The sequence below is a fragment of the Nelumbo lutea genome, chromosome 6 (assembly GCF_056320005.1).
Source record: "Nelumbo lutea isolate HS-2025 chromosome 6, American lotus-T2T, whole genome shotgun sequence".
Lineage (NCBI taxonomy): Eukaryota > Viridiplantae > Streptophyta > Magnoliopsida > Proteales > Nelumbonaceae > Nelumbo > Nelumbo lutea.
In genome coordinates this window covers 68140290-68212378 of record NC_142689.1, presented here as the reverse complement: position 1 = coordinate 68212378, position 72089 = coordinate 68140290, and the positions used below count along the sequence as shown (strand labels likewise).

General features: G+C 39.5%; 7 pseudogenes; 4 read left to right on the top strand and 3 right to left on the bottom strand.

The window, feature by feature from the left end:
• The first annotated feature begins 8886 nt into the window (after positions 1–8886).
• Positions 8887–9333, top strand: LOC148849444 (auxin-responsive protein SAUR68 pseudogene; annotated as a pseudogene).
• A 3005-nt stretch (positions 9334–12338) lies between these two features.
• LOC148849443 (auxin-responsive protein SAUR67 pseudogene) lies at positions 12339–12755 on the bottom strand (annotated as a pseudogene).
• A 7021-nt stretch (positions 12756–19776) lies between these two features.
• On the top strand, positions 19777–20337 carry LOC148849442 (auxin-responsive protein SAUR68 pseudogene; annotated as a pseudogene).
• Positions 20338–34342: 14005 nt separating this feature from the next.
• On the top strand, positions 34343–34684 carry LOC148849441 (auxin-responsive protein SAUR67 pseudogene; annotated as a pseudogene).
• A 12268-nt stretch (positions 34685–46952) lies between these two features.
• LOC148849440 (auxin-responsive protein SAUR67 pseudogene) lies at positions 46953–47366 on the bottom strand (annotated as a pseudogene).
• Positions 47367–52795: 5429 nt separating this feature from the next.
• On the top strand, positions 52796–53242 carry LOC148849439 (auxin-responsive protein SAUR64 pseudogene; annotated as a pseudogene).
• Positions 53243–70738: 17496 nt separating this feature from the next.
• LOC148849438 (auxin-responsive protein SAUR67 pseudogene) lies at positions 70739–71155 on the bottom strand (annotated as a pseudogene).
• Positions 71156–72089: the final 934 nt, after the last annotated feature.

The window sequence follows — 72089 nt, the reverse complement described above, 5'->3', positions numbered from 1 at the left end:
GTTTTCACTCATCCCCATATAAATCTGAAAAATGAACATGGGTTTCTTTGTCAATGATAATCAAAATCCCATTGACCAACTTTCCCCTCTCTCAAAATCCAAAAAAAGAATGCCCCCTAAATATAATTGTAATTGTGATCCAGTGGTTTCTATCCTTGCTATTGATATATATAATATTTATCAGTTAATGTTATAGAAAGTTTGAGCTAAAATGAAAATTAAACATTTTTGTTTAAGAGCTAAACCATTAATTTTGCACAGGGTGGTTGGGACTGACAATCCGGATCGATCTACCCTTTTGTGAGCCCTACCAACCAAATAAACTTCCAAAATCAACATGTCTGGAATGAAATAAAAACATCAAGCTACATATAGCAGCTTTACATCCTAAATTGGACCTTAAATGGTGGGTTATGAATTTCCATTGAATTTATTGTGGATGAGTCAAGGATTCTTAATTTTTGCTTATATGAAATTTTATTGCTATATATATGCAGACAAATTATGCTCTTAAAAGAGGAAATTAGAATCCTTATCTTATTAATTACATGCATATGTTATAAACGAGTTCCTCTAAACAGGAAACTAGATTTGTTATCTAATTTATTTTGTGCTGGAATTCTAGTCTTTGTGATAAAGTTAGTGCAACTATTGCAGAGGACCAATGAGTCTGGGTGCCACAGTACTGCACTAGCTTGCATATGGATATAAGGTTATAATAGCTGGGCTCAGATTGCTCTCTTAATTTTGACATGGATGCGGTTGGACCTGGTCAGGTAAGTGATGATCTCCATCAAGGTGTTAAATATCAAATCGGATAATGAACTGGTTAAGGTTCGGTTCTTGGGTTGAACGGTCTGATTGTCGAATCAAACAGGTGGTTCATTCTAACAAAAGAATAAAAAATAAAACATGGTCAAAACTGTTGAACAGTTCAAACGATTCAACCACCAGGATCAGTGATTTGCTGACCAAATCAACGTTTTTTGAAAAAATTCTGGTTTTAGAGAAAAATGGAACTGGTTGACCGGTTCTAGGTTTTTCTGGTCCGACCATCCGGTCCAGTCCGGTTTTGAAAACCATGATCGCCATTCCCCATGTTAGATTGGAGTTGAATCTGCTTGTAACGGACAACACTATTTACAAGTTTGCTAAACCGTATGAACCACATATAAAGCAAATATTTGATATATGGCATTGCTGATTTGACACCTTTACAAGTCACAAAATCTCTATCTTCATTCTTTTTATCCTTTTATCTTTACTTTAATAATATTATTTGTCTCTTTAGACATCCTTAATTTTGTTCTAATAAATAGAGAGGATTAAGAGGCCCTACATGTACGCTAGTTTATTTGTATCTTGGCCCCAACATCTTTGAGGATAAGATTAGTTGTATATACGTATGGTTTATACTTAACTGAATGGATCCAGTTTCTCTGCCAATTTTACACAATCATGATGCCAGCACCAAACACACCTTCAACTTGGTTACCAGTCAAATAGAGTCTCATAGGATTTGAGTTGGCCCTACAAGTTTCAAGCAATAACCCATCTATTTGATGTTTTATCTAAATGATTCAGAGCATCTATCAGGGTTTAGTTTTGGGCTAATAATTGAACATTAATGTCCCATAGAAGAACCTTTTTTGTGGTTTTTCTCTAAACAAACAGCAAAAAGGTGAAAAAATAGTTGTCTAACAGAATAAAAATGTTTGGATAAAAAGCACATTAATTGGGACATGTATCATACAGCTATTACGTGCTCACTCATTATGCTTATCTATGTACCTATTACATCCGGACCCGTTTAATAGGTTAAGGCGAATCCACTAAAAGAACCAAAAGAAAGGGAATAGTGTATGATCTCCACTACGGCCAACCTAGCTAGTCACATTGGATGTTTAATTTGGTTGGAGAAGGATGGATCCATGATTAACTTTATTCCGACTTATGAGAAGCAAAAACCATCTAATCTGCCTACAACAAAACATGCAGCTCCCCACCACTTGCCTTCCTTGCTTTCTACTACTGCTTTGAATTTTTTGGTGCTTCAGGGTGCATGCATTCTATCTTTCTAGGAATAATATCTTATTCCAATAACCACAAACATTTGTAGGATTTATGAGCTGGAACTAAATTGATTGGATCTAGTATGTCGAAAAATTGTAAGGGGTAGGAAAATTGAGAATCAAGTCATGAATGTAATGGCCCTACTACCTTCATGAAGGTATATATAGTTATGACTTAACAACATCCAAACATGTCCACCTCTACAATGTCAGATCAATCCTACCAAAATTTCACATGACTTAATTTGTTTCCCATGCAACCTAACACAAAGGAAAGATACTCTTGCATGGTTTTGTCTCCTCTGGCAATTATATATAACTGAGCTATTCCCATTTTCTTCTCCATCAAACAAATTTCCTCAGCAACATATTCCTTATTAGCAAACAAATTTCATCCTTTGTTGCTGAAGCTCTCTTTTAATCAAGTTTGCATTACAAGTCATGGTTAGCTACAAGAAACTCATTACCACGGAAAGAAAGTGGCACAAGTTAGCTGAGAGATGCGGACAAATGCAGCAAATTGGTGGCCAGTAAGGGCCATTTCGTAGTCTACACAAGCGATAAGAGACATTTTGTTATTCCGTTGGCATATCTCAGCAATCCTATCTTCATAGAATTACTCCGAATATCTGAAGAGGAGTTTAGACTACCAAGCGATGGGCCTATCACACTGCTTTGCACAGCAGACTTTGTTGAGAAAATCATCAATTTGATGCAAAGGTTGTCCTAGTGTTTCTCACCACTTGTCGTTGCTCCTTATCTTCACCTCTCTTTCAAGAATCAAATAACCCACCTACACTTGTTATTGGATTTTAAAGCAAATTTCGTGACCAATGGAGACCGGATCTCTAATTAATACTTGATCATTTGTACATGACCAACGGTTTTCACGGCTGTCTCCGTTCTTCCTCGTCTTCTCTAGACCCCCTCTATTGGGGTCGGCTTTGCCCTTCAGACGCTTGTCAGCCAAGGATTCTTTGATAACAATGTACTTCTACACCTTTTTGAAAAATTCTGCTTTGTTCTTCGGTGGTGTCTTGGCGATGGACCACTTGAGGGGTTCGGGTTGGAGGCCGTTGATGAATGGGTGCATCAAGACCGAGGGGTCAAGGTCACGGACCTTGAGTTTTTCTTTCTTGAAGCAGTCAACGTAGGACTGCAGACTCTCGCCACACTTTTGTTGGATGGACATGAGGGAGACAACAGTCTTTTGGCACCATCGATTGCTGACAAAGTGGGAGAGAAAAATGTTGGAGAACTATTCCCACTGGCTGATGGAGCGAGGGGGGATCCCTAAGAACCATCGGCGGGCTGCCCCCTTGAAAGTTGCTCGGAAAGCTTAGCACGTCAAGGCGTCAGAATATCAGTATAGGAGTATTAGCACTCAGAAGCTTTCTAAGTGGTCGTCGGGGTCAGTAGTTCCATCATACATTTCTAGTGTGGGGTCCTTGAAGTGGGGTGGGAGGAGCTCCAAGGTGATGGACTCGGTGAAGGTGTCTATTCTGTTGGACAAGGGGTTTTCATTGGTGGAGGCATCACCTCGGCCCTACCTTACTTATTGGAGTTAGTCTTTCATGGCGTTGTTTTGCACTAGGAGGTCGAGAATCCTTCTGTCAATGGGGGCTTGGGCCTCGTCTTGGTCCTCTTGGACGTGGAACGGATTGGCCCAGTTTTTGGAGTGTTCTGATGCGGTCACGTCTTGATTTCTTTGGGCCCTGTGAACATCGGGGAAATACCTCCGCAGACTGTTCACTTCATGGCTGAAGTTATGGAGTCGCCAGCCATCAGAATGCACAACTGGGAGTAATGGGCCTCTTGGATTTAAATTTTAAAAATCATTTAGAATTATCTATGACTCCATACCAATCAACCAGGACAAGGCCAATATGGGCAAATTGAGAGAGAGAGAGAGAGAGAGAGAGAGAGAGAGAGAGAGAGAGAGAGGAAGGGGTTAGGCACCCCTCTCTCTTGTTAGTGTGAGCGCTGGTTTCCCTATTTTCCTTTGGATTTGATGTGAGGAGCTGGGTTCACAATGATTTGAGAGGATTTAGGAGCTTCTCTCTTCTCCTCCAAGCCAACCCCCTTTTGGATGCAGGGGTCTGAGCAAAAGGATGAATTCTCACCCCTTTTCTATCAAGCCCCCACCTTCAGACTCAACTGGCTGGTTCATAGGGTGAAAAGAAACACTTCAAATCCTCTCGGATGTTGAAGAAGGTCCTCACATTCAACTCAAACTTTGCACAAACACCAAACTAACATAAGTATTAATAGAGAAATACTTCATATAAAGTTAAAGGAGACGAGATAAAATGAATACCTCTTGTAACCTGAAGACTGACGATGCTGCTGAACTCGTATGCAGAGGTTTTGTGTATGGTTGGGCTTTTGGTGTTGTAGAAACCCTAGCTCGGGGATGGCAAGGGAGTTGGATCGAGGGCTCTAGTAGCGGCACTAAAATCCGGTGGGGATGGTAGGAATGACTGATGTATTCGGTATCTAAGGTAAAGGACAAGAATCCTCTCAGTTTCTCTCTTTCCTCTTGATTTCCCTCTCTCTTCTATGCTCTTTCTCTCTCTCTTTTCTCAAAAAAAAAAGGAGAGTTCTTTTACCCTTGAAGCTCTCTCTCTCTCAACTCTCTGCTCTCACCTCTTTCTTTCTTTTGGTTTCTCTCTCTTTCTAGTGCTCACAGCTCTCCCTCTATCATTTTTTCCTATCTGGTTCTCTTAGCTCTCCCTTTCTCTCTATCGTTTTTCTCTCTGTTTTCTTCTTTCACTTGAGCTCTCTCTCAAACTACTCTCACTCGAGCTCCTTCCCCCCTTCTCCCTCTTTTTCTCCTCTCTTCCTTTCTACCCTACTCTCTATCTCTCTCTCTCTCTCCTTAGAAAAATGGGAGATCTCTTTCTCCCTTGAATCTCTCTTTCGATGCTGTCGGCACTCGCCTAATTCTTAAATTCGACAGCTCTAAGGAAAAACCCTGAGAGTTGCTTCTTCTCTATTCGAAGAGAGCCCCCTTTTCAACCTCTCTTCTCCTCCCCGATTGGGAATAGTGCCTTCCCTTTTATAATTGAAAGGAAGGGGGTTTCTAAACAATAAAACCGAGAGGAAGGGGGTATTCAGGTGGGTAGGTTAGGGTTTGGGGGCAGTATCACTAGGTCGGTATCTTTAAGGGGGTAAATTGAGGGAAGAAGGGTAACTTGGTATTTTGGACACTTGGGGTAACTTGGGAATCAGGTCAGGGGTAGTTCGGGTAACTTTAGTCAAGGGTATTTTAGTAATTTTGGTAGGAGGGTACTTGGGAATTAGGTTGGGGGTAATTTGGGAATTGGTTAAAGGGGTCATTTTGGTAATTTTGGTAGGTGTATTTTGGTAGTTCGGAAGAGGGGGGTTTTACGAGGATCTGTTCAAAGGGTATTTTAGTAATCTGAATGGGGGTATCATAGGAATTCGGTTTGAAGGGTATTTTGGTAATTTGGTCAAGGGGTATCAAGTGAGATCTATAACGAGTTTTGAGGATTTGGGGATTGAGATTTGGGTTCTTTGGATAGTCTGAGTTGAGCGGTAAGGTCATATTGGGCTAACCAGGCCTGGATCGGGCAGATTTGGAAAGGCTCAATTCAATTAGTTTAGGGCCTTAAATGGAATATTGGTGCGATTAAAGGGCCAATAGAGGTATTTTGGGTTGATATTTCATAGGTGGGTATTTGGGGGTGTCTTAGAACTGATGGTTGTGTCTGAATTGATGGTTGAGGTGAAAGTGTGGGTTGATCGGAGCCATCAGATAGGTATCAGGCTGGTTTAATAGTGGTTTTGAGAGCTTTGGGGATGAAAGTTGGGATTTTTGAGATTTTGGGTGTTTCAGAGGGGTCGGAAAGGTTTGATCAGGTGTTTAGGGTAAATTGGAGGTCCAGGCGGCAGACCGAGCAAAAATCGGGTGCTGACAGGACAAGGCCTGAGTAAAGTGGCTCAGACGAGGTCACTAGAGAGCTTAAGAGAGCTTAGAGCAATAAATGCCAAGATAGCTTACCTAGGTAATGATGCCACTTATTTATACTTGAACCTGCCTAGAGTTTGTTATGAGTGGACAGCCAAAATGCAATCTGGCCTGCGCCGCATGTCCCCATACATACATATATACATACATATATATATACATATATATATATATATATATATATATATATATATATATATATATATACATACACATATATATATACACACACACACACACACATATATATATATATATATATATATATATATATATATATATATATACATACACATATATACATACACATATATATATATATATATATATATATATATATATATATATATATATATATATATATATATATATATATATATATATATATATGCACATATATATATACACACACACATATATATATATATACACACACATATATATATATATATATATATATATATATATATATATATATATATATATATATTACCATATGTGTACTTTGTGTTTTTAAAAGTTAAAAACAGTTTCAAACAAATGTGACATTCTATTTTTTAACTTTTGTAAAAAAAAGTTTATCCAAACAACACCTTAGTTTAGTATGTATGGTTTGTTGGAATGACTGAATGAGGCAATACATGATTAACTATGCATCGAGAACATGAATGCAATAAACGTATGATATTATGTAAGGAGGGCTTTCAGTTTTCCTCATCCACCTATTAAATTGAAAGAGAGATCAAAGCAAATTAAGAGATAAACAGTGGTCAAGTTATGGCCAAGAGCATATATCAACCTCAAGTAGTGCACCAAACACCACCCTGACATCGTCTCCTATAAGCACATGCATTTCAACTAACATCTATAAACTTGTCTCATCTCTTCTTGTCTTTAGGGCAATGAAGAGCAGGACTATGGGTGGCCATGAGTCGAGCTCTTCATGAGCTACTCGAGCTCGGCTCATGAAAAGTTCAGCTCGGTTTGGTTTCAATCGAGCTTCGAGTCGAGCTTGAGTCCAATTTATAGGCTTGTTTAATAATCGAGCCAAGCTCGAGCCTAATATAGCTTGGTTCGTGAGGCTTGCGAGCTAAGCTCGAATAGCTACATAATAATAATAATAATGATGATGATGATAAACATTTTTTCTCAAATCGAGCTCAAGCCGAGACGAGCTTGAACTTACGAGTTTTTGACCCGTTCCGAGCTTGAGTATTGTACTACCTTGACGAACTGAGCTCGAGCCTCATACTATTCAGCTCCGTTCGACTTAAATCCACCCCTAAGGAGGACAATCCGTGTCCTATTTGCTAAGATATGGTGTCCTTTTGAGATCCTAGTGGACCTCCATCCTTTCTTCGTACTACGTCCTTAATTGCATGAGAAGAGGTACGTAGTCCCACGTTTTAATTCAATAATTTGCAAATATAAGGCCCCTTGTGGGAGGACTGAAGCTTTAATAGAAAGTTGAGTTGCTTCGGCTGAGCTACCCCTCTTAAAGAAGCTTTAATAAAAAGTTGTTTTAATGGCTGAAGGACAATAAATGGGTGTTTCTGGATTTCTCAAAAAATATTGCTTGTAGTTCATGAAATTCCCATTCATCTGGTAATTATGATTCTCAACTGGGCCTTTGAGGGACAATGGGTAAAGGCCCATATAGGTGTTACGGTGGATTCATCAAGATTTTCCAAAACCTAATTGAAGGTCCATGTACGCATCTTGACACACCAATTCCGTATGGATTTTGGAAAATCTACTACCTATTCCTAGTTTAACGTATACTAAAAAGGGAAAAACTTGGGCATCCCAACCCAAAAATGAGCTTTTATATCAGTTGGCTTGAAAGTTACATCTATATATATATGGCAGTTGAATTTTAGGCAGACAAAGTTACACTGAGGCTATGTTTGGTTTGAAGGGAAAGGTAGTCCTTTCCTTTCCCTGCAAACATAGCCTAATGGTCTGGTTTAGAAAAAAAAAAAAAAAAAGCTAAGTTGGTAAAGCAGTTTGGAGTTTCCACTTGGGACATAGTTTAGGGCACCAAGCAAAAGCGAGTAGATCGATGATTCATAATAATAAGCCCACTGCCCACCCACCTATACAAGTTGGGTGTTCAGGTGAGAAAAGGATGGGTAATGGATGTGTGGACTCCGGATCTCCTGCCCACTAGAATTCTATCCACACCTACTCATAATACACTACCTCCCATGAATTGAGAACATCTCCCCCTGCATAATACTATGAAGAGGATGAGATGTTCTCTATGTATGGTTAAGATAAACGTGAACAAAGTTGTGATAGACAGGAGATCCGGACTCAAATGTGTGTATGCCCACAATGCTCTCATCATGTTGATTGTTGTTTCAAGAGATTATCTTCGTCTTCAGAAGTATAGCAATACTTGAGTTTCAGTGGTCACCAACAATTTCATAGTCTATGAGTTGGCACATTAAATTAGTCGGACCCAGTATGTCGTCTAACCTAATTGATGATTGATGATTGATGATCGAGAAGAAAGGAATCCAATATTGGATGTGATGCCCCCCCATACCTACATGTACATCAGGTCAGGACCACTCACGTACCCAACAATCTAGCCATCATGCCAAGTTGCCACATGACTATGCATCCCATGCAACCCGACACAAGGAAAGCTACTCTTCTCTGGCTTGTCTCTGCTTGCAATTATATATATAACTAAGCTATGCCCATTGCTCTCTCCATCCCAAAAACAATCTCTTCTCAGAAACCTATCTGCAGCAAATCTCTTCCTTTAATTTTTTCCTCAAGACCCTTATTTCTCTCAAGCTCACACAACAAAACATGATCAACAACAGGAAGCTTCTTGCCATGGCAAGAAAGTGGCAGAAGTTGGCAGCCATCGGCAGGAGAAGAATCTCAACACCGCCAAGAACTAAACTGCAACGGGATGTAGATGAGTGCAGCGCAATGGTGGCTGTTAAAGATCACTTCGTTGTGTACACAGCTGATCAGAAACGTTTTGTTATTCCGTTGGCGTATCTCAACAATCCCATCTTCATTGAGTTACTCAGAATGTCCGAAGAAGAGTTTGGACTGCCAAGCGATGGGCCCATCACATTGCCATGCGACTCGGCGTTTGCAGAGTACATCATCTCAATGATGCAAAGATGTCCTTCAAGAGACTTAGAGAAGGCATTAGTTGTGACCCTATCTACATATCGGTGCTCATTGTCTTCTTTTCTCCATCAAGAACCAAGAAATTGCCCTATACCTGTCAATGGCTTTTGAACAAGTCATATTTTGCTATGACCCATTGAGACAATGCAATATCTTCAAATACTCTTCTTTTTTTTTTTTTTAATTTGTAAATAATTATACATATACAAATTTTGTAGTTGTATGATCAGCAGAATTTTTGAATGAAAAATATCGAGTTCACTTATTCATGCAAAATGTATATTGGTGTTCCCATACAAGATCAGTATTACTTGTTCCGGCAACCTGATCTTTTATCTTTAGAAGGGTCCATCAATCTATAAAAATTATTAATTTTGTTTATATAATAGGAAGTGATGCTTTTGGTGGCAACAAGACTATCGCAGCAATCGAGTGGGCCATGGCGGAGTTACAACTCTAAACTCTGAAGAAATTGTAGTAACGGACTAAAAGGGACCCGGTGGATGGATCAACCCACTAACAAAAGGGAGATGGAGCTTTTGATAATGTGAAAGAGTAAAATAGTAATAAACTGTATATTGAACTTTTCTTTTTAATTCACATTCTTAACATGAAACATACTTGAATTATTAGTGCCTCCTTTGTGGTTTGTGAAGCAGTTTTACACGTAAGATTGGCTGCGAAGTCTCTCATTCCTTGCACATTCCTCCTGAAAAGCTTTAAGAAGGAAGAACAAAGCCTTTGCTCTGCTATAGCTGCAGTGTATTTCTACTAGAGGGCATCACAAACTTAACTTTCTGCTCTGTTTGAAGCCCAAGCTGTACCATATCTAGTTTCTGTTGTGTACCGTTCACAATGCCCTCCAAAGGGTTGATAAAGTTTCACAGAACAGTTGTGCTATTAATGGCATCTTGAAAGTGTGAACTCATTGAATTCAATAAGGATGTTTCCTTTAGAATAAATTCTTCTTTTCTCCAATAAGAGAGCATAATAGCTAGGTAGCATATTATTTACGAGTTCGACGAAGTTTTTCCTGAATTTGAACATATAATTCTGAGAACCAACACTCATACTGAATTTGTTCTCCTCAGTTTTTTCAATTAGTTACATAAAGACTGATCAATGTTACCATGGAGGTCGAACCTCCTAGGAAAACGATATGATGTTGAATTAATACGTTTAAGCTCGTCAGTCTAGCCAATTCGGGTTTTGGCCGCCTCTGCACCTCTGGCTTTGACTCAGTTTTCGATACTGATGCCTCGAATTCAACATCATCATCATCCTCGACATTGTGGAACTGGTCATTCTCCACATAAAATCTAATGTGCTTGAATCCCTTCTTGACATAGTGATTCTCTATGATTCTGGAATTGTTATTTTGGTCAGGGGGTTGGTGTGGAGAAGGCAAGAGAGAAACTAAATAAGCTCCGGGGTGAATATCGGCAAGGGCACTGGAACTCGCCTTAGTAAATCTTTGTGTACATGGCCATGATGTTTTGGTCATGGAAGAGAAGATAACCAGCAATCAAAACAAACGAAGTCACTCTCCAAGATTAGATATCTATTTTCTAGGTTAAATAGGTTTTAAGAGAAAAATGACAAGAAAAAAAAAATAGAAAATGTTTAGTGGGCATTTTGGTAATTTAATGCCTCCCATCATCTGACTTAACGGCCAAGGGGGGCCGTCTTTGTCTAATGGCAAAAGCTTAGGTGGGGTCTTTGTTGCAAAAAAAGAGTATAAGGGAAACTTTGTAACTGACCCCATAATACAAAGAGGGTCTTTGTAATTTACCCAAAAATAAATATATAATTTAGACACTAAAAAATTGAAAGGGCCATTTTTCGTCCTCAAATTATGATGGAAAAGACTAATTTAAGGCAAAAATAGACGATGTTAGATTGAGAGAGAATGATGAGGGTTAAATATTGAAAAATCAAGAAAGAGAATTTGGGAAGGAACCAAGATTATTCAGGAAACAAATTTTCTAAAAGAGATGCATGTATCCACCATTTTGTGGAGTGGCTATAGTTGCCAAAAATTTTAAAAGTAATAAATGAAAATTATTGGAAATTGAGGTTTCCTAATGGGTTAGAGAAGTTTTGGAGGTGTTTCAGTTATTTAGTGATTTCACTAAATATTGATGTTTCACTATTCACAGTATCAATAATTTTCTGATAATTACTAATTAATAATTCAGTTATTTAGTAGTTTATAATAATTTAGTAATTACTACAAATTAACAATTACTGATAGCTATTGATTGTTATTTGAATAATAATTCATTGTTAATTTTGAATAATTATTTTCAGTACATATTGAACTAATAGGCAAGTACTGAGCACGTACAACACTGTATAGTTGTCAGTAGCTCTTCCAAGTGCTGCTTGACCAAAATTGGTTTATTTTCATCTTGGTGGGTGAGGTGGAAACGACTAACCTGTAGGTTATGTTTGGTTGGAAGGAAAAAGTAGGCAAAGGAAACCTTTATAAACCTTCTATAGATTTTGATACCTTTCTCTTCCTTTCTCTATCATTTCCTTCAAACCAAACATAGCCATAAGAACTGTAAAAATTAAATTTCCTTTTCCCTCACTCTAGTTCAATTCCAAAACGGCAACCTCTACAACTAAGGAAAAACAAGTTGGGAAGGGGGAGTGGGGGTAGAAATTGAATGAACAAAATACCATTATTAGCAGGGTAAAAAAAACCCATTGTTATCTAAGGATGTGAACTTTGGATAAGAATGTGAGAATAGAAAGAGGTAGGGAAGAAAGGAAGGAATTATGGGAAAGAGTTAAATGAGAGAGCTGAGAAAAAGTAAGGGAAAAAGGAGAAAGAATTTAAAAAGAAAGCATAGAAGGGGAAGACCTAATGCTAGGGACAATTTTCAAGTTAAAAGATGATGTTGCCTGAGCAAATTAAATACAACTCTTGTATAGGAATACAAGCATAGATTTCCATGAGAAAAGTGAACTCAATTTCATTCTCATCCAACAATTCTGCTGATGAATCAGCTAAAAAATTTGTATATGTATAATTATTTACAGAAATCAAGAAAAAAAAAAAGAATAGTATTGAAGATCATGGTCCCCATGCACATAGCAATATGACTTGTTCAAAAGCCACTGGCAAGTATAGGCTGATTACTCTGTTCTTGATGGACAGAAGAATATAATGAGCACTGACATGTAGATAGGGTCATAACTAAGGCCTTCTCTAAGTCTCTCGAAGGACGTCTTTGCACCATTGAGATAATGTACTTGGCAAACTCTGAATCGCATGGCAATGTGATAGGCCCATCGCTCGGTAGTCCAAACTCTTCTTCAGACATTCTAAGCAATTCTATGAAGATGGGATTGCTGAGATATGCCAGTGGAATAACAAAACGTTTTTTATCAGCCGTATACACAACAAAGTGGTCTTTAACAACCACTATTGCGCTGCATTCATCCACATCGCTTTGCAGTTTAGTTCTTGGTGGTGAGATTCTTCTCCTGCCAATGGCTGCCATCTTCTGCCACTTTCTTACCATGGCTAAAAGCTTCCTATTGTTGATCATGTTTTGTAATTTGAGATTGAGAGAACTAAGGGCCTCGAGGATAAAGGAAGAGATTTGCTTAAGATTTTGAGAAGAGATTGTTTTGGGGGATGGAAAGAGCAATGGGCATAGCTTAGTTATATATAATTGCAAGCAGAGACAAGCCAGAGGAGACTGGCTTTCCTTCTGTCGGGTTGCATGGAATGCATAACCATGTGATGATTGGACTATTAAGTTCCATCTAGATTAAAGAGCTTGGCAACTTGGCACGATAGATTGTTGAGTGAATGATGATGACATCCATATATGGAGGTAGTAGGGCATCACATCCGATGTTGGATTTCTTTCCTCTCAATCGGTGAGGTAGACGACATACTGGCTCCATTTATTTTAATGTGCCAATTCATTGACTGAAATTGTTGGCATGGTAATCACTAAGTACTGCTATACTGTTGAAGCTGAAAATAATCTTGTGAAACATCGTACAAAAGAGTCAACATGATGAGTGCATGGTGGGTGGGCTAGTATGTCTGTAAACCATCCACATGGTTTTGCTTGGTGCCCTCAACTCTGCCCCAAGATGAAACTATATATGGTTTTACCAATTTTTTTATTTATTTGATTTCTTTTAAACCTGGTCATTAAGGGGGCGTTTGCAAATGTCAATGATTCAGAAAAAGTATATGGGCCTGTTTGGCTTATGGGAATCGGGGTCCAGATTTGATATTGGAATAGGCCATTTCTATTCCAACAGTTTGATTTGATGGAATCGGAATCCCATTTCCATTGCCGGTGAAATGACATTATTCTATTTGGGAGAATGACTATTCTTTTCCTCTCCCTAGAAAATGAAATTCCATTTTGGCCTACTGTCTTTCAGATTCCTATCTAAAACAAAGACTATATAACTGTCCGCATCTCTCTGCATGTCAGCTGTTGGTGATGAGATTCTTCTCCTACCCATTACAGCTAACTTGTGCCACTTTCTGGCCATGGCAATGAGATTGCTGTGGGTAACCATGAATCTTAATGTGAGCTTGATCAGAAAAGAACTTAAGCCCCAAATGACGAAATTTGCTTGCTAACAAAGAATATATATGTATCGAAGAAATCTTTTGTTGGACGAAGAAATTTACTTTGTGTAAGGTTGTAAGGCAAACAAAGCCATGTGAAATTTGGGTTGGGGAACTGAACTGACATTTTAGAGGCGGGCATGTCTGGGTGTTTAGTAATAAACATATCCTCATGAAGACAGTAGGCCATAATTGAATTGAATCTCAATTTTCCGGTCATGCACAAACAATTATCCAACATACTGGGTCCAATCAATTCAGCAGTAGAAGCAAAGATTTAGGCAAGTGGTGGGGAGCTTTAGTGGGATCATACATTAATTACTCCGTTCTTTCTGGTGTTACTCTGCTCGCCTTGCTATACCAAGCAATTTATACTTCGCCAATCCGTCATCTGTTTTGGGAAAAACCACATAAAATTAAAAGGTTCTTCTATGCGACATTAATGTTCAATTATTAGCCCAAAACTAAACCCTGATAGATGATCTGAATCATTTAGGTAAAACATCAAGTAGATGGGTTATTGCTTGAAACTTGTCGGGCCATCTCAAATCCTATGGAACTCTATTTGATTTATTTTGGAAGGTTTATATGGATGGCCCTAAGTTTTTGCTGCTGACATCATGGTTGTGAAAATTGGCAAATCGGTTCAATCAAGTCTAAACCATAACACTAACCTTATCCTTGAAAATCATCAATATATCGGTAATTTAATATATCTTTATATAAAATTAGGCCCATGATGTTTTTTGGTGGTTGAAATTGGTAACTTGTGTTTTGGATAAATGTAGGGAACTTCTCTTCAAAGATAATGGCGCCAAGATGCATATAAGCTAGTTAGGCCCGACACGTAAATGTAGGCCGGGCCTTTTAATCCTTTTTATATTTTTTGAAAATTTTTATATTAAATCATAAGCACCCTTTATAAAAATTATAACCATGGTTTTTGAGTCATCGTTGATCCAGATGGTCAGACTATTTGGAATGGAAATCGTTCAGGCAATCGGTTCTGTTTTACCTTAAATACAATCTTATGTTAAAAACTGTTGACTTGGTCAGCAATTTATTGACCTAACTGGTCGAACTGTCGATCCGTTCAACTTGTTGAATGTTTTTTGACTATTTTTTTGTTTCAATTTTTTTTTTTTTATGATTTTAAATTGTGACGAGTCATTCTTTTGGACAACGTGGTTGAATCACTGACCCAGAAACCGGTGCCCAAAGTGGTTCCAATTCCGGGTCAGTTTTTAAAACATTGATTAGAACATAATTAAGGATCGGTGGAGTTTAATTCAGAATCTAAAGAGGCATATATATTACTATATATTAAAACAAAATTGGTCACTCGGCCCCGATCAGATGGCCTCTCCTTTCTCTAGCTAGCTCTTTCTCCAATCAAAGCTTCTCCTTAGTTTCTCTGTCAAAATAATTCTTGGGCTAATTTCCCACCTCTCTCTTTTGTCTCCATGGAGGAGTCGATTTAGACGGGCTTTCCTGTATTTCTTTGAATATTATATATATTTTTTTATTTCCTTCTTACCCTTCGTCTAGCTTGAAGCTAAAACAAGGGCTTTGCCGTATTGGTTAACCCTTGCCTAGTAATGATGTAGTTATTTGAATATTTCTTTTTTATCTTTCTTTTTCAAGGTTTATTAAATGTGAAGAGAAGGGAGACGACATGGTGGATTTCTCTTTTTCATCATGTATCATTTCTCCCCACTATGTCTTTCTAAAGGTTTTGACATAGATGTCGTCCTCTTAGATTCTTTTCGGTAATCTTTAGTTTCTTCAGTGGGGATAACTGTTGGGAAAAGGGGTCACTGGAAATTGGAGAGGAAGCTCTGAGGTGCATCTAAAAGCACTGTCTTTAGAACGTTATTTGCCCCTACTTAGTTTTCACTGAGTTTGTTGTTGGGTTACAAGCAAATTCGTTCCCAAGATACAATAGAGCCTTGAGCGAGAATCTCTGAAAAAACCTTCTGTGAGATTGTAGCAGACTCGACTGAGAGAGAGAGAGAGAGAGAAAGTGAATTTCAAAATTGTTATGTGTGATATGTCTGATTCATGCCGTTTAAATAGTTTTTAAAGAGTTATGAAGAAAATGTAGGTGCTGGTTCAGAAAAGGCTCATTGAATAGTCAAAATTGCAAACATTGTGACTGTTTAAAAAGTAGTTAATAGTTAATGACCGTTAACATTGAATTGTGTCTCTTGATCACACTCAATCGAATCATGACCAATGTGATCAACGGTCAGCATCGCACCAAAACCAAAGCCGCCATTCGTGAGCCACGCAAAGTGCGGGCAAAGTGCGCCTCTAAAGCTCCATGCATATATGTGCATGTGCGTTACGTGGTATCAAGTCTTCATACTCTCCTCTTCTATTCTGACGAGAGTAAATCAGCACCTATTAAAAACCCAAAACAAAACTTATAAATATCCAATGTGGGACAAGTTCAAAACTGGTTTTAGTAAGAGAAAAGTTATTTTCTAAAACAAGTGTGCAAGTGCAATTTCTCATATAATTGACCAATCAAACCCATTGGATTTTTAAAATCCAACAATAACTATGCTTTCATTTGAATTTATTGTTTTATTGGGTAATCAATAGGTTCAATTGTGTTATAACCATTTGCTAGTTCAATTTCGTCTTAGACTATTGGCTTTTCGGGAAGTTATTCATTCATGCAAACTTTTTACCCAAGTTCTTTTATTTCTCAAGTAAATAAAACAATGGTCATTTTATCCATAAAAAGCAACTATTAAAAGGGTCAACTTTATCCCATCCATGGTTCAAAGTATCAATATGCCTTTGCGTATCGACAGAGGCACCTGTAAATACACATAGAATTAGCTTTCTTTTAGTTTATTTTTTTTTTAATTTTGGTTTTTGGGGAGTTAAAAAAGGGTTTTCTTTATTAAAAAAGGGTGGGGTCCCGAAACACCTGTAAATACAACACGATATGCCTAATACGAAACGTATCATATCAATTTTTTGAACCTTGAACCCATCCTAGTTTTAGCAACTTTCCCGCGGGTGGAAAAATTGCTTACCCACCTGGAAGATAAGTATCATTACCTGGGTAAATGATACTTAGAGAAAAAAAAATTCTATGGACCCTACACAAATATGAAAAAAGAATGCAAGAATCAAAATTTCATTGACCAACTTCCCCCTCTCAAAACCCAAAATCCGAACAGGCCCTTAGTGTTTGTTTTCTCTAATGTTCCTTAGTAGCCCGTTTCTTATTTGTTTTGGATTATATTAGTTTATTTTGCAAGATTATTGTTTTGGTTCTCCTTTTTGAGGTTTTTATCACTGTTTACTAGTTTCAATTTTATTTGTTCTTTTTAATTTGGATAATTGGTCTTGCATTAGACAAAAAACAATAGAATTGAATCTCAGTGCACATGTTGCAGATCTAACTACACCTGTTACTTCTTCCATTCTCTTACTCGGGAGGGATGATGACTTCATGTGGATATAAGAAGCGGTAGTTTATTGCTAACAGTAATTCCATTTTATATGTTTGATATTTTAAATCGAAAACACAATATCCTGATTTTTCTCATTGACCTTCTCAAAACCTTAGAGATTTAGAGCTAACATATCATGAATGTCATTGCAATAAAAAAAAAAAGGTGGCGATTTGGTTGGAAGTGAATGATGTCAATATTTGTGTTATGTTTTTAATTTTTTAATTTTAAAGAAGTGAATTTCGAAACATAATTTTTGTTTTTATTCCATTTATTATTTAAAAATACTCTAACTAACATTTCAAATGTTGAATTAGACAAGGTGCTCACACTCGTATCTCTGTTTTTATACATCTTTAATCTTTTACCCCACAAAAAGATAACTGTCCAATTGTGTTTGGTTGCAATGCAAATTTATTTGCTCTAATGCAAAATTATGAGAGTGCAAATAATCATGAGAAGAAAAAGAGATAAACAGTGGTCCATGTTTTCTTTTATTTTATTTTTTTTATTTGCCACAGATTGTGGTCCAAGATAAAGAATTTATGGCGAAGAGCACGAAAATAAGAGTTTGATATCAACCTCAAGTGGTGCACCAAACACCACCCTGACATCCTATCCTGTAAGAACATGCATTCCAATTAACATCTATAAACTTGTCTCAAATCCTCTTGTATCTACACATGCCAATCCGTGATATGGTGTCCTTGTGAGATCCAAGTGGACCTCCATCCAGAGGACAATCCGTGTCCTTAGGTACATGCATAGGCCCACGCTTTATTTCAGTAATTTAGAAATATAAGGCCCCTGGAAGGACAAAAGCTTTCTCATGAAATATTGGTTTTAAGCCGTCTGGATGAGCTCAAAACCACCACAGGAAAACCCTCCCAAAAGGACTCTAAAATTCTAAATATTACAAATTCATGAAATTCCCAAAACGACAAAAGCTTTCCCATGTCTAGGGGTGGATTCGAACCGAGCCAAAGATCTAGCTATTGGAGGTTGGCTTGCTCATAAATTATCATCTTTAAGTTCGAGTTTGATTCGAATTAGAGACTTGAGCTTGAGCTCGACTTGAATCAAAAGATCAGAAGTTCGAGCTCGACTACCTTTGATTGCAGGTCTCCCTCAGGTACTGAAGTGCTGCATAAAGGTCTTCCTATTAGCCGAGGTGCTAAGCCAAAGTCCCCCAAGCAACCGAGATGCTGAGCCATGGTCTCCCTCAGCTGTTGAAGTACCGAGCTGAGGCTTCCCTAGCAGCCAATGTGCCGATTTGAGGTCTCCCTCAGTTGCCAAGGTCCCGAGCTGAGGTCTCTCTCAATTGTCGAGATGCCAAGCCGAGGTCATCCTTAGTGGTCAAGGTCTCCCTCAGTAAACAAGGTGCCGAGCCAAGGATACATAGTCTCGCGAGCCTCATATGCTGAGCATTATTAAGCTTAAGCTTGGCTTGATTAGAAAACGAGCCTATATATTATGCTTGAATTCGGCTCGAAACTTAGTTTAGACCAAACCAATCTGAGCTTTTTACGAGCTGACCTCAAATAGCTTATGAGTAGCTCGGCTCATGGCCACCCTAAATTGGTGTCCTTGTGAAATCCTATTGGGCCCTTTATCCCGAAAGAAACCCCATCTATTTTATCTTTGTAATTTGAATTAGGTACGTAATTGCATAGGAAGAGATACATGAACCCACACTTTAATTCAATAGAGTAGTAGCTTTAAAAACATGCACCCTGTGTGGGGCTTCTTGTGTATGCAGTCCTTGGAGTACAGAAGCGACATTAGTGGGAGTTTGCTATTATGAATGGATTTTTTTCTATGATGAAAAAAACAGCATGATCAACAAAAATGATATACCTTTTTCTGAGTCAATCACAATGGCAACCACCCCTTAATGAACAAAGTTAATAAACAAGCTAAATTGGTAAAGAAAACCAATTGCAATTTTGTCTTGGGGCAGAGAGTTGAGGCACCAATCAAAAGCAAGTGGACAGTTTATATAGTAAGCCCATCCACCTAGCCACGTTATATGTCGAGGTGAGAAAAGGATGGGTAATGGATGTGTGGTCTGAAATCCAGACACAGAATATGTATCCCCTGTGGCTCACTCAGTGCTTCCCTTTGACTTTGTATTGTTGTTTCACGAGATTATTTTCACTCTTCAGCAGTACATTACAGTAGTACTTCAGTTATCACCAACAAGTTCAGTCTATGAGTTGGCACATTAAATTAGATGGACCCGGTATGTCCTCTGCCTAACCAATTGAGAAGAAAGAAATCCAACATCCAATGTGACGCCCTGCTATCTCCACGAGGCCATCGTATATTCACCCAACAATCTATCATGCCAAGTTGCCAAACTCAATCTTGATTGAACTTAATAGTCCAATCATCACATGACTATGCATCCCATATGCAACCCGATATAAAGAAAGCTACTCTTCTCTGGCAGTTCTATATAACTAAGCTATGCCCATTGCTTTCTCTTCAACCCCAAAACAATCTCTCTTCTCTTCTCAGAAACCTCAGCAAATCTCTTCCTTGATCCTCAAGACCCTTATTTCTCTCAAGCTCACACTAGAAAACATGATCAACAACAGGAAGCTTCTTGCCATGGTAAGAAAGTGGCAGAAGTTGGCAGCCATCGGCAGGAGAAGAATCTCATCGCCAAGAACTAAACTGCAAAGGGGTGCGGATGAGTGCAGCGCAATGGTGGCTGTTAAAGATCACTTCGTTGTGTACACAGCTGATCAGAAACGTTTTGTTATTCCATTGACGTATCTCAACAATCCCATCTTCATAGAGTTACTCAGAATGTCTGAAGAAGTGTTTGGACTACCGAGTGATGGGCCTATCACATTGCCATGCGACTCAACGTTTGCAGAATACATCATCTCGATGGTGCAAAGACATCCTTCAAGAGAATTAGAGAAGGCCTTCATTATGGCCCTAGCTATAAATAGGTGCTCATTATCTTCTTCTCGACATCAAGATCCGAATAATTGGCCTATACTCGTCAATGGCTTTTGAACAAGTCATATATTGCTATGACCCGTGGGATCATGTAGGATCTTCAGTATTTATTTTTTCTTTTTTTTTTGAATTTGTAAATAATTATACATATACAAATACATGTTCTGTTGTTGTATCTTCAGCAGAAATTTGGATGAAAATGATATCGAGCTCACTTTGACTCATGCAAATATATATGTTAGTGTTTCCATACAAGTGTAATAACTGTTCCAGCAACCTGATCCTTTATCTTGAGAATTCCCCTCTTGTTTAATTAAAGTACTAGCAGAGGAGCCCTGTTTCGGAGAGGTTGGAATAGAATCGTTGACCCGTTGATCTCGTTCTTGGTCAAAAACTGTTGAATTGGTGAATGATCCATTGATTCGTGCGATAGAACTATCGATCCGTTGATCTGTTCAATAGTTTTTGGCCATTTTTTATTTTTTTAATTGAGAACCATCTAGACATCCGGTTCTGTTTTATGTTAATTTCAGTCCCTGACCAAAAATCGTTGAATCGGTCAATGATCCATTGACCCGGGCGATCAAACCATTGACCCATTCAATGGTTTTTGGTCACTATTTTATTATTTTAATTCTTATTGTCAGAATGGGCTATTCGTTCGAACCGAACTGTCAAACCGTCGACCCAAAAACTGGTGGCCAAAACGGTTCTATTTTTAGGTTATATGAGTCACACACTCGAATGACATAATCCATATGGTACTGCTTAATGGATCTCACACACTCAATTTTTTGCCTATAGTTTTTGTTGTCAAAGCGGGTTGTCCATTTTTCTATTTTTCTAATTGGATATCGTGTAAGCAACCAGTTTCGTTTTACCCCAATCCCGGTCCCTGGCTAAAAACCATCGAATCGGTCAACGACCCATTGACCCAAGTGGTCGAACCATCAACCCGTTCACCCGTTCAATGGTTTTTGGCCATATTTTTATTTTTTCTAATTTTTGTTGTTAGAACGGACCGTCCGTTCGAACCGGACGATTGAACTGACGACTCAAAAACCGATGGCCATAACAGTTCAATTTTCGATTCGTATGAGTCACACGCTCAAATGATATAACATGTGTGATACTGCTCAATAGACCTCAAACACTCAATTTTTTGCTTGTAATTTTTTGTTGTTAGAAGGGGTCATCCATTTGAACTGGATGATCAAACCATTTACCAAAAAATCGATGGCCATAACGGTTCTGTAATTGTTTGCTTGTAATTTTTTGTTGTCAGAACGAGTCATCCATTCGAATCGAACGACTGAACCATCGACCCAAAAACGGTGGCTAGAATGGTTCTGTTTTCGGGTCGTATGAGTCACATGTTCGAATGACATAACACGTATGATACTACTTAATGGACCTCACAAACTCAATTTTTTCCTATAATTCTTTTTTGACAGAATGGATTGTCTGTTCGAACCGTATGATCAAATCATCGACTCGAAAACTAGTGGCCAGAACGATTCCGTAATTTTTTTCTTGTAATTTTTGTTGTCAAAATAGGCCATCCGTTTGAACCGGATGGTCGAACCGTTAGCTGTCAAAACGTTATTGACAATATTTATCAATAATAGTAAGTAATTATACAATTTAATTAAATAATCATTAATGATAGTTTTAATAATATATTCAGTTATTTTTAATATAACAGTAATTATAAATTTATGAATAGGATTTATTAACAATATTCGTTAAATTAATAATTACCAAAATTAAATTAAATTAACAGTATTTATCAGTAATACTCAGCAATTATAATATTTTATTAAATAATCAATAACAATACTTTTAATAACATGTTTAATTATGTTTAATATAACAATAATTTTAATTTCAATTTAATAGTATTTATTAATAACAATATTTTTTTATAATATTAATAACAGTATTTATTTATAATGTTTTATTAATAATATTTATTAATAACAATATTTATAATTTTAATTTAAAGTAAAATTAAAATAAATATCTTGTTATTATCAATATTTATAATAACAGTAATTATTAATTATAATCATTAATTATATATTTATTAAATTACTGAAATAATCAGTAATTATTAAATTATAGTAATAATTACTGTAATAATCAGTAATTACCGAGTTGCTCTCACGTGGGATCTACTCGCATGAATAGATTCCATTTCCTGGATGAAGAGGACACCCATTTCCTATTAATAGATATATAAGATAATTGTGATTGTGATCTAGTGGTTTTGGCCCCTGCTATTGATATATATAATAAATAATAGTTAATGTTATAGAAAATTTAAGTTAAAATGGAAATTAAATAGTTTTACTTGAAAAATAAATCATTAATTTTACACACAATGGTTGGGACTGCCAATCAGGATCTACCCTTTTATGAGGAATTTGTGCCCCACACGTGTGACCCACAATACATCTCAGTTGTGTCTCCCTATGACAAGTACATAGGAGATATTCCTATTGCATCTAAAAATGTGCATGTTGGTGTGCTCTATGAGTGCCAGTCTGAGTTCTTTTGTGAATGTGAATCCTACCAAAAAAAAGTGGTCTTTCAAATGTCTACAATGTATTTAGCCATCAAATTCAAGAGTGTTTTTATGGATAAAATATTCTTTTTCATATATAATTATGAATAAAGAGTAAATTATAAAGACCCCCTTAATTTGTACTATGGGGTTAGTGACAAATTCCCTGTTATACGTTTTTTGCAATAAAGACTCCCCCTGAATTCTAGCTGTTAGACAAAGACCCCCCTTTTGTTAATGTTTTGTCAATTAACTTTGAAAAAATTCTCATCCAACTGTTTAAAGTTTTTTATATATCCAAACTACCTTTTTTATATTGAAGTTAGCTGAAATGGCTAAAATAAAAACAACGGCTTTAAAACATTCTTGCCTTTTAAAAACTCGGTATATGAACTGCTTTTATTTTATGACGAAGAAGATGGCAAAAGGATGAATTAAAAGATTTAACCATAAACAACATCAAGGCTATAATCAAGGTATGTGAAGTAAAACTCAAAAATAAAGGAAACAATTATTGACCCACCATATCAGATTTATATATTTTACAGTTTCTTCTCCTAACATCGCTGAATCTATAAAAATTATTAATTTTGTTTATATAATAGGAAATGATGTTTGGTGGCAACGAGACTATCGCGGCAATCGTGTGGGCCATGGCGGAGTTACAACTCTAAAGTCTGAAGAAATTGTAGTAACGGACTAAAAGGGACCCGGTGGATGATCAACCCACTAACAAAAGGGAGATGGAGCTTTTGATAATGTGAAAGAGTAAAATAGTAATAAACTGTATATTGAAGTTTTCTTTTTAATTCACATTCTTAACAAGAAACATACTTGAATTATTAATGCCTCCTGATGAGGGCGGATTTGGCCCTCCAATGAAATTGTGACATCTGGCACCTCATGTAAACCAAGTGCAACCTCTTGACAATTAGGCAGCTTGGGCAGTTCGGACAGTTCGACAGAGCTTGTCATAGCTTGCCACTTACAAACAACTCGGCATAGCTTGCCACAAGCAGTTCGGCAGAGCTCGCCACAAACAACTTGACATAGCTCAGGGAGCCCGATATAGCTAGGGGCAGCTCGGCATAGGTAGCTGGCCACAGGCAACTGGCCACTCCATAGGCAGCCTGGCATTTTACGAAGAGCTCGCCACTTACAGGTAGCTCGGCATAGGTAGCTCGGCACTTAGGGGCGGCGTATCGCAGGAAGATCTCCTGCCTGACAATCATACCTGATAGATCTGGAGACCTGCGCCTACGTCTCTCACTAGGCGGCGCCGTGCCTACCAGTCCTGAGAGTTGTCCCTTGATTGGCAGAGCCGTACTCTACAGCAACTGCCTGCACCCGCCACCTCAGCTCTGGCAGTAACGGTTGCGGTAGAGAGACAGAGGCGGTTTCGCCTAACTTGACAGAGGCTGTTACACCTAATTTGACAAGATACTACTATATAAGGACTCCGACCCCCAAAGACAAGGGGAGAGAATGAAAAAAATGAGGTAATCCCTACTCTCTAGCTCTCTCATTTCTCTCCAAGCTCCCTACAATCAGAATGCTAACTTAGGCATCGGAGAGTCCCCCTCAGGAAAATACTCCCGGGTCCTCTGATTCAATTCTCGCAGGTTCCTCGGCTCCCGCTGCCTATAAAGAGGAGGAAAAGATGGAGTTCTCGTAGGTCCCTCAGCTCCCGCTGCCTACAAAGGAGAGGAGATCACCTCATGCAAAGGGCAGTCGGGTTGCGCACCACCACGGAGCTCGTCACCAAGTAGCTCACCACCACGGAGCTCATCACCAGGTAGCTCACCACCAGGGAGCTCATCACCAAGTAACTCACCACTAGGGAGCTCATCACCAGGTAGCTCACCGCTAGGGAGCTCGTCACCAAGTAGCTCACCACCAGGGAGCTCGTCACCAGGTAGATCACCGCCAGGGAGCTCGTCACCAGGTAGCTCACCGCCAGGGAGCTCGTCACCAAGTAGCTCACCGCTTGGGAGCTCGTCACCACGTAGCTCACCCCTAGGGAGCTCGTCACCAAGTAGCTCACCGCCTGGGAGCTCGTCACCAGGTAGATCACCGCCAGAGAGCTCGTCACCAGGTAGCTCACCGCCAGGGAGCTCGTCACCAAGTAGCTCACCGCCAGGGAGCTCGTCACCAAGTAGCTCACCGCTTGGGAGCTCGTCACCACGTAGCTCACCCCCAGGGAGCTCGTCACCAAGTAGTTCACCGCCTGGGAGCTCGTCACCACGTAGCTCACCCCCAGGGAGCTCGTCACCAAGTAACTCACCACCAGGGAGCTCGTCACCAGGTAGCTCACCGCCAAGGAGCTCGTCACCAAGTAGCTCAGCACCAGGGAACTCGTTACTAAGTAGCTCAGCACCAGGGAACTCCACCATCCTCTCTTGGGAGCAGGTCAAATGGCAAGGCACTTAGCCAAAAAAAATTGATACATCACAAAAAATTGGTACCTGACCAGAAATAGTTACATCACCTCCATTGTGGTTTGTGAAGCAGTTTTACACCTAAGATTGGCTGCAAAGTCTCTCATTCCTTGCTCATTCCTCTTTAAAAGCTTTAATAAGGGAAGAACAAAGCCTTTTCTCTGCTATAGCTGCAGTATATTTCTACTAGAGGGCATCACAAACTTAATTTTCTGCTCCGTTTGAAGCACAAGCTGTGCCATATCTAGTTTCTGTTGTGTACCGTTCACAATGCCCTCCAAAGATTTGATAAAGTTTCACAAAACAGTTGTGCTATTAATGGCATCTTGAAACTGTGAACTTATTGAATTCAATAAGGATGTTTCCTTTAGAATAAATTCTTTTTTTTTTCTCCAAGAGAGCATTATAGCTAGGTAGCATATTATTTACGAGTTCGACGAAGTTTTTCCTGAATTTGAACATATAATTCTGAGAACCAACATTCATACTGGATTAGTACGTTCTGTTTGAGATTGTTCTCCTCAGTTTTTCCAATTAGTTACATAAAGACTGATCGATGTCACCATGGAGGTCTAACCCCTAGGAAAACGATTTGATGTTGAATTAATGGGTTTAAGCTCGTCAGTCTAGCCAATTCGGGTTCTGGCTGCCTCTGCACCTCTGACTTTGTACTGATGCCTCGAATTCAACATCATCATCATCCTCCACGTTGCTGAACTGGTCACTCTCCACGTAGAATCTAACGTGCTTGGATCCCTTTTTGAGCCAGTGGTTCTCTTCAATTTCTGGAATTGTTATTTTAGTCCTGGGATTTGTGTCGAGAATACAAGAGAGAAACTAAATAATCTCCGGGGTGAATCAGCAAGGGCACCGGAACTGACCCAGCGTGATGCACTCGACCGGGCTAACTATACAAACACCCGGATGATAGAATCGGCTTCGGATTTGAAGTTTCACAAAAAGAACTAGGCATAGAGCCTTAGAAGAGAGAGAAGAGAATAAAGAAATTCTTGTATGTCTCATTAAACTCAGAAAAGAACTATTTATAATATATACTGGTAGTTTTGTAGAATAATTAGAAAAGTAAAACAACTAAACAACTAGGAATTGGACTTGGCATCCACCGTCCAATAGCCACTATCATCCAATGTAGGTTGGATATGTGAGCTGTTGACATTATCCGCTACATGGTTCTCTCTAGATGTCCTTATCTGATGCAAGTTCCCTTCTAATTGTGAGTTATCGTCGGCTGGTTCGGTGGGTCATGAGATGGACCTCCATCATTCTCCCTCACTTGGAAGGAACTCAACCCCGAGTCATGATCGGGATATGCAAGTGTCGCTTCTGGTAAACAATGATGAAGATCAATGACATTAAATGTTTTGAAAATACCCATGTGATCTGGCAAGTCCACTACGTAAGCATTGTCATTGATCTTCTTAATAATCTTGTACGGGCCGTATTTCTAAGGATGTAGCTTGCTATGTTTCCCAACGGGTATGCGTTCCTTCCTTAAGAATACCATGACTTCATCACCAACGTCAAACACCTAGTACATGTGATGCCTGTCAGCTACAAGCTTATATTTTGCATTGGTCCTTTGAATTTTCTGCTATACTTCCTCCTGTACTGACTGAATCTGTCCTGCTAACTGCTCTGCTGAAGTACAAAGGCTGGGTACCCTAGGTAGATTTACCAAGTCCAACGCATGGTTAGGTATCTTCATATAAACAATAGAAAATGGGGATCTACCTATAGAGCTATGAACTGTGTTGTTGTAGGCAAACTCTGCTTGCACTATGGTAAAGTCCCACTACTTAGGCCTCTCTCTGCAAATACTGCGGATCAAGTTACCTAGAGTTCGATTTACCATTTTCGTCTGTCCATCTGTCTGCGGATGAGCTGTACTTCTGAAATTTAATGATGAGTCAAATAGTCTCCACAAGGTCATCCAAAAGTGACTTAAGAACCTCGTATCTCGATCCGACGTGATGGTCTTAGGCACCCCATGTAAATGGACAATCTCCCTAAAGAATAGTTTGACTATCGTTGTTGCATCCGCGGTCTTCTTGCATGGGAGGAAATGTGCCATCTTGGAAAACTGGTCAACAACGAAAAGATGGAGTCCATGCTTCTTGGAGTCTTCGGTAAGCCTAGCACGAAATCCATAGACAAGTCTTCCCAAATCGCAGTAGGAATAGGTAAAGGCATGTAAAGGCCGGTATTCTGGGTTTGTCCCTTAGCTGTCTGACATATGTAGCACCTACTCACGATAGTGGTCACATCTCTTCTCAATTTAGGCCAGTAGTAACGCCCCTTGACAGCCTCAGTTGGGTTCTTTTCTGCCATGGGTAATAGTGTATAGCGCACACCCCCTTTTTCGACCTGGTATGTGTTCTTTCTACCTAGGTGTTTGGCATCTGCATCAAACTACTAAGGTCTACCAAGCAAAATATGGCAAGCATCCATATCCATAATATCACAATAAAACTTATCAATATACTTACTAATAGAGAATGGAACCTTACAGTGTTCCTCCACGCATATGCCCCTGACTTCTTTGATCCAACCAATCGTGTAAGGGTTCGGGTGTTTCTTAGGAATTAGTTGCAGTTTCTTCACCACATCTCTGTCGATAATATTCTTCTGATTGCCGCTATCAATAATCAATTCAAACAACTGACCTTCTACCGTACACCTAGTGCGAAACAGTCGGTTTCGTTGTGTGGTATCTTTGCTTCTCTAAGATAGCATTAGCTTCCTCACTACATACGTGTATTCTTCATGCTCATAGGTACCTTTTTCATCCTCCCCATCGGGTCCACAATATACTTCATTGAACAGGGTAGGGAGGCAAGAGCAAGAAGAAAAAGAACTAAATGCAAGATCAGTCTAACTGAGTTGTCTTCTCTATGAAGGGATAGGATATCCATCACATGGACGCCCAAAAATTGCAGAATAAGGGGGCAAATTTCAAAAATTTTTCTCTCCCTTCAACTAGGAATTGCATTCCCTATTTAGAAAGTCATATTTTCAAAGATCATTCTTGAAACATAAACTGAACCAGATCTGAACCAAAAAGAATAGGGAGGGATTATACTTGATACGGAGAAGCAGTATCTCCCAATGGAGGTGTTCATGCCCAAGGAAGGATCCAAAATCTGCTCCCACTGAAGATGGCACAGTATAGGATGGAGTAGAATCAGCAGTGTTCTTCCAAAAGAACTTGACCCTTCGCAAGAATCAACTGCATGGCTTGTGAATACAGTTCAAACCAATCTTTTCTCCAAAAGATTGATATCAAGATCGAATCTTGATTTCTTCCAAGAACTGGAGATCGAACTGATGGAGGCGATGGCTGTAGGAAGGAGGTGGCAAGAGAGTATTCGTAGGGTGCAGAATTATCTCTTCTTGTGATCTCAGCTCTGAAGACAAGAGTGTGTTGGTTGCATGTCTATAAAGGCTGCCACCCCCTCCTCCTTTTATAATCTTAAAGGGATTAGCTCCTAATCTCATTAAGAGTTGCTGATCCAAATCATATTTGGATAAAAAGTCCCTTTAAGTGATAAGGAATAACCTTTATCTTATCTGCAAATCAGATCAGCCATCTCCTAATCTAATTAGGAGGCTTCCAAATCTAAATCTTATTTAGATCTTGGACTCTCTAAGTTGATAGGGTATGGTCCCAATCCTATCATCTAATCCATCTCAGAATTCCCCCCTTTAAGTGACAAATCAAATTAGCCCAGTTCGAAATGGGCTTAAGGCCCATTTAAGGTTATGTATTCATTTAGCCTTCCAAACTACTGCCCGGTTGGGCTTCCTTGCATGGCGTGGGACCCTAACATTGATCTACGCATCAACCACATGGGTTCAGCCCAGTCTTTGTTACAAGGCCTGGCCGAATACACTGTTATGGACAGTGCACCCCCTAAAATCCATCTCATGGGCTCTATGGGCCCAACACTTACCGTAAGTGGTCCCTGGGCCAAGCCACCTTGTAACACCTAGGGACTGTGGGCAGATGCAAGATTATCCCATCAGGTATTATCCTCAATGGACTTACACTTAACCTCTCAGCCCAAAATGATCATACACTGCCCGACAAGAGAAGACCTCTCCCTCGGCTGCAAGTAACAGTGTTGCACTCTCTGCTTATATGGATCCCGGGAATCAAAACCTTTTGCAAATCACTATGATCACCCACTCAGATGAATTCTCAGACTGTACCAACATACCCAGGTTTTGACCCCCATTGAGGATCTCACTGATTGATATATCAAAGACAACCCAATTCGACACCTAGTGCAGTATCATAATCGGGTCTAGCGGTCGGGTGTAACTTTCCAGTTTTGCCCATCAATCTCCAAGGTTCAGGGCAATACTAGAAATCTAGTCTAGTTCAAAGATTCAATTAATCCTACACTGTATGTGCCTAGGGTCTCACCCTGGCAGTTGAGACAGGCCAACCCAACCGACTTGGTGGCACCACAGTGTCAGCCTTGTCAAGATAGGTCTCCCTAGACCGACCCATTGGTTGTGAACATTCTAAACTAATATGAATCTCATTAAGTGTCCAGTTTAAGGGTATTACATAGAAGCATACCAAGGGAATATGAATCAAATATGCACTTTTATTCATTTACAAAAAACTCATAAAGTACATCATCTTGATTGAAGCTAAGGCATACAAAACTGTCTAACACTCTCTGTATTGATTGAGTGTATTTTCAAGGTTCGCCCTGCTCTCTTATTTATAGCCTTAAAGAGACAATTTCCTAATTTCATTAAGAGTTTCCTGATACAAATCTTTATTTGGATTTGGACTTTTTAAGTGATAAGGATAATCTATCTGCAAATAAAGATCAACCTTCCTAATCAAATTAGGAGTTACTTGATCCAAATCTTTATTTGGGTCTGGACTCTTTAAGTGGATAAGATTAACCCTCTTATCCTTATCTGCTGATGCAACTCCCAAATCCGCCCCTATTTTATTAATCTAATTAACCTAGTTCGAAATGAGCTTTTAGGCCCATTAAGCTTTCAGGCTCAATTCCTTTTAATGTTGGCTAGCTTGGTTCTCTTTGTATAGCTTGGGACCCTATCATTGATCTACACATCAGCCACATGGGTTCAGCCTAGCCTCTGTTACAAGGACTGGCTGAATTCACTACTAAATACAATGAACCCCTGAGTCCATCACTATGGGCTCTTAATGGGCCTAACATTTACACTAAATGGTCCTTGGGTCCAACTATCTTATGAAGGCCCAAGGACTGTGGGCAGATATAAGATTATCCCATCAGATATAACCCCCAATGTTCTTACACTTAACCTCTCAGCCCTTAATGATCAAACACTGCCCGACAAGAGAGGATCTCTCCTTCGGCTGCAAGGTACAGTGCTGCACTCTTTACTCACATGGATCCCGGGAATTAAAACCTTTTGCAAACATTTTGAAACCATAATATATATATATATATATAAATATATATATATATATATATATATATATATTATATATGTGTGTGTGCATATCTCTATATAAATATATTTTGCAAAAAAAACAAATTTCAATGGTTGAAATCAACTGCCGGTAGTTTAGGTTTCCATTAGAGAGATTACATCCCCGATCACTCACTTTGTCCGACAAAGAGGCTGATGTTGTCACTATGATCACCCACTCAGATGAATTCTCGGATTATCCCAACATACCCAGGTTTTGACCCCCTCTAAGGATTTCACTGATTGACAAATCAAAGATAGCCCAATCCGACACCTAGTGCAGTATCGTAATTGAGTATAGGGGTTAAGTGTAATAGCCTAATCACACTACATGTACCACAGGTCTCACCCTGGCAGCTGAGACAAACTACTCCAACCAACTTGGTGGTACAGCAATGTCAGCCTTGGTAATACAAATCTCCCCAGATTTATCCAACGGCTGTGAAGATACTAAACTAACACGAGTGTCATATGTGTCTAGTTTAAGGGTATTAGACAAAAACACATCATAACAACATGAATCAAATATATACTTTATTCATTTACAGTAAATGTCATAATGTACATCATGCTGATTGGAGTTAAGGGCATATACTATCTAACGGCTCCCACTTGCACTTAGGCCTAATCGGGTATAAGTCGGAGTCCGATACTTTCCACGTGTTTCTCAAATACTTTCTGTGTTAATGGCTTTGTCAATGGGTCTGCTACATTTTCCGCTGATGCTACTTTCTGAATCAAGACATCCTCTCTTCCAATTATCTCTCATAGTACATGGTACTTTCTCTCGATGTGCTTTGACTTTGAGTGGGCATGCAGCTCCTTAGCCTGAGCAATGGCTCCAGTGTTGTCACACAACAGTGGAATGGGTGATGTGCTGGATGAAACTATTCCTAATTCATGAATAAATTTTTCATCCATACGGCTTCCTTGGCAGCTTCACTTGCGTCAATGTACTCAGTCTCAGTTGTGGAATTTGCAATAAACCCTTGTATGCTGCATTTTCAGCGAACTGCACAGGACCTCACCTTAAAGATGTATCTAGATTTAGACTTTCTTTCATCTGGGTCTGACTGGAAATCCGCATCGGTATACCCAAGGATCTGTAGTGAACTATCGCTGAACACCAGACAAAACTCTTTTGTCCTTCGAAGGTATTTCAATATGTTTTTCACAACGATTCAATGTTCTTGTCCTGGGTTAGATTGGTATGTACTTACCCCATTCACGGCCTGAGCAATGTTTGGCTGAGTGCACAACATGGCATACATGAAGCTCCCTATGGTAGAGGCATAGAGAACTCCTTTTATGCCCTCAATCTCCTCAGGTGTCTTGGGAGACATACCCTCGGAGAGAGTGACTCCGTGCCTAAAAGGTACATTTCCTTTTCTTGGAGTTCTCCATACTATATCTCTTGACTATATTGTCAATATAAGTAGATTGGGATAATCCTATTATCCTCTTTGATCTATCTCTATAGAGTCGAAGTCCCAAGGTTTAAGAAGCTTTTCCAAGATCTTTCACGGAGAATTTCTACGAAAGCCATACTTTCACCGTAATCAACATTCCTACATCATTCCCAATGAGGAGAATGTTGTCTACATACAGAACCAAGAACATAACCTTATCCCCACTTATTTTCCTTTAAACATAGGGCTCATCCAGATTTTTCTAAATTCAAACTGTTTGACAGTAGAGTCAAGTCGGATATTCCAACTCCAAGAAACTTGCTTAAGTCCATATATGGATCGATTAAGTTTACATACCATGTGTTCCTGACCTGCAGCTATAAAATCTGTGGTTGCTGCATATAGATGTTAGACAGTTTTGTATGCCCTTAGCTTCAATCAAGATGATGTACTTTATGAGTTTACTGTAAATGAATAAAAGTGCATATTTGATTCATGTTCCCTTGGTATGTTACTATGTAATACCCTTAAACTGGACACTTAATATGATTCGTGTTAGTTTAAAATGTTCACAGCCAGTGGGTTGGTCTGGGGAGACCTACCCTGACAAGGCTGACACTATGGTGCCACCAAGTCGGTTGGGGTGGCCTGTCTCAGCTTCCAGGGTGAGACCCTAGGCACATATAGTGTAGGATTAATTGAATCTATGAACTAGACCAGATTTTCAGTATTGCCCTGAACCTTGGAGATTGATGGGAAAAACTGGAAAGTTACACCCGACTGCTAGACTCGATTATGATACTGCACTGGGTGTCAGATTGGGCTGTCTTTGATGTACCAATTAGTGAGATCCTTAACGGGGGTCAAAACCTGGGTATGTTGGGACAGTTTGAGAATTCATCTAAGTGGGTGATCATAGTGACAGAATCAGCCCCTTTGTCGAACAAAGGTAATGATCGGGGATGCACTCTCACTGATGGAAACCAAGACTACCAGCAGCCGATTTCAATCGTTGAGATTTGTTTTGCAAAATATATTTTATATGAGACATAAAAGTATATATATATATATATATATATATATATATATATATTATGGTTTCAAAATTATTTGCAAAAGGTTTTAATTCCCGGGATCCATATAAGCAGAGAGTGCGACACTGTTCCTTGCAGCGAAGAGAGAGGTCCTCTCTTGTCGGGCAGTGTATGATCATTATGGGCTTAGAGGTTAAGTGTAAGACCATTGAGGATAATACCTGATGGGCTAATCTTGCATCTGCCCACTGTCCCTGGGTGTTACAAGGTGGCTTGGCCCAGGGACCACTTAGGGTAAGTGTTGGGCCCATAGATCCCATGAGATAGGTTTCAGGGGGTGCACTGTCCATAACAGTGTATTCGGCCAGGTCTTGTAACAAAGGTTGGGCCAGACCCATGTGGCTAATGTGTAGATCAATGTTTGGGTCTCACGCTATACAAGGAAGCCCAACTGGGCAGCAGTTTGGAAGGCTAAGTGAATACATAACCTTAAATGGGCCTTAAGCCCATTTCGGATTGGGCTGGTTTGACTAGTCAATTAAAGGGGTGAATTCTGAGATGGATCAGCTGATCCCTTTAAGTCTATAAAAGGAGGAGGGGGCGGCAGCCTTTTGACATGCAACCAACATACTCTTGTCTTCAGAGCTGAAATCACAAGAAGAGAAAATTCTGCACCTTGCGAATACTCTCTTGCCACCTCCTTCCTGCAGCCACCGCCTCCAGCAGTTCGATCTCCTATTCTCTACAGGAGTAATCAAGATTTGATCTTGATAGCAGTCTTTTGAGAAAAGATTGATTGGAGCTGTATTCACAAGCCATGCAGTTGATTCTTGTGAAGGGTCAAGTTCTTTTGGAAGAACACTGCTGATTTTGCTCCATCCTACACTGTGCCATGTTCAGTGGGAGCAGATTTTGGATACTTCCTTGGGCGTGAACACCTCCATTATGAGATACTATTTCTCTGTATCAAATACATCCTCCCTTTTACTCCTTTTGGTTCAGATCTGGTTTGGTAATGATTCAAGATTGATCATTGAAAAATATGTTTTTCTAAAATAGGGAATTCGATTCCCTACAAAACTGCAAAGGGGTGCGGGTGAGTACAGCGCAATGGTGGCTGTTAAAGATCCCTTCGTTGTGTACACAGCTGATCACAAGCGTTTTGTTATTCCATTGACGTATCTCAACAATCCCATCTTCATAGAGTTGTTGAGAATGTCTGAAGAAGAGTTTGGACTACCGAGTGATGGGCCTATCACATTGCCATGCGACTCAATGTTTGCAGAATACATCATCTCGATGGTGCAAAGACGTCCTTCAAGAGAATTAGAGAAGGCCTTAATTATGATCCTACCTATAAGTCGGTGCTCATTATCTTCTTCTCTCCATCAAGAATTGGGTATTCGGCCTATACCTATAAATGGCTTTGGAACAAGTCATATATTGCTCTGAGCCCTGGGATCATTGGGGATCTTCAGTATTTGTTTTTTTCTTTTTTTGAATTTGTAAATGATTATACATACACAAATACAAGTTCTGTTGCTGTATCTTCAGCAGAATTTATGGATGAAAATGATATCGAGCTCACTTTTACTCGTGCAAATATATGTTAGTGCTTCCATACTAGAGTAATACCTGTTCCGACATCTTGAAATGTCCCCTGTAGCTGCCGCCTCCTGCAGTTTGATCTCCAGTTCTTGGGAGAAATCAATATTTGATCTTGATACCAATCTTTTGGAGAAAAGATTGGTTGGAGTCGTATTCACAAGTCATCCAGTTGATTTTTGTGAAGGGTCAAGTTCTTTTTGAAGAACACTGCTGATTCTGCTCCACCTTACATTGCGCCATATTCAGTGGGAGCAAATTTTGGATCCTTCCTTGGGCGTGAACACCTCCATTGGGAGATACTGCTTCTCCGTATTAGGTATAATCTCTCCCTACTCCTTTTGGTTCATATCTGGTTCAGTTTATGGTTCAAGAATGATCATTGAAAATATGATTTTCTAAATAGGGAATGCGATTCCCAGTTGAAGGGAGAGAAAATTTTTTTGAAATTCGCCCCCTTATTCCGCAATCTTTGGGCGTCCATGTGATGGATGTTCTATCCCTTCAAACGTATATTGAGTTAATCTAGAACTTTCATTGATCTAGCGCTACCTGCACTCTTAGCTTTTTTTGCAATCCTTATCGCTTTCTCAGGTGTTCTAACTTAAGCATTGGAGTATTCGCACCGGGCAAGTCCCCTGGGAATCCTTCACCGTCTTCTTCTTAGGTATCATCCATCACCAGGTAAGAATGACTGTCAGTTAGGAGTGCCCGGATTGCGCTGCATTAGGAAGCTTCTTGCCCTGGCAAGAAAATGGCAGAAGTTGGCAGCCATCGGCAGGAGAAGAATCTCATCACCAAGAACTAAACTGCAGAGGGATGTGGATGAGTGCAGCGCAATGGTGGCTGTTAAAGACCACTTCGTTATATACACGGCTGATCATTTTTGGATGAAAATGATATCGAGCTCACATTTACTCGTGCAAATATATGTTAGTGTTTCCATACTAGAGTAATACCTGTTCCGGCATCTTGAAATGTCCCCTCTTGTTACTGATATATATAATACTAGAGTAATACCTGTTCCGGGAACCTGATCCTTTATCTTGAGAAGTCCCTCTTGTTTAACTAAAGTATACTTGTGATTGTACTTTAAGTAGTGGGTTTTGGCCTTCTATTTAATTGGATTTTTGGTTTTAACAACCTTTAAACTTTGTAAAAAAAATAAAGATTAAATTATAAAGACCCTCTTAATTTGTAATATGGGGTTAGTGACAAAGTCTTTGCTGTACCTTTTTTACAATAAAGACTCCCCTGAACTTTAGCTGTTAGACAAAGACGCCTTTTGTTAATATTCCATCAGTTAATTTTGAAAAATTTCTCATCAGACTGTTTAAAATTTTATATGTCCAAACTACCTTTTTATACTATTCATTATATTTTCCATTGAAGTTAGCTGAAATGGCTAAAATAAAAACGACGGCTTTCATGATATGTGAAATAAAACAAAAGAAGGGAAACAATTATTGACCCAGCAGGCCAGATTTATATATTTTACCGCTTCTTCTCAATCTATAAAAATTATTAAATTTGTTTATATAATAGGAAGTGATGCTTTTGGTGGCAACAAGACTATGGCGGCAATCGAATGGGCCATGGCGGAGTTACAATAAGGAAAGGGAGATGGAGATTTTGACAATGTGAAAGAGTAAAATAGTAATAAACTGTATACTGAGCTTTTATTTTTAACTTACATTCTTAACATGAAACATGCTTGATAGGGCTGTTCATAAGAATGCCCAACCCGACCAAATTCACCAACCCGGACTGACCCAACTCGAGTCGGCTGGGATTTCATCAATACTGGTTGGTTTCGAGTTGGACAAATATATAAACCGATATATGGGGTCAGTTTCAGTTTTTTGTGTGAAAACTGAAACCAACCCGACCCGAATTAGTTCGGTAGTTCCTAATTTGAGTAGTTTCCTACTTAACTATAACTAGTCTTCTACTAGAACTAGAAGACCCATTAGGCAATTACAATTAGAATAGGCAATCTATCATACTTTCTAACTTTCTATAATCTTTTACACCAATTAGGCTACCCATTAGGCAATTACAATTAAAATTCAATTAGGTGTCCTTTTGTACAGGAACAAAACCGAAACCGACCCAACCCGACTCAAACCGACTAGGTCGGTTTGGCCTATCAGTGGGTCGGTTTCAGTTTCCACCTTAGGTAACTCGACCAGGTCAGGTCGGTTGAGAAAACCCCAATAAACCGACCCAACTCGACCCGTGAACACCCCTAATGCTTGAATTAATTTCTCCATTGTGATTTGTGAAGCCGTTTTACACGTAAGAATGGCTGCAAAGTCTCTCTTTCCTTCCACATTCCTTCTGAAAAGTTGTAAGAAGGGAAGATCAACGCCTTTGCTCTGCTATAGCTGCAATATATTTCTACTAGAGGGCATCACAAACTTAACTTTCTGCTCTATTTGGAGCCCAAGCTCTACCATTTCTAGTTTCTGTTATGTACCATTCACATTGCCCTCCAATGAGTTGAAACAGTGAACTTATTGAATTCAATAAGGATGTTTCCTTTAGAATAAATTATTCTTTTCTCCAATAACAGAGATAATAGCTAGGTAGCATAGTGAGGGAGGATGATTTGACCCGACCTACTGAGACGATGACATGTGGATCTGACTCAGCATGAGCAACATCTCAGCGTTATGGCCTGACCCCAGTTAAGTAACAAGCCTGTAGAGCAGCTCGCTACGTCATAGCTCGCTATAGGGGGAGTTCGCTACAACGTGAGCTCCAGGTCCCCGAGCTACTAAGAAGAAGGGAATCCAAGACTATTTCAGCTCGCAAGCTAAGGAAACCAGCTCGCTCCAGCAAGAACTGCCCCAAAGACCAACCATGATGAGGGTCACCTCGAAATACTCCTAAGAGCTTGGTACAAAGTAGCTCGCTGTGTGACAGGGTAGCTCGCTACAAAGTAACTCGCGACTAAACAATGCGATGCTCTTAGGAAGCTTCTATCTGACGAGACCGTACTCGTAAGACTGCACCACATCTCTCGACTGACGACGCAATCCCTACCCATTTGACAGTCTGCACCCACGTCCCTCGACAGATGGTGGCGTGCCTATCCCTTTAAAACGTGTCACTCATCCAAGCGGGTAGTACATCGTAATGATCACCGACGCAGCCCTGGAAGGTAATGACTGCAGTAGGAGCCCTGTGGCGGTTACGCCTGATTTGACAAGAATGCCCCTATAAAAGCCCTTTTATCGAAAGGAAGAACTCTCTCTGAAATTAGATCTGAACTTGAACTCTTACGTGCTCACGAGCTAATCTCAAGACATAGTGATCTAGCGCGACCTACACTCTTAGCCTTTTATGCTCTTTTCTTCTTCCCCAGTGTTCTAACTTAAGCTTCGGAGTATTCCCACCAGGTAAATCCCCCAGGAATCCTTCACCTTCATCTTCTCAGGTGTCGTCCGTTACCAGCAAGGAGCCAGTCCACAGCCAGCTAGGAGTGCCCGGATCGTGCCACATCATTTGGTGCCGTCTTTGGGATATGCTTCTAAAAGCCTTACTCTAATCTTGTACAGTTCCCTCTTCCAAAAAACTCAGCATTCATGGCTTCTTCTAGCAATGCCGGACGTGGCACCAGCCAGAACGCTTCTGGGGAGTAGCCCCAGCTTCCTACTATCTGCATCGGACAGTTTACCGTTCCCCTCTCTATGGACAAGGTTCCTAGTCTGAACGTGCCTCTTACAGTGACACCCGTGGTCGCTCCACTCCCTCGCACAGTTGGAGCAACCTTCGCTGAACCCTCAGTTGTGGCCCCAGCGGCCAACCCGAACCAATTGGAGGACTTAATGCAATGCATGCGAGCCATGCAAGCTCAAATGCAACAATTTCAACAATTCCAACTCTACCAGCAACAAGTGTTGCACTAGGTCTCCCAGTACTAGTACCAACAGCAGTTCCCCTCTCTGCCTCAGGCCTAGCCGTCGCTTCCCCCTTGGCATCCGGCCATAAAGCAAACCAAGCCTTCCCGTCGAAGTGAACGACTTCCTCGCCGAGGAGAGGCCTCCCAGGCTCAGGATCCTGCCAAGAGCCAAGCCTCCTCCCATAGCAAGAAGGAGAGGCTAGCTACCCCCGCCTCACAGCCTGTAGGCAGGTTGGGGGCCACCCAGCCAACCAAGCTTGTATCCCCCCGGCCTTCAAAGTTTGAGCTCCCGTTCATAGAGAATCCATTTGAGGTCCTGGTCACAAACTATAGGCAGGGCCCTTCGGTCCAAAGTCACCACCGGCAGTCTGAGCCTACCGAGCTCGGTGATACTAAAGCATCAAGCACCAACGCTAAGCCAGCAAAGCAACAACAAAGACGTCGGCGAGCTCGCCGAACTGCTACAAGAGTCTCTCACAAGCTCAAAGGAAAAGAGGAGGTATGATCAGGTGAAGTGGAAGCTACCCCTCTCCTCTCAGTCTCTTCCCCGTTATCTCCAGAACTCCTCGCTGTCCCCATGCCAAGGGACTTCAAGCTCCCTCCTCTGAATAAGTATGACGAGTCTTTCGATCCAAATGACCACGTGGGCACTTTCCAATCCCAGATGCACCTGGCAAGAGCCAGCCAGTCCTGCATGTGTGTGGCCTTCTCCACCACTTTCAAAGGAGTAGCCCACACCTAGTACCGAAACCTCGCACCCAACTCAATAAGAAGTTGGGCGTAGTTCGTGCAAGTTTTCACCTCTCACTTCGTCACCAGCAAAAGGTGCCCACGAACTCAGGAGAGCCTCCTCGGCATAGTGCAAAAGGAAGGGGAGTCCATCCGGAGCTACATCAAGCAGTTCAATGACGCTTATAGGTAGATACCCGACCTGGATCCTGTAGTTTGTCTCACAGTAGCCAAGCGAGGCATCACACACAAAGAATTCAAGTGGCATGTAGTTGTCAACCAACCTAAGATCGTGACCGAGTTGCTCAAGCTCGCAGATAAGTTTATAAGGACAAAGGAGAAAATCAACCAGAAGGGCGAGCAAGACCCAGAAAAAAGAAAGAGGGAGCCAGAACCCCTGTCTCAAGGCAATAGCAGGAAGAAGAAGGACATAGCTCGGGGGGCAAGGCCAGTCCAGCCCTTCCGAGCTCTAGTAGTAGAAAGGGACTATACACCCCTCAATGCAAAGTGGGCCGAGATCCTCATGGCGATCAAAGATGCCCCGTACATGAAGTGGCCACCTCGGCTAAAGGCTGACCCTAGAGCTAGGAATAAAAAGTTGTATTGTAGCTTTCATAAAGATCACGATTATAGTACCAAAAATTGTAAAAATCTCCATGATGAGATAGAAGAACTCAGTCGTCGCGGATATTTGAGAAACTTTGTACAAAATAATAATAATAATACTAAAGCAGGTCGACAAGGGGAGCAAAGTAGAGACGCTCTCGAGTCCAGCAGGCGGGTGGAATAGCCGCAGAAGCAGCCCCCCGAAGAGAGACCAGTTCGGGGGACCATCCATGTCATAGTCGGAGGTTCGATTGTGGTGGGCTGCACCTCAACAGCAGCTCGCGCATCAGCTTGCAAGACTGGTAGGGAAGAGCGGAACCCATTGAAGTGATCAAGGACAGAAGACCCCATCTTATTTATAGAGGATGACACGCACGGGGTCCACTGCCCCCATGACGACGCGCTCATCATAAAGTTGAAGATCAATGACTTCGAAGTTAGGCGTGTCCTTGTTAATTCGGGCAGCTCAGCAGACATCCTCTTCAAAGCGGCCTTCAACCAACTCCAGATTCAAGAGTGTGACCTAAAGCCCACAAACACTCCCCTGGTAGGCTTCAGTGGAGAGGAAGTTTGGCCCCTGGGAAGGGTAATAGTACCATGATTTCCTAGTAGTCGCAACCCCCTCCCCATATAACGCCATAGTAGGTCAGTTGATTACCCATTCCTTACGGGCTGTGGTGTCCATCTACTACTTGCCCATGAAGTTCCCCATGGACTTCGGCATTGGGGTTGCGCGAGGTGACAAGCTTGAGTCTCGCAAATGCTACGTCACCACCCTAAAGGGAAAAACCAAGGTGACCGATGACCTCGAGTTGGAGCGACCTACAAAGCAAAGCAAGGAGCGAGCTGCGCCCATAGAATAGACCACCTCCATCCCGGCCTCAGCGGAAGACCCAACTTGAGCTCTTCAGATCAGTGCTTCCATTAAGGAACCTTACGATCTAAACTGGTACACTTTTTACTTGAAAATTTAGACTTTTTGCATGGTCTACAGCAGAAATGCCCAGCATAGACCCTAGGATCATAACTCATAAACTTAGTACTGATCCTGTAGTTAGGCCCGTTAGACAGAAGAAACGCAACCTAGCCCCAGAGCGATAGAGGGCAGTTGATGAGGAGGTCGGGAAGCTCCTTGCAGCCGATTTTATCAGGGAAGTCAATTACCCGAGTTGGGTGGCCAATCCCGTTCTGGTGAAAAAGGCTAACGGTAAATGACGCATGTGCGTCGACTACACTGACCTAAACCGAGCTTGCCCAAAGGACTGCTTCCCACTCCCAGAATCGACCAGCTGGTGGATGCGACCTCGGGGCATGAGTTGCTAAGCTTTCTAGACGTCTACTCATGCTACAATCAAATCAGGATGGATCCGGTAGATGAAGAAAATATTGCCTTCATAACCGAGTTCGGCTTGTACTGCTACAAGGTCATGCCCTTTGGGCTAAAAAATGTTGGGGCGACCTTTCAAAGACTTGTAAACAAACTGTTTGAGCCATTGATTGGCCGAAAGATAGAATGCTATGTGGACGACATGGTCGTCGAAACCCAGCTCTCATGCAATTTAATACAAGACTTGAATTTAGTTTTTGAAATCCTGTGTAGATTTAATATGAAGTTAAACCCTAATAAGTGTATCTTTGGTGTCACATCGGGTAAATTCCTGGGATACATCATAAATCGGCGTGACATTGAAGCCAACCTGGACAAAATAAAGGCCATCTTAGATATGAAGCGACCCCACAAAATGAAGGAGGTTCAGAGCCTGAATGGCCGGATAGCCGCCCTGAGCCGCTTCATGTCCAAGTCAGCAGATTGCTGCCTACCATTCTTTAAAGCAATTAAAAGCAAAGGGTTTGAATGGACCCAAGATTGTCAGCTCGCATTTACGAGCTCAAAAAGTACCTTGCTAGAATACCAGTCTTAAACTAGCCCAAAGAGGGCGATGTTTTAGAGTTGTACCTCTCGGCAAGTGACGAAGTGGTCAGCTTAGTACTAATAAAAGAAGTAGATCGGGTCCAACGACCTATCTACTATGTTAGTAAAGTGTTGCAGGGTGCAGAAACGAGATATCAGGAGATAGAAAAACTGGCGTATGCACTGGTCATTGCCGCCCAAAAGCTCTGTCCGTACTTTCAAGCTCATACTGTTATCGTCCTCACCAACAAACATCTAAGGCAAGTCCTACTGAAGCCTGAGGTCTCTGGTCGACTGAAGAAGTGGGCTGTTGAGCTTAGCGAGTATGACCTCCAATATAAGCCACGAACTGCTATCAAGGCCCAAGCCTTAGCAGATTTCATTGCAGAGTGCACTTTCAGCTCTGAAATCCCTAAGCCGCTTGAGCACGAGGCCCCCAGCTCGGGCAAGCCCAGAGCTCCTAAGCCGGTTGAGTCCGAGCACCGTGAGGTAGCAGCCAATACGGCATCTCTCCTAGTTAGGCCAAGCGTAAACTGGGATGAGGAGCCCTGGATCCTTCACGTAGATGGCTTCTCAAACCAGCAGGGCTGCGGAGCTAGAATAGTTCTGCACGGACCAAGTGGCATGAAACTGGAGTATGCACTACGCTTTGAGTTTGTGGCATCCAACAATGAAGCAGAGTAAGAAACATTGATAGTCGGGCTAGCTCTAGCCAAGGGGATGAAAGCCAAGCACATTATCATCTGTAGTGATTCCCAGCTCGTGGTCAATTAGGTCACAGGAGAATACGAAGCTCACAAATTGACTATGATTGCCTACCTGGCCAAAGTAAGAGAGGCTCTACTCAACTTCCATTCACACTTCATCAGGCAAGTCCCGAAGTCTGAGAACACTGAAAATGATGCCCTGTCTCGGTTAGCTAGCACCAGTGATAATACCATTAGAACCGTGTACATAGAGAACCTGCACCAGCCTAGCATTCTCGGGGGTGCAGAGGAGGTCGCTCCTGTCGTTCAAGAAGAGCCAAGCTAGATTGATCCGCTCGCGAGCTTCCTACTACACGGGACCCTCCCTGCAGATCGCAATGCCACCAAAAGGGTAGAGCGTCAGGCGGCCAAATATGTCATAATAGACGAATGGCTGTACCGAAGAATCTACACGCTCCCCTACCTATGCTGCGCGACCTTCCAAAGCCGAGCTCTTGCTCTGCGACACTCTTGAGGGCCTGTGAGATAGACACTTGGGGGGTGGGGCCCTCACCCAAAAAGCACTACGACAGGGATACTACTGGCCAACAATGAAAGCAAATGCCATTGAGCTCGCCAGAAAGTGTGACAAGTGCCAAAGACATGCCAATATCCACCATCGGCCCACTGCTGATCTCAAGTATCTCACTAGCCCGTGGCCTTTCGTGCAATGGGGCATTGATATACTTGGACCATTTCCACCAGCAATAGGCCAGAGGAAATTTCTAGTGGTAGTAATGGATTATTTCACCAAGTGGGTAAAAGTTGAATCTCTTGTAACAATCACAACCTAAAACGTTCAGAACTTCTTTTGGAATAACATAGTGTGCCGCTTCGGGTTACCTCAGGTATTAATCTCTATAGCCACTATGCCCCCGAATCAACGGCCCAGATTAAGGCAGATCTGACGGTTCGTAGTCAAGCTGACCGCACGCCTTTTGAAACCGAAATGTGACTGGCTGCACGTCTCCCATGATTGAGGTAATGGCGGTTGCACGACATCCGGAGTTAAGAGCCGCTTCAGCACATTTTTGGTATTCGAAAAGTCAGAAATCCCCTTATTTCAGCACGCACATTTAATATGAGTGTCAAGTTTGAATTTTGGTCAAATCAACCCATCACACTTCATGAACTCCTCACACTAAAGCAACACTCTTAGCCCGAGGAGTGGGGGGCAATTGATGGAGGATGATTTGACCCGACCTACTGAGACGATGACACATGGATCTGACTTAGCACAAGCAACAGCTCAATGTCATGGCCTGACCCCAGCTAAGTAACGAGCTTATAGAGTAGCTCGCTACGTCATAGCTCGCTATAGGGGGAGCTCGCTACAACGCGAGCTCCAGGTCCCCCGAACTACTGAGAAGAAGGGAATACTCCAAGACTATTTCAGCTCGCGAGCTAAGGATACCAGCTTGCTCTAGCAAGGACTACCCCAAAGACCAACCTTGATGTGGGTCTCCTCGAAATACTCCTAAGAGCTTGCTACAAAGTAGCTTGCTACGTGACAAGGTAGCTTGCTACAAAGTAACTCGCGACTAAGCAACGCGACGCTCTCAGGAAGTTTCTATCTGACTAGATCGTGTCATCAGACTGCACCATGTCTCTCGACTGACGACATAGTCCCTGCCCATTTGATAGTCTGCACCCACGTCCCTCGACAGGTGGTGGCGTGCCTGTCCCTTTAAAATGTGTCACTCATCCAAGCGGGTAGTACATTATAACGATCACTTACGCAGCCCTAGCAGGTAACGATTGCGGCAGAAGCCTAGTGGCGGTTACGCCCGATTTGACAAGAACGCCCCTATAAAAGCCCTTTCATCGAAGGGGAGGTCTCTCTCTCGAATTAGATCTGAACTTGAACTCTTACTTGCTCAAGAGTTAATCACGAGACATAGTGATCAAGCGCGACCTACACTCTTAGCCTTTTATGCTCTTTTCTTCTTCCCCAGCATTCTAACTTAAGCTTCAGAGTATTCCCACCGGGTAAGTCCCCTGTGAATCATTCACCTTCGTCTTCTTAGGTGTCGTACGTTACCAGCAAGGAGCCAGTCAACAGCCAGGTAGGAGTTCCCGGATCGTGCCACATCACATAGTATTTATGAGTTCGATGAAGTTTTTCTTGAATTTGAACATATAATTCTGAGAACCAACACTCATACTAGATTAGTACATTCTGTTTGAGATTCAGTTTTTCCATTTAGTTACATAAAGACTGATCAATGCCACCATGGAGGTCGAACCTCCTAGGAAAACAATATGATGTTGAATTAATTCGTTTAAGCTCATCAGTCTAGCCAATCTGGGTTTTGGCTGCCTCTGCACCTCTGTCTTTGACTCGATTTCCGATACTGATGCCTCAAATTCAACATCATCATCATCCTCAATGTTGTGGAACTGGTCATTCTCCACATAAAATCTAATGTGCTTGAATCCCTTCTTGACACAGTGATTCTCTATGATTTATGGAATTTTTATTTTGGTCAGGGGGTTTGTGTGGAGAAGGCAAGAGAGAAACTAAATAAGCTCTGGGGTGACTATCGGCAATGGCACAGGAACTCGCCCTAGTAAATCTTCATGTACATGGCCATGATGTTTCGATCACGGAAGGGAAGATAACTATCAATCAATACAAACGAAATCACTCTCCAAGACTAGATATCCATTTCCTAGGTTAAATAGGTTTTAAGAGAAAAAGGACAAGAAAAAGAAAATTTAAAAAGTTTAGTGGGTTATTTTGATAATTTAATGCCTCCCGTCATCTGACTTAACGGCCAAGGGGGGCCGTCTTTGTCTAACGGCTAAAGCTTAGGTGGAGTCTTTGTTGCAAAAAAAAAGTATAAGGAAAACTTTGTAACTGACCCCATAATACAAAGGGGGTCTTTGTAATTTACCCGAAAATAAATATATAATTTAGACACTAAAAAATTGAAACGGCCATTTTTCATCCTCAAATTAACATGGAAAAGACTAATTTAAGGCAAAAATAGACGATGTTAGAGTGAGAGAGAGAATCATGAGGGTTAAATATTGAAAAATCAAGAGAGAGAATTTGGGAAGGAACCAACATTATTCAGGAAACAAATTTTCTAAAAGAGATGCGTGTATCCACCATTTTGTTGAGTGGCTCTAGTTGTCAAGAATTTTAAAAGTAATAAATGAAAATTATTGGAAATTGAGGTTTCCTAATAGGTTAGAGAAGTTATAGAGGTGTTTCAGTTATTTAGTGATTTCACTAATATTGATGTTTCACTATTCACAGTATCAATAATTTTCTGATAATTACTAATTAATAATTCAGTTATTTAGTAGTTTATAATAATTTAGTAATTACTACAAATTAACAATTACTGATAGCTATTGATTGTTATTTGAATAATAATTCATTGTTAATTTTGAATAATTATTTTCAGTACATATTGAACTAATAGGCAAGTACTGAGCACGTACAACACTGTATAGTTGTCAGTAGCTCTTCCAAGTGCTGCTTGACCAAAATTGGTTTATTTTCATCTTGGTGGGTGAGGTGGAAACGACTAACCTGTAGGTTATGTTTGGCTGGAAGGAAAAAGTTGGGAAAGGAATAGAAAGGTAAGGAAACCTTTATAAACCTTCTATAGATTTTGATACCATTCCCTTCCTTTCCCTATCATTTCCTTTTCCCTCACTCTAGTCCAATTCCAAAACCGCAACCTGTACAACTAAGGAAAAACAGGTTGGGAAGGGGGAGTGGAGGTAGAAATTGAATGAACAAAATACCATTATTAGCAAGGCAAAAAAAACCCATTGTTATCTAAGGATGTGAACTTTGGATAAGAATGTGAGAATAGAAGAAGACATAGAGGTAGGGAAGAAAGGAAGGAATTATGGGAAAGAGTTAAATGAGAGAGCTGAGGAGTAAGGGAAAAAGGAGGAGAGAGTTTAAAAAGAAAGCATAGAAGGGGAAAATTGAAGAAGGGGAAGACCTAAAGCTAGGGACAATTTTCAAGTTAAAAGATGATGTTGCCTGAGCAAATTAAATACAACTCTTGTATAGGAATACAAGCATAGATTTCCATGAGAAAAGTGAACTCAATTTCATTCTCATCCAACAATTCTGCTGATGAATCAGCTACAAAATTTGTATATGTATAATTATTTACAGAAATCAAGAAAAAAAAAAAGAATAGTATTGAAGATCATGGTCCCCATGGACATAGCAATATGACTTGTTCAAAAGCCACTGGCAAGTATAGGCTGATTACTCTGTTCTTGATGGACAGAAGAATATAATGAGCACTGACATGTAGATAGGGTCATAACTAAGGCCTTCTCTAAGTCTCTCGAAGGACGTCTTTGCACCATTGAGATAATGTACTTGGCAAACTCTGAATCGCATGGCAATGTGATAGGCCCATCGCTCGGTAGTCCAAACTCTTCTTCAGACATTCTAAGCAATTCTATGAAGATGGGATTGCTGAGATATGCCAGTGGAATAACAAAACGTTTTTGATCAGCCGTATACACAACAAAATGGTCTTTAACAACCACTATTGCGCTGCATTCATCCACATCGCTTTGCAGTTTAGTTCTTGGTGGTGAGATTCTTCTGCCAATGGCTGCCATCTTCTGCCACTTTCTTACCATGGCTAAAAGCTTCCTATTGTTGATCACGTTTTGTAATTTGAGATTGAGAGAACTAAGGGCCTCGTGGATGAAGGAAGAGATTTGCTTAAGATTTTGAGAAGAGATTGTGTTGGGTGATGAAAAGAGCAATGTGCATAGCTCAGTTATATATAATTGTAAGAAGAGACTGGCTTTCCTTCTGTCGGGTTGCATGGAATGCATAACCATGTGATGATTGGACTATTATGTTCCATCTAGATTAAAGAGCTAGGCAACTTGGCACGGTAGATTATTGAGTGAATGATGATGGCATCCGTATATGGAGGTAGTAGGGCATCACATCCGATGTTGGACTACTTTCCTCTCAATCGGTTAGGTAGACGACATACTGGGTCCATTTATTTTAATGTGCCAATTCATTGACTGAAATTGTTTGCATGGCAATCACTAAGTACTGCTATACTGTTGATGATGAAAATAATCTTGTGAAACATCGTACAAAGGAGTCAACATGACGAGTGCATGGTGGGTGGGCTAGTATGTCTGTAAACCATCCACATGCTTTTGCTTGGTGCCCTCAACTCTGCCCCAAGATGAAACCCAAGTTTGCTTATTTATTTGATTTCATTTAAACCTGCAGTTCATTAAGGGGGTGTTTGCAAATGTCAATGGTTCAGAAAAAGTATATGGGCCTGTTTGGTTTATGGAAATCCAGGTTTAAAATCGAAATTGGAATGGGCCATTTCTATTTCAACTGTTTGGTTTGATGGAATCGGAATCCCATTTCTATTACTGGTGAAATGACATTATTCTATTTGAGACAATGACCATTCTTTTCCCCTTGAAAATGAAATTCCATTTTAATTAACTCATTCCAATTGTCTTTTGGATTCCTATCTAAAACAAAGACTATATGAATAGACTATTCCGATTGTAATTTTGATGATTGTAGGGTTTGGGTGGCATTACGTTGCTCCACTCGAGGTTGATAACAAACTTTAGTATTTATGATACCATTCTCAATGCAATGCTCTCAATTTGCCACACAACTTTTCCATGAGATTGAAAGGGTGAATGTGGACTAAAAAGGAAATGAAAATAATAGTGGTGACACATATTATACTCTTTTTTCTTCTCTAAATCTTTAGACTGATGCCTTTGCATTAAATTGATGATTTTCTCAACAAAGTCTGTTTTGCAAGGCAGTGTGATAGGCCCATCGCTTGGTAGTCCAAAACTCCTTTTCAGATATTCTCAGTAAATCTATGAAGATAGGATTGTTGAGATATGCCAATGGAATAAGAAAACGTCTCTTATCGCTTGTGTACACTACCTAATGGCCCTTACAAGTCACCAATTTGCTGCATCTGTCCGCATCTCTCGGCATGTCACCAGTTTGCAGTGTAACCATGATTCTTAATGTGAGCTTCATCCGAAAAGAACTTAAGCCCCAAATGACGAAATTTGCTTGTTAACAAGAATATATATGTTTCGGAGGAAATTATTTGTTGGACGAAGAAGGCAATAGGAATAGCTCAGTTATATATAATTGCAAGAGGCGACGAAACCATGCAAGCGTAGGTTTACTTTGTGTTAGGTTGTATAGCAAACAAAGCCATGTGAAATTTGGGTTGGGGAACTGAACTGACATTTTAGAGGCGGGCATGTCTGGGTGTTGTTAAGTTATAAACATATCCTCATGAAGACAGTAGGCCATAATTGAATTGACTCCCAATTTTCCTGTCATGCACAAACAATTATCCAACATATTGGGTCCAATCAATTCAGTTCAAACTCATAAATCTTATAAATGTCTGTGGTTTCTGGAATCAGATATTAATACAGGAAGGATGGTATCGTGAAACCTCAAAAAATTCAGCAGTAGAAGCAAAGATTAAGTCTAGTGATGGGGAGCTTTAGTGGGATCATACATTAATTTCTCCGTTCTTTCTGGTGTTACTCTGCTCGCCTTGGTATACTAAGCAATTTATACTTCGCCAATCCATCATTTGTTTTGGGAAAAACCACAAAAAATTAAAAGGTTCTTCTTTGGGACATTAATGTTCAATTATTAGCCCAAAACTAAACCCTGATAGATGATCTGAATCATTTAGATAAAACATCAAATAGATGGGTTATTGCTTGAAACTTGTCGGCCCAACTCAAATCCTATGGGACTCTATTTGATTTATTTTGGCAGGTTTATATGGATGGCCCTAAGTTGAAGCTGGTTTGCTGCTGACGTCATGATTGTGTAAAATTGGCAAATCGGTTCAATCAAGTCTAAACCATAACAGGCCCATGATATTTTTTGGTGGTTGAAATTGGTAACTTGTGTTTTGGATAAATGTAGGGAACTTCTCTTCAAAGATGTTGGTGCCAAGATGCAAATAAGCTAGTTAGGCCCTCCACGTAAATGTAGTCCGGGCCTCTTAATCGATGGAGTTTAATTCAGAATCTAAAGAGGCATATATATTACTATATATTAAAACAAAATTGGTCACTTGGCCCATATCAGATGGCCTCTCCTTTCTCTACCTAGCTTTTTCTCCAATCAAGGCTTCTCCTTAGTTGTTTCTCTGTCAAAATACCATTCCTTACACTCTCAACTTGCCACATTAGCAAGATCCCTCTCCCTTTTCGACTGCTATTTGTTATGCTTCACACTCATTCACATTTCTAACATTAATAAGAATTTGCACAAAATAGTTCCTGGGCTAATTTCCCACCTCTCTCCTTTCTCTCCATGGAGGAGTCGATTTAGACAGGGACTTTCCTGTATTTCTTCAAATATTATATTTTTTTTGTTTCCTTCTTACCCTTCGTTTTGCTTGAAGCTGAAACAAGGACTCTTCCGTATTGGTTAACCCTTGCCTAGTAACTATGTAGTTATTTGAATATTTCTTTTTTATCTTTCTTTTTTCAGGGTTTAGTAAATTTGAAGAGAAGGGAGAAGACCTGGTGAATTTCTCCTTTTCATCATGTATCCTTTCTCCCCATTGTGTCTTTCTAAAGGTTTTGACATAGGTGTCCTCCTCTTACATTCTCTTAGGTAATATTTAGCTACTTCAGTGGGGACAAGTGTTGGGAAAAGGGGTCACTGGTAGTTGGAGGGGAAGGTCTAAGGCGCATTTAAAGACACTATCTTTAGAACGTTATTTGCCCCTACTCAGTTTTCACTGAGTTTGTTGTTGAATTACAAGCAAATTCATTCCCAAGATACAACAGAGCCTTGGGCGAGAATTTGCAACAAGCAAATTCTATTGTCTTTTCGGGAAGTTATTTATTCGTGTAAATACTTTTTACCCAAGTTCTTTTATATCTCAAGTAAATAAAACAATGATCGTTTTATCCATAAAAAACAACTATTAAAAGGGTCAACTTTATCCCATCCATGGTTCAGTGTATCAATTACGCCTTTGCGTATCGATAGAGGCATATTGGTACTTAGATACACATAGAAGTAGCTTTCTTTTAGGTTTTTTTTTTTTAATTTTGGTTTTTTGGGAGCTAAAAAAGGGTTTTCTTTATTAAAAAAGGGTGGGGTCCCGAAACACCTGTAAATACAACACGATAAGGCTAATACGGGACATATCGTATCAATTTTTTCAACCTTAACCCCATCCATGTTTTAGCAACTTCCCCACGGGTGGAAAAATTGTTTACCCACCTGGAAGATAAGTATCATTACCTGGGTAAATGATACTTAGAGAAAATAAATTTTCTATGAACCCGACACAAATATGTAAAAAGAATGCAGGAAACAAAATGTCATTGACCAACTTCCCCCTCTTAAAATCCAAAAACCGAACAGGCCCTTAGTGTTTGTCATTGATGTTACTTACTAGCCTGTTTCTTATTTGTTTTGGATTATATTAATTTATTTCGCAGGATTATTGTTTTGGTTCTCCTTTTTGAGGTTTATATCACTGTTTACTAGTTTCAATTTTATTTGTTTTTTTTTGGATAATTGTTCTTGCATTAGACAAAGAACTATAGAATTGAATCTCTGTGCACATGTTGCAGATCTAACTACACCTGTCACTTCTTCCATTCTCTTACTCGGGAGGGATGAGGACTTTATGTAGATATAAGAAGCGGTAGTTTATTGCTAACAGTAATTCCATTTTATATGTTTGATATTTTAAATCGAAAACAAAATATCATGATTTTTTTCATTGACCTTCTCAAAACATTAGAGATTTAGAGCTAAGATATCATGAATGTCATTGCAATAAAAAAAAAAAAAGGTGGCGGTTTGGTTGGAAGTGAATAAGGGCAATATTTGTGTCATGTTTTTAATTTTTTAATTTTAAAGAAGTGAATTTCCAAACATAATTTTTGTTTTTATTCCATTTATTATTTAAAAATATTCTAACTAACATTTCAAATGCTGAATTGTGTCTATGGGGAACCTTGTTTAAGACCATTTAATGTGTGGAAGGAGTCCTATTAGACATGGTGCTCACACTCGTTCTCTGTTTTTATATATCTTTAATCTTTTACCCCCCAAGAAGATAATTGTCCAATTGTGTTTGGTTGCAATGCAAATTTATTTACTCTAATGGAAAATTATGGTTGTGCAAATAATCATGAGAAGAAAAAGATATAAACAGTGGTCCATGTTTTTTTTTTTTTATTTGCCACAGATTGTGGTCCAAGATACAGAATTTATGGCGAAGAGCACGAAAATAAGAGTTTGACATCAACCTCAAGTGGTGCACCAAACACCACCCTGACATCGTATCCTGTAAAAACATGCATTCCAATTAACATCTATAAACTTGTCTCATCTCCTCTTGTATCTACGCAGGACAATCCGTGTCCTGTTTGCTAAAAGAAAGATATGGTGTCCTTGTGAGATCCAGGTGGACCTCCACCCAGAAACAAACCCATCCTATCTTCGTACTACGTCCCTAATTGCACGAAGAATGTGTCCCCACAGTGTGCACTCATCATGTTGATTGTAGTTTCTTCATCTTCAGCAGTATAGCAAATACTTCAGTCTCAACGGTCACCAACAATTTCATAGTCTATGAGTTGGCACATTAAATTAGTCGGGCCCAGTATGTCGTCTAACCTAACTGATGATCGAGAAGAAAGGAATCCAATATTGGATGTGATGCCCCCATACCCACATGTACATCAGGTCAGGACCACTCACGTACCCAACAATCTAGCCATCATGCCAAGTGGTTAACCTCTTTAGTCTTGATGCATGGCTCTTAATAATCCAATCATCACATGACTATGCATCCCATGCAACCCGACACAAGGAAAGCTACTCTTCTCTGGCTTGTCTCTGCTTGCAATTATATATATAACTAAGCTATGCCCATTGCTCTCTCCATCCCCAAAACAATCTCTTCTCAGAAACCTATCTGCAGCAAATCTCTTCCTTTAATTTTTTCCTCAAGACCCTTATTTCTCTCAAGCTCACACAACAAAACATGATCAACAACAGGAAGCTTCTTGCCATGGCAAGAAAGTGGCAGAAGTTGGCAGCCCTTGGCAGGAGAAGAATCTCAACATCGCCAAGAACTAAACTACAACGGGATGTAAATGAGTGTAGCGCAATGGTGGCTGTTAAAGATCACTGCAATGTGTACACGGCTGATCAGAAACGTTTTGTTATTCCATTGGCGTATCTCAACAATCCCATCTTCATTGAGTTACTCAGAATGTCCGAAGAAGAGTTTGGACTGCCGAGCGATGGACCTATCACATTGCCATGCGACTCAGCGTTTGCAGAGTACATCATCTCGATGGTGCAAAGACGCCCTTCAAGAGACTTAGAGAAGGCATTAGTTGTGACCCTGTCTACATATCGGTGCTCATTATCTTCTTCTCTCCATCAAGAACCAAGAAATTGCCCTATACTTGTCAATGGCTTTTGAACAAGCCTTATATTGCTATGACCCATTGAAACCATGATCTTCAATTCTTCTTTCTTTTTGTATATAATCATACATATACAAATTCTATAGCTGTATCATCAGCAGAATTTTTTAATGAAAATGAAATTGAGTTCGTAACATTTACTCACCCAAATGTATGTTAGTATATATTCCCATACAAGAGTAGTACTTGTTCTGGTATATATCTTGAGAAGTGCCCACCTCCATAACCTAAGTCGAATTGTGATTCAGTGATTTCTGTCCATGCTATTGCTATATATGATAAATAGCAATTAATGTTGTAAAACACCCCAATTAAAATATAAATTAAACATTTTAGCTCTAATACTAAACCATCGTCCATAATTATGCATTTACTCCATCTCTAACAGTAAGTAGACCCGTTCATGGGCTGGGCTCAGGCTTGTTTTTTGCCAAAATCTGAATGGAGCTTGACCCAAAGCCCAAGCCCGACACAATGTAAGTCTGAACTGAAACCCAGCCCAAGAACAGGTCTAATGGTAAGGGTGGAAAATGTAACTTCATTTATGACTTCCCACCTCATTTAATCCCCTCTAATTAAATCTTATACTTAAATTATTTAATCTCATTTTCTCTTATTAAATTAGATCTATGTCAATATGTTTAACAATATAAACCTATATATTTTAAAATTGACTCAAAAACAAAAACAATTTCTAATTCATGTGGTGGGTGTTTAAGCAATTCAACCATCCGAATCAAATTGATCAATATACGAAATTGTAGTTAGGTATTTTTAAAATAGAAATAAATATAGAAATTTACAATAAATGTCAAAAAAATTAGACACATTTATGATATTTTTATTAATCAAATTAAAAAATAAATGTAATAAAAAAGAATTATTTTTATTGATAAGGAAAATGAAATACATAATTTAGAACTGACAAAAAATGAAGTTATTTTACTGCTTGGCAAAGATCAATAGTTCAAATTTTGGGTCAAACATGTTAACCTTTAATGTCTTAAATAAATAATAAAAGTTAATAAATTGTAAAATAAAAAAATAAAAAAAATACATAAATTTTGCAGAATAACATTTAGACACATGTATAATATCATATATTAATCATATTAAAAAAGTAAGCGTAACATATTTGAATTACTTTTACACAAAAATACAAAAAAAAAGTTATATAAAAAATTGAACAAATCTATAATTCTATATTTATAATACTATTAAAAATATGAATAAGATCGTGAAACTTTTTTTGACTAAAATACTCATTTTTTAATATAGTCCCTATTTTATTATAAGGTTTAAATTATAAATTGAACTACTACTTTTCACTTCATTCAATTCCATCCATTTAAATTTTATATATTTTTTTTATAAATGAACAAAAAAAAGATACACCAAAAAGTTAAATATTACAAAAATAAGAATCTAGCCAAGCAAATAAGCCTATCAATAATACTTGAAACTTCACAACTCAATCCAATTATCACATATTTGAATGAGGTGTTTATGTAATCAAATGTGGATTATCCGATTAATAATAAAAAAAAAAAAGAAAAAAAAACTACATAAAGTTTATAGGAAAAAAATGGATATGTAATTACTATCATTATCATCATATAGAATTACAACGTGCAATGCACATCCAAACTTACTAGCGTGTGTGTGTGTACATATTTGATAATGTTAAATTGTGCTACACAAGACGGGATAGCACATCCCTAATAGTCCGCTAAACAAATAGAAATGGTTGCATATATATTTAAACGAGCTCCACTAAACAGGAAATTAGGACTATTATTTGGACCACAAGTCTGATTTAATATAATAATATTCTTTGTCATATTTGGGGAAGTTTGTGCTAGTATTCTAGCCTTTGTGATAAAAGTGGAGCTTTTGTTGAGGACTTCTGGGTCTAGTGTTGCACTACACCTTGCCCATGGCCGGCCATGGGTGTGCCCAACTTGCTCTCTTGGTCCATGTCAGCATGCCTCTCCATGCTCCATTGCCCCCACCCTGCATTCTCCTTAATTCTCTCTCCTCTCCCCTTCTCACCACTCCCATACATTAAGCCAAGGCAACAAATTCACTCACTATTCCCAACTCAATTACCTAATAATATTCCTACAATCTCTCTCTCTTTCTCTCTCTCTCTCTCTCTCTCTCTCTCCTAATATATCTCCTCTAAACCCATCATATTATTCATGGTTTTCAAAACCGGACCGGACAGTACAGTCAGACCGGAAATATCGGGAACCAGTGAGGTGACTGGTTTTGTTTTCCCCAAAAATTAGATTTTCCCCAAAATCCGTAGATTTCGGTCAGCAAATTGCTGAACTGGGTGGTTAACCATTTGAATCATTCAAACGGTTTTCACCGTTTTTAACTTTTTTTAATTTTTTTAATTTTTTTGTTAAAACGGGCCGAGCATTCGGTTTGAACAGACGGACCATTTGACCCAGTAACCAGACCCCTGACCAGTTCAGTCACCAGGTCAGTTTTAAAAACCATGAAATTATTCCAATCCTCTATCACCTAAAATCATTCCTAAAATATCTCCATATATTCTCTTCTTCTCAAATAATCTCTTAATTTCGATTGCACCTCCCTACGATTATCTTTCTTCTCGCTTTTCTTTTTTTACTTTAATAGCTTTTTTCTACATTTTTCTGATTCTTTTCCTTTCAATAATTATTTGAAAAATGGGTATGGTGCATGACAACTCAACAGAGATGTGTATGAATAAAATTGGCCGGAATAGTTATATTCCACCTCCATGTCTCTTCTCCTAACTTCTCTTCTCTTAACCTTCTACATTTTCTCCATTTTTCTATGTCATGAACAGAGTTGGAATAATTATCTTCCACATCCATGTCTCTTCTCTCTTTTTTTAACCATCTATGTTCTCTCCATTTTGCTTAGTCTACCATTCCCCGTCCATATCATCCAAGCTCTTTTATAGGGCCCGTTACAAACCTATGCTATGGAGAGATGTTTCGTAGGATTACATTTTCTAGGGCTTTTCAAATATTTCATTCGTTTCCTGAATTTCAAGGACTGAAACATAAGAGAGCTTGAGAGTTGAAGTTATTGGAGGAACTGCCTTAATTATACTCAAAAGGTGTTTGTCTAATCGATATTTTATCTTTTGAAGTTTTAAAGATTTTATTTTGTTCCATCTCTTGAAGGTACATGATACATTTGGCTTAATGTGTATTATCACTTAACATGATGTAGAGAGTCACAACATTCCTCAAGCTAGGATTATGAGATCGATACTTAAGTTGCTAATTTCTAAAGATCAATACTTAAGTTGCTAACTTCACTAGTATAGTAGAAGTTTCAGTGATTACCCATTAAATTAGATGGACCCGATATGTCAACTACCTGATAGATCGAGAAGAAAGAAATCCAATAATGAATGTGATGCCCTGCTACGTAGATGAAGCCATGATTACTCAACATCCTGTCATGCCAAATTGCCAAATTCTATCTTCACTCTTGATGGTAATTAATAATCCAATCATCACATGGCTATGTATCCCATGGAACATGACAGAAGGATAGCTAACCCTTCTCTAGCCTGTCTCTACTTGAAACTAAGCCATGCTCATTGCTCTCTCCATCCATCTAAACAATCTCTTATCAAAAACCTCAGCAAATCTCTTACATCATCCTTGAAGACTTTAGTTTTCTCAAGCTCACAATGAAAGACATGATCAACAACAGGAAGCTTTTTGCCATGGCAAGAAAGTGATAGAAGTTAGTAGCCATTAGAATGAAAAGAATCTTATCATCACCGAGAACTAAACAGCATAGGGATGCAAATGAATGCAGTGAAATGGTGGCTATTAAGGACCACTTCCTTATGTACACAACTAATAAGAGACATTTAGTTATTCCGTTAGCGTATCTCATTTATCCCAGCTTCATAAAGTTAGATGGCTTGATAGCACTTTTCAGACCTCTGAAATCTGAAAGACTAGAAATCGACATCGGTATACCCAAGGATTTGTAGTGATCTACCATCGAATACCAGACAAAACTCTTTTTCCCTTCGAAGATATTTCAGTATGTTTTTCACAGCGGTCCAATGTTCTTGTCCTAGGTTAGATTGGTATAAACTTACCACACTCACGGCTTGAGCAATGTCTGGCCAAGTGCACAGCATGACATACATGATGCTCCCTACGGTAGAGGCATTGGGAACTTCCTTCATGCCCTCAATCTCCTCAGGTGTCTTGGGAGACATACCCTTGGAGAGAGTGACTCAATGCTTGAATGAAACATTTTCTTTCTTGGAGTTCTCCATACTGTATATCTTGACTATTTTGTCAATATAATTAGATTGAGATAATCCTATTATCCTCTTCGATCTATTTCTATAGAGCCAAAGTCCCAAAATATAAGAGGCTTTTCCAAGATCTTTCATGGAGAATTGCTGCGAATGCCATACTTTCACCGTAGTCAACATTCCTACATCATTCCCAATCAGTAGAATGTCATCTACATACAGAACCAAGAATGTAACCTTATCCCCATTGGTTTTCCTGTATACACAGGGCTCATCCGGATTCTGTTCAAAGTCAAACTGTGTGACAGTAGAGTCAAACTGGATGTTTTAGCTTCTAGAAGCTTGCTTAAGTCCATATATGGATCGATTAAGTTTACATACCATGTGTTCCTGACCTGTAGCTATAAAACCTTGTGGTTGCTACATATAGATATTTTCAGTAAGATCTCAATTCGAGAATGTGGTTTTGACATCCATTTGCCAAATCTCGTAGTCATGGTATGCTGCTACAACTAAGTGTTCCCTTTCGCCACAAGATGATCCTTGTAGGCCTCAACCTTACCATCGGAGCCCTTCTTCCTCTTATAGATCCATTTGCAATGAATTGCTTTTACCCCAAGGGGCGGATCCACCAGAATCGAGACTCCATTGGTTTCCATTGATTCCATCTCAGCTTTCATGACATCTACCCACTTCAAGGAATCTATGTCCAACATAACTTCCATATAAGTCACAAGATCCTCCTCACTGATCATGGCTTCCACCAAGTAACTTTCTTGGTCATAGCCGTAACAAACTAGAGGCCTAGATGCTCGGGTAGATCTCCTAGGTTGGTTATTAATTGAAGCTTGTGGGACATCTCTCACTACTCTTGATCTCTCCTCATCAAGAATAATTTCCTGACGATGATTGTTTAGGATGTAATCTTTCTCCAAGAAATGGACATTTCGACTATAAAACACCTTCTGTTCTCTTGGGACATAGAATAACTACCCTATAGAGCCTTTTGGGTAACCTGTAAATAGGCAATGGTTGGTTTTAGATTCCAATTTGTTAGCACTTGTTCTTTTAACATGTACCAGACATCCCCAAATCTTCAAGTGTCTCACACTTGGTTTCTTACAGGTCCAAAGCTCATAGGGAGTCTTCGAAATGGATTCGGTTAGAACATGGTTCAACACATATATCGCAGTCTCCAATGCGTAATCCCAAAAGGATGTGGGTAATTCCGAGTGTACGAGAAGTGATCGGACCATATCTAAAAAATTCCAGTTCCTCCTCTTTGACACACCGTTTAATTGTGGTGTAGCAGGAAGAGCTAGTTGTGATGCTATCCCATTTTCCTTTAAGTAGTCCCTGAATTTGTTAGAGAGATATTTGCCTCCTCGATCTGATCGAAGGGCCTTAATGTGTCTCCCCAACTGTTTCTCGACCTCTTGCCTAAACTCTTTGAACTTTTTAAAGAATTCAAACTTGTGTCTCATTAGGTACACGTAACCATACCGAGAGTGATCATCGATAAATGTTATGAAATAAATGTGCTGGTTACGTGTGCTAACATTCATAGGACCACATACATCAGTATGTATAAGGTTAAACGTGCTTGTTGATCTTTTAGGCTTACCGTTAAATGACCGTTTCATCATCTTACCCTAAGGCAAGGTTCTCGGGTTGGGAGATCTTCTACATTTAGAAAATCTAAAGGACCATCCTTTACCAACATTTTGATACGATCTATGTTAATGTGAACAAGTCGGTAATGTCATAGGCACGTGGGATTGACTGTATCATGAGTTCTTTTCTTAGGGTTATTATCAGACGTAGTCTCAGTTATATTTGTTTCTAAAGAAGGATGGAGAACATAGAGACCATTATCCAGTTCTCCATATGCCAGGAATTTGTTATTCCTTTTGATAGTAATCACATTACTAAAGAGAACAGAATAACCATCTGCACATAGTTTTGAAACAGAAATCAAATTTCTTCTCAAATTGGGTACATAAAGACAATCTTTTAATGTAATTGTTCCTTCGCTGAAATACAATACTACAGTTCCTATGGTTGTAGCTGCAACGGTTGCAGAAGTCCCCAAGTAAAGAATCACTTCACTATCACTCAGTCTTCTGCTTATCTTGAACCCCTGCAATATGTTACATACATGTGTAGAAACCTGTAGTCAATACACCAGGTAGCAGAAGTCACCAACATATTGGTTTGTATGACAAAGTATTTGAAATTACCTTGTTTCTTGGTCTCCAGGTACTAAGGATAGTTCCTCTTCCAATGGCTAGTCTGTTTGCGGAAGTGACAAGCATCCGATGCCTTGTTCTTCCTTTGCTTTTTAGGCTTGCTAGTTTCCTTCTGAGATTTTTTCATTGCCTTCCTCTTCTTCTTGCCCAATTTGCCACTTTCAACAAGCATGGCAATGGGCTCATTCTTCTTTATCAATTCTTCGGCCCTCTACAACATATTGCTGAATTCCTAAAGGCCAACATTTAGCTTGTTCATATTGTAATTCATTATGAACTGATTGAAGGAAGGAGGCAAAGAGTTCAGGATGGTATCAACTTTGGTGACATGATCTAGCCCAGATCCAAGAGCCTCTAGTTCATTGATATATGCCACCATCTTAAGACAATGGTCATGAACTAGCTAGTTCTTGGGCATTTGTGCAGTCATAAATTGCTTTAGGACCTTCTGATGAGTAGAAAATTCTTCTCCTCATATATTGTCCTTAGACTATCCAAGATATCCTTAGACACTTCGATCTGATCGAATTGCCATTGTATCTAATTATCTAAGGAGGCTATGATATAACATCAGGCAAGAGAGTTTTCTCTTCACATTCTTGATATTCCCTCCTACGAGCCTCAGAAGCCCTATCACCCGGATGATCTGGAGTGATGTTCTTAGCAGCTTTGTCCAATTTCTCGGACATTAGAACCAGCATAAGGTTACGATACCAGTTAGCATAATTTGGGCCCTTAAGCTTATTATAGTCCAACTGTTTGGCGAATTGTTCGTTTGCCATTTTTGATGAAAGGCAAAGCAAATATTAGTCCACAACCCGATTTGATTCATGTTATCTACATAGATATGGCTTTTAATCTATGTTTCATTTCTGTTTGTTCATCTCTGAGATTTCCCTCCTATCTCAGTGATGGAGACTACGAAATATGTCTCTTGAAATGTGAAAGACCATATAGAGTGCATGGAGCCAATTATTTTAGCTGCATAACCTCACCACTTCTGTGAAGGATCACATCCACTCATCTCATGAGCTTTTCCTTTAGCCTCTGTCAGACAAGGTTCATTGCCATTTTAGGTTAAACCTTTTTGTCCAGTGAGTGCTTACCCATCATATTCGTGAATGCCAAGGTACCGTGAGAGAGTTTTTCATTTTAGGATAGGCCCCTCACACATTGGTCTATGATGCCCCTATCATCTTATTAAACAATCCAACAGATCCAACAGCAAATGAAGAACCCAATTTTATGGTGCATCTCCTCAATATTGAGGATCCATCTTCATGTTAATGATGGAAGGCTTTTAGAGAGTTCATCATATAAATCTCTGTATCATATTCACTCACATTTCAGTGGAGGGAATGAAATATTACCCCCTAGTTTTATTTAGGTCAAACCTTAGTGGCTCCCACTGACTTTTTCAAAGCTAAATTTAAATGGGCCCTAAATAGCTAGGGTTCCGCACGCTTTCTTTTTGGGAGGAAGCTGATGTAGGGCCCACCAAATGGGGAGATCATCCAATGATCTTATGGACACCATGGAAATGATGTGCATTCAGCAATGGTGTGCGAAAGAGCCACTATCGAAATAATCATGGGCCAAGTACTTATGGTCCATGTACATGACACATCACACATCCTTACTTCACATGCATGAAACAAATTGATCCAATCAATCAAAATATTTGTAAAACCTGTAATTAATTAGATTAAATCAGTATCAGCCCAACAAAGCCCATAATGTTATCATATAACATTATCTAGGTACATGGGTTGTACTACAAAAGGCAGTTCTGCCCATGTAGCCGAATCAGGGCTGATTCATTTTTATCATATTAAAGTTAGGTTTTTATAGAGGTGGGCAGAATTAAAACTTGAAGTGGGCCATCAACCTTCTCATCTAAACTGAATTAGGGTTAGAAAAGCCAACCCCATCGAACCAACAATTTGGTCCAACCAGTTTGAACCAAATCTGGTGTAAATCGGCCCAGGTTCTGGTGTCCAGTTCAAGATTTAATTCAAGAATAATGATGTGAAAATAAATTAATTCAAGATAATCTAATTATCAAGAAACTAAAATCAGAGGGATGAACTATGATTTTCTTGGATATCCTACAAACCTGCAAAGAACAGTTAATTGCAGATTGCAGAATTGATATTTGCAAAATCGTAGATCACAGAACTTGCTTCTGCAAAATCTTCTTCTCCTTTGTTGTGCACTCCATAAATCTCCATATGGAAATAAAATAGAAAAACCTATTTTTTCTATTATTACATCACATCAAATTCCTATACAATTTTTCTAAAAGTAAAAAAAAAAAATATTTACAAACCAAATTGAATAGAAAAGAAATCGCAGGGTGTGCCATTCTTGGGACAAAAAATATTCAATCTCCACCACATGTGCAGCCCAAATATTCATGAAACATTCACAGAACAATTCTATAGATATCATAGAATAATAAAGATTTATTTTCCAAATCATCCACCCATAATCTAGGAACCAAATCATCTACCCGATTTGCGCAGATTCAAATATGCTCTAATTTGATTTAAGACTTGAACCTAGCTCTGGTACCACTAAAGGGATGGAAGATCCATCATATGGATGGCCTAATCCTGTAAGAAGATTGGGCAAAATTTCAAAAATTTCTTTACTCCCTTTCGGGAATCCTATTCCCAATTTAGAAAACTGCATTTTCAAGGTTCGTTCTTGTAACCAAACCGGACCAAATCTGAAACCAAAATTAGGGATGGATATACCTGATATGGAATCAACACAAGGATGCTCCTCCCAACGGAGATGTTCACGCCCAAAGAGTGTACCAAATCCTTCGTCCACTGAAGATGACACAACTTAGGATGAGATAGGATCAGCAGGTACTTCTTCACCAAGAACTTGTGATCCTTCAACAAGAATCAAATGGGACAGTGAGCACAACTTCTAAATTGTTTCTTCTGGCAAGAAACAATATCAAGATCAAATCTTGATCAAATCTAAGAACTGGAAATCGAACAAGGTAGGGCGGAAAGAGCAGGAAGAAAAAGAACTGAAGGCAAGATCAGTCTAACTGAGTTGTCTTCTCTCTGTATTGAGTGAGTGTGTTTTCAAGGTTCGTCCTCCTCTCTTATCTATAGCCTTAAAGAAACAACTTCCTAATCTCATTAGGAGTTTCCTAATCCAAATCTTTATTTGGATCTAGACTCTTTAAGTGATAAGGATAATCCATTCTCTTATCTGTAGATAAAGATCAGCCTTCCTAATCAAATTAGGAGTTCCTTGATCCAAATCTTTTTTTTGGATCTAGACTCTTTAAGTGGATAAGAGTAACCCTCTTATCCTTATCTGCGGATCCAAATCCCAGATCCACCCCTACCTAATTAATCTAATTAACCCAGTTTGAAATGGGCTTTTAGGCCGATTAAGCTTTCAGGCTCACTTCCTTTTAATACTAGCTAGCTTGGCTCTCTTTGTATGGCGTGAGACCCTATCATTGATTTACACATCATCCACATGGGTTCAGCTTGGCCTCTGTTATAAGGTTTGGCCGAATTCACTATTGAATACAGTGAACCCCTGAGTCCATCACTATGGGCTCTCAATGGGCCCAACATTTACACTAAATGGTCTTTGGGTCCAACCATCTTATGAAGGCCCAAGGACTGTGGGCAAATGTAATATTATCCCATTAGGTATAACCCTCAATGGTCTTACCCTTAACCTCTCAGCCCTTAATGATCAAACGCTTCCTAATAAGAGAGGACATCTCCCTTGGCTGCAAGGTACAGTGTTGTACTCTCTACTCACATGGATCCCGTGAATTAAAACCTTTTGCAAACATTTTGAAACCATTATATATATATATATATATATATGTATATATCTATATAAATATATTTCATAAGAAAAACAAATTTCAATAGTTGAAATCAACTATTGGCAGTTTAGGTTTCCATCAAAGAGAGTGCATCCCCAATCATTCACTTTGCCCAATAAAGGGGTTGGTCCTGTCACTATGATCACCCACTCAGATGAATTCTCGGACTATCCCAACATACCCAGGTTTTGACCCGCTCTAAGAATCTCACTGATTGGCACATGAAAGACAAACCAATCCGAAACCTAGTGTAGTATCATTATCGAGTCTAGGGGTCAGGTGTAACATTCCAGTTTTGCCCATCCATCTCCAAGGTCTAGAGCAATAGTGGAATTTTGGTCCGGTTCAAGGTTTCAAGAAAACCCACACTGCATGTACCTTAGGTCTCACCCTGGTAGCTGAGACAAACCACCCCAACCAACTTGGTGGTACATCAGTGTCAGGCTTGGCAAGATAAATCTCCCTAGATCTATCCAACGGCTATGAAGATTCTAAACTAACACAAGTCTCATATGTGTCTACTTTAAGGGTATTACACAGAAACACTTCATAATAACATGAATCAATTATGTACTTTATTCATTTACAATAAATGTCAAAATGTACATTATGTTAATTGGAGATAAGGGCATACACTATCTAACACAATTAGCATCTATGAAGGCATTTAGTAGAAGTGAAGTAGAGGATGCAACAAAATGTAGACCATGATCTAGGGTTCCCTTAAGGTAACGCAAGATACGTTTAACCACCGACCAATGTTCATCAGTCGGAGTTTGAAGGAACTAACAAACCTTGTTGATTGAGATGGAAATATCCGGTCTAGTGAGAGTGATATATTGTAGTGTACCAACAATGCTCCTATAGTCAGATGGATTGGAGAGACGGGTGCCTGATGTCTTGCTTAGCCAAGCAGATGCTGCCATCGAAGAACTGTAGGGTTTTGTGCCTTCAAGTTTGGTGTGATGCAATAAGTCCATAATGTACCATTTCTATGATAGATCAAGACCAGCAGAGGTCCACTACACCTCGATCCCAAGAAAATAATGCAATGTGCCAAGATCCTTTACGGGAAAGACGTAGAGATCTGCTAAAGGAGAGATGAGACAACAGATGGAGAATTGCCGGTAACAATGATATCATCAACATACACCAGGATGTAAACAATAGTAGACTTATTCTTGTAAATAAATAAAGAGGGATCAGCCATAGAGTTGCGAAAACCCAAATGAAGTAGAGTGGAAGCCAAACAAGATTACTAAGCATGAAGGGCTTGCTTGTGTCCATGCAAGGCCTTCTTCAGCTTGTAGACATAGTCTGGGTAGCTAGGATGTCCAAACCCCTTGGGTTGGCAAACATAGATGTCCTCTATTATAAGTCCATGAAGAAAAGAATTGTTGATGTTCAGTTGCTGTATAGACTACCTATGAGTAGTGGCAAGAGCTAAAATGGTATGAACCGTTACTAGTTTGACTACTGGACTAAAGGTATTAGTGAAATCAACACTAGGTACCTGATGAAAACCTTGAGCAACAAGTCTGGCCTTGTACCGCTCCAAAGAACCGTCTGATTTCCTTTGAATTTTATACACCCATTTAGTACCAACTACGTTCATGGAAGAGTGATACGACACGAGATCCCACGTTTGATTTTTCAAAGAGCATCAAATTCTAGCTGCATAGCCGATCTCCATTGGGCAGACTTGGCTGCTTTTGTATAGGAGCAGGGCTCCGTTTCAAAGGAGAGAGAACTAAGTAAGGCAACTGGAATGGGATACCGAGTGGTGAGATGTGATCGAGAAGGGAGAGTGCCATCCATAGAACGAGTGGTCATAGAATGTTGTTGAGTGGGTGGTGGTACAGTTGGTGTGTGAGCCAACAAGTCCTCCATCGTATGAAAATGTTATTGTCTATGGACAGGAGCTTGTATGGGATAAGAGTTCTCAACCGAATTGGAAGTGGTGCAGTCAGGAAGCAGTGCTGCATTTGGCGGCCGAATTGAAGGCAGAGATACCTGAGATGCTAGGAGAAGTGAAGGTACATGTAGATAGAATCCCGGTTAAGATGTTGTACTGGTGGACGATGGAGTCAAAGGAATTCCAGGAAATAGTCCTTCATCGAATACCACATGGCATGCAATAAATTCTCGACCTATCGACGGGTGAATGAACTTTTACCCTTTATGAGAATGACTATAGCCAAGGAAAATACACTGCAAAGAGCGGTACTGGAACTTATGAGCATTGTATGGTCGAAGAAGGGAATAACAGGCACATCCAAAACACTGCAGCATAGTGTTGTCTGGGGTCTTTTGAAACATTTTCTGAAAAAAGATATGAACCTTGCAAAGTGGGAGACGGGAGCCGATTAATCAAATATATGGTTGTCTCTCCTACATCAGCCCAGAAGGAGAAGGGGAGCTTGGAGGTAGACAGTAGAGCAAGAGTGGATTCATTAATGTGACGATGTTTCCTCTCAATTGTTTCATTTTGCTCATGTTTGTGCGAACAGGACACCCAATGGGAGATACCCTATGAGTCAAGATAAGAAGAGAGCTTGCAATACTCCCCTCCTTAATCAGATTGAAAAGCACGAATTTTAGAATTGAAGAACAATTCAACATGACATTTAAATTTTAAAAAGACCTCAAAGACATCAGAGTTTTGTGCTAAGGGATATATCCAAGAAAATTTTGAATAATCATCAAGAAATAATACATAGTAAGAATACCCTTTATTAGACTTAACTAGGGAAGGACCCCACACTTCAGAAAAAATTAGTTCCAAAGGACTCTAACACATAGACGAAGACAAAGGTAAAGACAATCGATGACTCTTACCCATTTGACAAGATTCACAAACAAATAAATTAGAATTTTGACAAAATATGGTAAACCATACTAAGAGACGACTTGTTGGACTGTACGAAGTGCTGCATGACCAAGATGATGATGCCAACCCTGAAGATTTGTTTGTTCACCAATAAGAGCAGAAGGTGTAGTTGTCGAGTTGTGTGAAATGGTTGTTGTTGATGGCAAGCAATACAACCCTCCTCCACTGACTCCTCAAAGCAGGATTTTCCCCATATAGACCTTCACAAAGCAACAATCATGGTGAAACTCAAAAAATATATCGTTGTCCTTTGTAAACTTGCTAACAGACAATAAATATTCACAGATTGCAGGAACATGACATATATCAGTCAATGTGAAAGCATGTGATTAAAGAGAAGAGATGAAGAGCTAGTATGTTTTATTTCCAAACCTTGGCCATTACCTACTCTGACCTGATCTAAACCCTAGTATTCAAACCGATTTTGGATGTTATCAGCATCAAATGTCATGTGATGTGTTGCGCTAGAGTCCAGACACCATGTTGGATCAAATGAAGAATTGTCATTGTTGTAGGAAGATGCAGTGTGATTATTGTAGGCGGCAGGTTCATAATTTTGATCACTGTTATTTGCAAAAATGTATTTTTCCTTCCTACAAGTGAGTGCACCACGTTCAAGTTTGTTGCAAATCTGACAGATAATCGGAGGTGCTTTACCTCGTCCACCATTAAAGAACTGATTTTGGTTGTAATTTTGTTGAGAATTATAATATGAAAATTTTGCTGTTGACCTCGCCCTTGGACTTTGCTGCAGCCATACATATTCTAAGAATTTTTTTGCTGATTTTAGAACCCTATATTATTTTTCGGTTTCACTCCAGCTACATTAGCAGCTGGTGAAACACATGAATCTGATGAGGTAAGTCCTTGCTCTTCGAGCCAACTCTCATGGTTTAGAAGAGAGCCAATAATATCATGTACAGCAAGGGTATGTGCATTTGGTATGTTGGTTATGGCAGTCACAACAGACACATATTCATTGCCTAACCCGGCTAGAATATATAAAACCAAATCAGATTCACGAACAGGTTCAACAACATCAGACAAACTGTCCGCTATAGATTTTGCTTTTAGAATGTAAGTAGAAATAGATAAAGATCTTCTTTAAACTATAAAACTATTTCCTAAGTTGCAGGATGCGAGATCTAGCATGGGTTGAGTAAGAAGTAGCAAGAGAGCACCATATCTCTACTGAAGTCGAAAATTTCAAAACTTGGGCCATGACACCCTTAGTAAGAAAAGAAATTAACCAACTTAGAACAAGTTGATGAGTGTCATACCATTTGATATACTCTGGAATCAAGATACTCCCTTCGCTTGTTGGATCAGGTATCATCTCTAGTGGAGGGTTTTTTTTTTTTTTCCCTTCAATAAGATCCATTAGATGGTGATGTCAGAGTATATGAAGGAATTGTGCATGCCATAGTAGGTAGTTGTCACTGCCTAGCTTGGTGAGAAGATAGTGCATCACGTTCTGAAGAGAAGGAATCGAAGATGTTGATCCTGAAATATTCGAATCAGCATCCACATTGGTTCGGCTACCATTGCTCCCTTGAGAAAAATCCGTCGGCTTTGATATCAAGTTTAAACTAAAGAAATAACAAAAATAGAGAGAGAGATATGAGGGAATAGACTTCAATGAATTGGAGCATTGAAGCTAGTGGTATTTATAGACTGTAGTGAAGAGTTTGGATCATACAATGATATGTACAAGAGAACAATAGAAATCTAGATAGAGTACAGGATGGATTATCTTAATCTTGATTTAAAGTCCTTATCCTTATCTTTCTCAGACTCCAGATTGGATCTGGATTGGTTAGAGGTTCTAGATCTGATAGGTAACCTCCAGGAGGATTATCTCAAAAGCTGGTTCAGTTATGAGAATTATCTCCAATAAGAACAAAGTATTAGGCCTATACTTGGCAGTGGCTTTTGAACAAATCATCATATTTCTATGACCGTCGGGACCATGCAATATCTTTCAATAATTTTCTTCTTTCATTTGAAATTTGTAAATAATTATTCATATACAAATTCTATAGCTGTATCATAATCAAAATTTTTGAATGAAAATGATTTTGAGTTCAGTTTTACTCATGCAAATGTAAGTTTGTTAATGTTTCCATACAAGAGTGGTACTTGTTCCGTCAATTTGATCTTTTATCTTGAGATGTGCCCACCTATTTACACATTCATGATGCCACCATCAAACCACCTTCAACTTAGGGTTATCCAAATAAACCTGCCAAAATAAGTGAAATAGAGTCCCATAGGATATGAGTTGGCCCGACAAGTTTCAATCAATAACCCATCTATTCGATGTTTTAACTAAATGATTCAGATCATCTATGAGGATTTAGTTTCTGGCTAATAATTAAACATTGTCCCATCGAAGAATCTATTTTGTGGTTTTTCCCTAAACAAAGTTGAGCAGAGTAATAGAACAGAAAGAAGGGATTAATGTATGATCCCCGCTAAGGCCACCTAGTCAATCACATTGGATGTTTAATTTGGTTAGAGAAGGAAGGATGCATGATTAACTCTATTCTGACTTATGAGAAGCAAATGCCATCTAATCTTCCTACAACAAAACATGTAGCTCCCCACCACTTGCCTGCCTTGATTCTACTGCTTTGAAGTTTTTGGTGCTTCATGATGCTATCTTTCTAATACGAATATCCCATTCCAATGACCACAAACATTTGAAGGATTTATGAGTTGGCAATGAATTGATTGGACCCAGTATGTCGGATAATTGTAAGGGATAGGAAAATTAAGAATCAAGTAATGAATGTAATGGTCTACTACATTCATGAAGATATGGTTATGACTTAACAACATCCAAACATACCCACCTCTACAATGCTAGATCAGTCCTCCCACCCAAATTTCACATGACTTTGTTTCCCATGCAAGCTAACACAAAGGAAATTAAGATACTCTTGCATGGTTTTCTTCTCCATCCAAAAAATTTCCATAGCAACATATTTCTTGTTAGCAAACAAATTTCATCCTTTGTTTGCTACAATGGGCAAGAGAAGAATCTCATCACCAACAGTCATGCAGAAAGATGGAGACATGTGCAACTAATTGGTGAACAATAAGGGCCATTTCATAGTGTACACAAGCGATAAGAGGCGTTTCATTGGCATATCTCAGCAATCCTTTCTTCATAGAATTACTTAGAATACCTGAAGAGGAGATTGGACTACCAAGCGATGGGCCTACCACAGTGCCTTGCAAAGCAGATTTTGTTGAGAAAATCATCAATTTGATGCAAAGGCATCCGTCTAAAGATTTAGAGAAGGCTGTCGTAGCGTCTCTCACCACTTGTCATTGCTTGTTATCTTCACCCCTCGGTCAAAAATCAAATAACCCACCTACACTTCTTACTGGATTTTTATAGTATATTTTGTGACCAGTGGAGACCAAATCTCTAATTAATACTTGATCATTTGTACCTGATAATACTTGTAGGTTATGTTTGGTTTGAAGGAAAAAGAAGGGAAAGGAAAAGAAAGACAAGGAAACCTTTATAAACCTTCTATAGATTTTGATACCTTTCTCTTCCTTTCTCTATCATTTCCTTCAAACCAAACATAGCCATAAGAACTGTAAAAATTAAATTTCCTTTTTCCCTCACTCTAGTCCAATTCCAAAACCGCAACCTGTACAACTAAGGAAAAACAGGTTGGGAAGGGGGAGTGGGGGTAGAAATTGAATGAACAAAATACCATTATTAGCAAGGCAAAAAAAACACATTGTTATCTAAGGATGTGAACTTTGGATAAGAATGTGAGAATAGAAGAAGACATAGAGGTAGGGAAGAAAGGAAGGAATTATGGGAAAGAGTTAAATGAGAGAGCTGAGGAGTAAGGGAAAAAGAAGAGATAATTTAAAAAGAAAGCATAGAAGGGGAAAATTGAAGAAGGGGAAGACCTTCTGCTAGGGACAATTTTCAAGTTAAAAGATGATGTTGCCTGAGCAAATTAAATACAACTCTTGTATAGGAATACAAGCATAGATTTCCATGAGAAAAGTGAACTCAATTTCATTCTCATCCAACAATTCTGCTGATGAATCAGCTACAAAATTTGTATATGTATAATTATTTACAGAAATCAAGAAAAAAAAAAAAAGAATAGTATTGAAGATCATGGTCCCCATGGACATAGCAATATGACTTGTTCAAAAGCCACTGGCAAGTATAGGCTGATTACTCTGTTCTTGATGGACAGAAGAATATAATGAGCACTGACATGTAGATAGGGTCATAACTAAGGCCTTCTCTAAGTCTCTCGAAGGACATCTTTGCACCATTGAGATAATGTACTTGGCAAACTCTGAATCGCATGGCAATGTGATAGGCCCATCGCTCGGTAGTCCAAACACTTCTTCAGACATTCTAAGCAATTCCATGAAGATGGGATTGCTGAGATATGCCAATGGAATAACAAAACGTTTTTGATCAGCCGTATACACAACAAAATGGTCTTTAACAACCACTATTGCGCTGCATTCATCCACATCGCTTTGCAGTTTAGTTCTTGGTGGTGAGATTCTTCTCCTGCCAATGGCTGCCATCTTCTGCCACTTTCTTACCATGGCTAAAAGCTTCCTATTGTTGATCATGTTTTGTAATTTGAGATTGAGAGAACTAAGGGCCTCGAGGATGAAGGAAGAGATTTGCTTAAGATTTTGAGTAGAGATTGTTTTGGGGGATGGAAAGAGCAATGGGCATAGCTTAGTTAGATATAATTGCAAGCGGAGACAAGCCAGAAGAGACTGGCTTTCCTTCTGTCGGGTTGCATGGAATGCATAGCCATGTGATGATTGGACTATTAAGTTCCATCTAGATTAAAGAGCTAGGCAACTTGGCACGGTAGATTGTTGAGTGAATGATGATGGCATCCGTATATGGAGGTAGTAGGGCATCACATCCGATGTTGGACTACTTTCCTCTCAATCGGTTAGGTAGACGACATACTGGGTCCATTTATTTTAATGTGCCAATTCATTGACTGAAATTGTTTGCATGGCAATCACTAAGTACTGCTATACTGTTGAAGATGAAAATAATCTTGTGAAACATCGTACAAAGGGGTCAACATGATGAGTGCATGGTGGGTGGGCTAGTATGTCTGTAAACCATCCACATGCTTTTGCTTGGTGCCCTCAACTCTACCCCAAGATGAAACCCAAGTTTGCTTATTTATTTGATTTCATTTAAACCTGCAGTTCATTAAGGGGGTGTTTGCAAATGTCAATGGTTCAGAAAAAGTATATGGGCCTGTTTGGTTTATGGGAATCGGGGTCCAAAATCGAAATTGAAATGGTTTCTATTCCAATTCTCTTTCGGATTCCTATCTAAAACAAAGACTATATGAATAGACTATTGTGATTGTCATTTTGATGATTGTAGGGTTTGGGTAGCATTTCGATGTTCCACTCGAGGTTGATAACAAACTTTAGTATTTATAATACCATTCTCAATGCAATGCTCTTAATTTGCCACACAACTTTTCCATGAGATTGCAAG